Source organism: Mobula birostris, chromosome 7 (genome assembly GCF_030028105.1).
Source record: "Mobula birostris isolate sMobBir1 chromosome 7, sMobBir1.hap1, whole genome shotgun sequence".
Lineage (NCBI taxonomy): Eukaryota > Metazoa > Chordata > Chondrichthyes > Myliobatiformes > Myliobatidae > Mobula > Mobula birostris.
This window is the reverse complement of record NC_092376.1, coordinates 148687661-148759749: the sequence shown is the minus strand read 5'-3', so window position 1 is coordinate 148759749 and position 72089 is coordinate 148687661. Positions and strand designations below refer to the sequence as shown.

Here is a 72089-nt window from a genome sequence, read left to right as displayed (position 1 = left end):
TCTCCTTCAACAGAAAATCCACATGAAGTGCTGGGTATAGTCCAGTTTATCGCAGATTAAGCCCTCTCAACCATTCAGCACATCTACATGAAAAGCAGTCACAGGAAAGCAGCAGTGACCCGCACCACCCAGGTCATGCTCTCTTCTCGCTGCTGCCATTGGGAAGAAGGTACAGGAGCCTCAGGTCCCACCCCATTCATTTCAGGAACAGTTACTACTCCTAAACCATCAGGCTCTTGGACCAAAGGGGATAACTTCACTCCACTTCACTTGCCTATCATTGAGATGTTCCCATGGTCAATGTATTCACTTTCAAGTACTCTTCAGCCCATGTTCTTGATATTTATTGCTTATTTATTTAATATTAATATTACTTATTTCTCTTTGTTTTTGCATAGTTTGTTTTATTCTGCACTCTGGTTGAATGCCCAATTTGGCTGATTTTTTTTATTAATTCTGTTATGGTTATTATTCTATAGATTTATTGAGTATGCCTTCAAGAAAATTAATCTCAGGGTTGTATATGGTGACATTAATGTACTTTGATAGTAAATATATTTTGCTTACACTTATCCAAAGGACATGTTAAGGCTCTTACTAAATTTAAGCCCTTACTTTCCAATGGAAGGAGTTCAGAAGATTATTAGAAGTAAATTACTGGGGCAGTATGAATTGGCAGTTGTCCTTGATGCTTCCTTTCGACATGGGGCCCAGTTGTAAACAGGTTAGTAAAATATAAAATTGTCACAAAACAACTTAGAAAGTTAAAAAGGCAGGATGTAATACAACTGAATCTAAAAAGAATAATTTTTGCCACAGAATAAAAGAATTATTATGGGAAATTGAAAATAATGGACATTAATTTCACTACAGCTGCAAAGATGATGTTTTCATTAGAGACATACTAAGTGCACATACACTAACCCAGCCTGAGAGACTCATTCTCATGACCTTTTCTCAAAATCCATGAATACTGGATGTGGAATATTCCAGAGCAATATATTTAATTTTATTCCAAGAAACAAGGAATGCTACAAGAGAGTGAGCATATCATAAACAACAACCGACCCCTGAGTGAGCTTTAACACTCAGTGTAAAATAGGAATTGGTGTTTGCCTGTAGGAGCTGCAAACTATTAATCATTGGGAGTACTACAGCTGTGACATTTAATACATGCTGAGTGCCAGCAATTACCATTGTTGCAAACCAAATGAGATGCAGGTTCTATTTTTCAGGTGTCCAATACAATCCTATGACACCAAAGTCCTTATATATTTAACTGAACTCATCTTAATTTTTATACTTTAATAAGTAGTTGTGAATATTCTGATACATAAATATCAATGTTAATTACAGCTCAAAAGCCAAAACAGTTGTTTCCCACGGTATGATTTCTTCCGGACAACAAAGTAGACTTCAACGTAGGTGGGCAGATTTGAGTGCGGGAACAAGCTTTGTCTATGTGTGAAAACTTTTTTTTCTTAAGTTCAAAAAGTTAATCTGACGTTTGTTAAAGTGAATCCAAATTTGCTAACTTATTTCTCAATGTAGAATTGTTGCTCAGTAATGAACTTGCGCCAAACTTCAACATTGCTTCAGTCAGTACTATGAGGAATACATTATAATTAATGGCATAAGTAATCAGTTGTGCTTGATGTCAAAATAGCTTCAAATTATAATTATTGTAATTAGAGACATACTACAAAAGAAAATGATTGCATATTTAACTGGTTACATATCTGATATAAAGTTTCATGCTTATATCACGACTGGCTCCTAACACTGAATTACAGAAATACTCAACTCAGTGAAGGACCTTGTGACCCATTGACTCCATACAGTATAGTAAACAACATACTGATTTACAAAGGAACCAGGGTATAAGATAAATTCAGGAATGGGCTGTGAATAATGACCTTGTAATTTTGAGGAAACACTTTGAGGGTTTGTTCCAACTGGCACAAAAGCCGACATGAAATGTTTAAGAACATGGGGGATCCCCCAACTCTGGCCATGTGCACTATTTTATGTGGAGCTTGGAGTTTATTTCACTAATATGAAAATAATAACCAACTCCAAGCCAATTCCGGGAATCAACCATAGTACTGTGTCTAGAGGAAAAGAGATGAGCAGATTATGACTGTTGAGAGGAACCATTCGAGGAGACGGACAGCAGGTTTGTTAAGTACAAATCTACTGGCCTTTTCCAAGATAACAGTATTATTGGTCCCACCACTATCATTCCAGCTGTGTTCTCAATATTGCCGCTCAGCTGGTTGCACACACCATTGTTTCTCACTGTGAAATGGTGCCGTCCACATCTTGGCTCTGAGGTACTCACTGGTACTCTTCACAGCCATCTGCAAACTCCCCTGTTGCCAGGAGGAAGGCTTGTATTGCCATGGCTACTGCCATTGGGAGCACATTGGGTAGAAGCTTCAGGACAGGAAAAGGGAACTAGAAGGCAGACAGGAATGAAATACACAAGATTAAATATTCCTTAGCTATTCCAGAGTACGTTTTTTTTTTCCAATGATGCTGATATCATTGCAAGGCTGGCGTTTAAATTAGAGAAATTATCGGAGAATATCCTTCAGGACTAGGATTTACTTGCATTTGGGAAAGTGTGGACGCAATAGGGATGGTCAGCATGACTTCTGTGGCTGTGTCTCAAATTTCTGTTAAGTTTTTGACAAAGTTGTAAAAATGATTGATGAGGGTTGGGCAGAAGCTGTAGAGTACATGAAATCTAGTAAACATTTGACAAGATCCCTCATAGTTGGCTAGTCCAGAAGATTAAAGGACATGGCACATAATGAGTTAGTGAATCGGATCCAAAACTGGTTTGGTCACATAGGACAGACGGAAGTTGTCGAGTGCGGTTTCTTTGACTGTAGATGTGTGACTAGCAGTGCTGTGCAAGGCTTGGGCTCTTTTGTTTTTAATATATTTAATGATTTGAATGAAAAGGTAGGTGGTGTCATTATCAAGTTTGTGGATGACACTAATATTGATAGAGTTGTGGATTGTAAGGAATGATGTCAAAGGCCAGATGGAAATTTGGGTGGAGAAATAGCAGACGGAATTTAATCTGGACAAATTAAGTTAAATTTGTCCAGATGAGGCAGAAAGTTGAACGGAGATTTGTGGAGGTTTTTTTATATACAAAATGTGGTAGGTCCCTGGCATACACTGTGGTGGTGGTAAAAACAAATACAATTTCAAGGCAATTAGACATATGAACAGGCAAGGAATAGAGGGATTTGTAACATGTGCAGACAGACGTGATTAGTTTAGATTGGCATTATGGTTGGCACTGACATAATGTGCGGAAGAGTCTGTTCTATGTCTTATGTCCTTAATGACTTGAATTAATATGGAAGTTAAAGTCTAGTACATTGCTGGGTCTGACCCACATATAAACTAGACTCAGCAAAGATCACAGATTTCCTTTCCTAAAACACATTAGTGAACCCAGTGGGTTTTCACAGAAGTCCACTGGTTTTATTACTGAATTCATTTTATACTGTTTCAGATCAGATTAACAAAATTTAAGTTTCCCAGCAGCCATAATGGGATTCGAATTCATTTCACTGGATCAATGGCCCAGAACTCCAACAACAGATCCTGATTCCTTGTTCTCCAGCTGCTTACCTTTCCCACCCACCTGACTTTACCTGTCATCTTCCAGCCTCCTTCCCCTCCTCCACTTACCTGTTCTGGCATCTTCCACCTTCCTTCTCCATCCTGAAGAAAGGTCTTGCCTGGAAACTTTGCCTGTTAATTCATTTCCATAGATGCTGCTTGACCTGCTGAGTTCCTTCGGCATTTTGTGGGCATTGCTTTGAATTTCCAGCATCTGTAGATTTCTCTTATTTATGACACCACAATACCTCAGGCAGTTCTTGTTCAGATGTATAGGAATACTTGGCATTTAGTTTGCTCAATTCAATGTTCAAACTGTCTCCAGAATGATCAGTCCAGTGAAATGATGAGATTAGAACAGTGTAGAGTTTTGAGTTTCTCTTTCTATATTGTCATCTATGTTGTTTTGATCATTACTGCGATGTCAGCATTTGTCACTCACCCCAAATGGCTTTTGTAGGGTGTGAGGAGCTGATTTCCTGACTTACAGAAACACGGGTAGCGTGGATTTCTGATACTAGATTATGAGCTGAACTTGTAGGTACAGATAAGGATGGAAATGTAAATCCTAAAGAAAATGCTGGATGACACAAGGTGCTCCAGGTTTTAAACTATTCAAGAAATAACTGCGCATTTTTTTCCTGGCTGTATGGGTAAGCAGATGGTTTAAGATCAGAGCGGCAACAATTTATAATTTCGGGCAAAAAGTACAAAAGGATGCGTAGAAAGATTTTACTCAGAGAATGGAAATTGCTCCCTATAAAAGGTGAGGAAGGTATATAAACAATCAGTTAGGGTCTTCTAAAGGAAATTGTACAAATACGAGTGTCATTAATTCTTATAGCTATGGAGCAAAGCAGGAGAACAATCCTAATTACTGTATATTACTCTATAGGGAACTAGAATGGACTTAATGGGCCAAATGACTTCTTTCCACACTCTAACAGTTCTTTGGGTTGGTTTCTCCTTAAGATACATTCAGTGGCCACTTTATTAGGTACCGCCTGTACAAGTATGCCTAATAAAGTGGCCATTGGGTGTATATGGGAAGCTTTCATGGATGGCTGTTCTCTACATGGAACATAGTGCCCTCTGCTGGCATTGCATCAAAAGTGAATGCACAGCAAGCTGACAGTGCTTAAGAGAGAGATTTTTGATGAATTAACTAGAGCTTAACTGTTTTAATATTCATGAGGCATTCTCTAATGTTCTTGTGAATCAGATAACTTCTATAATAGCCAAGATTTGCAATTTTTCGACAGTAGAATAAGTGAATCTCTCATTGCAGCAAAGTTCAAAGTTCAAAGTAAATTTATTATCAAAGTACATATAAGTCACTATATACAACCCTGAGATTCATTTTCTTGTGTGCATTCACAGTAAGTACAAGAAACACGATAGAATCAATGACAACAAACAACAAACTTTGCAAATACAAAAAATTACCAATAATAATGATGACAATAATAAAAGAAGCAATAAACATTGGGAACATGAGAAGAAGAGTCCTTGAAAGTGAGTCCATAGGTTGTGGAACAGTTCAGCAATGGGGTGAGTGAAAGTTGAGTGAAATTATTGTTTCTAGTTCAAGAGCCTGATGTTTGAGAGGTAATAAATGTTCCTGAACCTGATGGTGTGGGTCCTTAGATTCCTGTACATTCTTCATGGTGGCAGCAGTGAGAAGAGAGCCTGGTCTGGATGGTGGTGGTCCTTGATGATGGATGCTGATTTCCTGTGACAGCACTCCGTGTAGATGTGATCAATACTGGGGAGGGCTTTACCTGTGATGGGCTGGTCTGTATCCACTACTTTTGTAGGTTTTTTTCCATTCAAGGGCATTAGAATTTCCATACCAGGTCATGATGCAACCAGTCAATATACTCTCCACTACACATCTATAGAAATATGTCAAAGTTTTAGATACCATGCCAAATCTTCACAAACTTCTAAGAAAGTAGATACATTGCCATGTTTTCTTCATAATGGCACTAATGTGCTGGACCCAAGACAGATCCTCTGAAATTATAACACCAGGAATTTAAAGTTCTGTCCCTCTTCACCTCTGATCTTCTGATGAGGACTGGCTCATAGACCTCTGGTTTCCTTGTCCTGAAGTCAATAGTCAGCTCTTTGGTCTTGCTGACATTGAGTGAGAGACTGTTGTTAAGGCACCACTCAGAAAGATTTTCAATCTCCCTCCTATATGCTGATTCATTACCACCTTCGATTCAGCCAATGACAGTGTATCATCAGCAACAAACTTAAACTAAGACATTGGAGTTGTGCACTTAGCCTCAAAGTCAGCAGGTAGGGCACTGGGCCAAGTGCATCTGTGCTGCTGGAGATTGTGGAGGAGATGTTGCCAATCCAAACTGACTGAGCTCTGCAAGTGAGGAAATTGGGGATGCAATTGCACAAAGAGGTATTGAGGCCAATGTCTTGGAGCTTATTGATTAATTTTGAGGGAATGATATTATTGAACGCTGAGCCGTAGTCTATGAAGAGCATCCTGATGTATGCATTTTCAATTTGCAGATGTTCCAGGGTTGAGTGAAGAATCAATGAAATGGCGTCTGCTGCTGACTTGTTGTGATGGTAGGCAAATTGGAGCAGATCCAAGTCACTTCTCAGAGAGTTGTTGATACATTTCATCACCAACCTCTCAAAGCACTTCACCACTTTGGATGTATGTGCTACTGGACGATAGTCTTTGAGGCAGGTTGCCGGGTTCTTCTTAGACTCTAATATAATTGAAGCCTGCTTGAAGCAGATAGGTGCCTCAGACTGCTGAAGTAATGGGTTAAAGATATCGATGAACATGCCAGCATCCATACATTGCCTTTGAAGCCATAGTAATTAATGTATGGTTTTATCTCCTTTTTAAACTATGATGGCAATACTAAGTAAGATTCTGTTAGGATGATAGGCGTTATTAATATTAAGGGGCATTGATAAGACTCCCATTTGAAATGGTTCTTACTCTTCCCAAATCTTACACATCATCCAGCACTACATTCAGTACCATTTTCAGCATGATACAATTTAATTTAAAATTCTGCATTCTCATTGTGACAAGGTCTCGCCAAATTTGACACCTACTACCTCTCAGCTTTATGTGTGATCATGTGTGGTTTGGACTTCAAGTGAATTTGGAGCATGTTATAAGAATGGACTCTCTTAGCTTAACTGAAGGTAAATTGCAAGACATCTGACCACGAGATCTTACAAAGGATTGTGAGGACTGCTGAGAGGATCATCAGGGTCTCTCTTCCACCTGTCTGAGATACCTACCAGCAGGGACCCTTAGCCTTGTCAATAATCTCTCCCATCTGTCCAACAGTCCCTTTGACACCCCCCCCCCCCCACAAACAGGCAGGAGGTAGTGTAGCATTAGGACAAGGACTGTAAGGATGGGAGAAAGATTCCTCCCCCATTTACTAACCCTTCCATCTACATTTTCACCAGGTAATTTATATACCTGGCAAACAGCAGAAGTCCCAGTACAGATCCCTGCAGAACACCACTGATCACAGATTGAATAAGTCCCTTTGACAGTTACCCTCTGCCATCTATGGGCAAGCCAGTTCTGAATCGAAAAGGCCAATTCACCATGGATCCCATGCTTCTTAATCTTCTGGGTGGGCCTCCCATAAGGGTCCTTAGTAAAATCCATGTAGACATTGATGTCATCTCTACAGGCAGAGCAGCCGAGGCTTCAGTTAATGAAGAAGGTGACAAACCTCTGCATCATTGACCTAAGAAGCCATACTTCCTGATGGTTTGCTCTTTGGATAGTTGTAGTTTGTAGGAGTATGATTCTCAAAATAGTACTGACAGAAGATCATTGCCCCAAAATATTAGTTCTATTCCACCATACCCCCCGACAACACCCCCCTCTCTCTCTTCGAGCAGTTCCCTAACCTATTGAGTATTTCCAAGGTTTTCTGGTTTTCAGATTTCAAGCTTTTGCCGCCAAGTGGGGGCGGGGGTTGTGAATTGAAGTGGCAAGTTTTCACTATATCTTTTTCAAGCCACAGAATTAAATAAGATGTTATTGTGTCAGAACTATGCAGACCATTTTATCCAGTTTTTTTAAAATTTTAACTTTGCACCCTCGAAATTGTTTGGTTTTGCAATGTAATTTCTTTCAACAAAAACTAATTGATCAGCACCTTACTTGTCACTTATTCTAACTGCTACCAGCTGCCTTGATCAGTCCTACATTTCTTGTATAATTCTCTGCTACTGCGATTCAGATTTACCTTTTGTCGTTACTCCACCTCAACCTTTATACATATTTGGCATCCTCTGTGTACGTCTCTTGAACATGTTTCTTCACTTCTACACATCTCACTCCAGCTTGACACGTTGGCTAAAATGGACTAAAGTCTCAGTGAGAGGAATCTTTTTGGATGAGAGGTGTATAGCTACCACGGCAGCAAAATACACCATGAAGGTGAATTTCCTTAAGGATTCCTCAGTCACTTGCAGCTGCTTTACCATAGAAGCTGCAGAAACTCCCAAATAAAGGTGTTTAATTGGAATCTCCACACTTACCACCTCATTTAGAGGGCTCCACTTGATAATTCACCCTGGCTGATTTTTATTTTAATGTATAATTAAGTTGTTTCTCATTCTTATGTAATTAGCCCTGCTGGTCATAGGATCAGAAAAATCATTCAATTTTCCAAACTCAGAGTTGTTACAGCATAGAGCTGGAGTACTACTTTCATTTTTATTTAATCTTGCATTTCTGAATTATCGTGTTGTTCGTTTTGTAAAATCAACAAAAGGTAAATTATTCCGATGATTCCTTATCAAGTTGTCATTACTAAACTATAACACACTCTCCTCACTCATTGCTCATACAACTAGTCAGCTTTTCCTACTATCCTACTACGTTGTGATGTTTAATGATGAGAGATTTTTGTCACTGGTGATTATTTAGGAATTTTTGTGTTAGCTTCGGAGTGTTCTCCTGACAGATAGAAATTTACTGCCACCTGGTGTAAGGCTGGTGTAAAACAAGACAAGGAAACTGGATGATAACAATGAGGATGTGAATTGCCAGCAGCAAGAAGGATCTGTTTTTGGAAGGAGGTTTTTAAAAGAGAGCATGTTGTCTTTAGGAAATAACACCTTTAAACCAGAGACCAGGTTCCTGGCACTGAGCATAGGTCTGTGGTGCAGAAAGGAAAGAGGGAGAAGAGGGGAGCGGTATCGATAAGGGACTTAGTAGTCAGAGGAGCAGACAGGGGATTCTGTGGACTTGAACGGGACACCCAGGTGGTATGTTGCCTCCCAGGTACCAGGGTCAGGGCCATCTTGGATTGCGTCCAGAGCATTTTGGAGAGGGAGGGAGAGCAGCCAGATGTATTGGTACACATTGGTACCGATGATATTGGAAGGAAAAGCAATGAGGCCTGGAGAGAGAATTTAGAGAGCTAGGTAGAAAGCTGAGAAGCAGGACCTCCAGGATAGTCATTTCTGGATTGCTACCTGTGCCACACGTTGTGAGGATAGAAACAGGACGATTTGGCAGATAAATGCGTGGCTTGAGAAGATGGTGCAGGGGACAGGGCTTGAGGTTCTTGGATCATTGGGATTTCTTCTGGGAGAGATATGACCTGTACAAAAGGGATGAGTTGCACCTGAACCCAAGGGGGACCAATATTTTCGCGGGCAGGTTTATTAGAGCTTTTGGGCAGGATTTATACTAACTTGGGAGGAGGGTCGGAACTGAAATGAAGGGACTCAGGATAGGACGGATGATAAAAATCAAAGATAGCATGCAATCAGACTATCAAGAAGGGCAGGCAGATGAAAGGACAAAATTGCAGCCAGTGGGGTGAGTATCAGAGCATAAGGAATGGAAAATCAAAAAGGGTAGCAAGTACAGCACTCAAAGTGTTATCTTTCAATCCACAGAGTATAAGAAATATGTGGATGGTCTTGGTACACTATTACAGATTGTCAGGTATGATGTTGTGGCTATCACTGAATCGTGGCTGAAGGATGGTTGTAGTTGGGAGCTGAATGGCCAAGGTTACACATTGTATTGGAAGGATAGGAAGGTCGGTAGAGGGGATAGTGTGGCTCTGCTTGTAAAGAATGGCATCAAATCAGTAGACGGATGTGACATAGGATTGGAGGATGTTGAATCCTTGTGGGTTGAGTTAAGAAACTGCAAGGGTAAAGGGACCCTGATGGCAGTTATACAGTCAGGCCTATTAACTGTAGCTGGGATGGGGACCACAGATTACAACATGAAATAGAAAAGGTATGTCAAAAGGGCAATGTTATGATCGTCATGGGAGATTTTAACTTGCAGGTCAATTGGGAAAATCAAGCTGGTAATGGATCTCAAGAGAGTGAGTTTGTAGAATGCCTACGAGATGGCTTTTTAGAGTAGTTTGTCATTGAGCCTACGAGGGGATCAGCTATACTGGATTGGGTGTTACATAATGAACTGGAGGCGATTATGGAGCTTAAGGTAAAAGAGCTTTTAGGAGCCAGTGATCACAACATGAAATTTGACAGGGAGAAAATAAAGTCTGATGTAGCAGTATTTCAGGTGAGTAAGGGAAATTACAGTGGTATGAGAGAGAAGTTGGCCAAAGTAAATTGGAAGGAGCTGCTGGCAGGGATGACAGCAGAGCAGCAATGGTAAGAGTTTCTGGGAAAAATGGGGAATGAGCAGAACAGATGTGTTCCAAAAACAAAGAAATACCCAAGTGGTAAAATAGTACAACCGTGGCTAACAAGGGAAGTCAAAGCTAATGTAAAAACAAAAGAGAGGGTGTACAACATAGCAAAAATTAGTGGGAAGACAAAGGATTGGGAATCTTTTAAAAACTTACAGAGAGCAACTAAAAGAATCATTAGAAGGGAAAAGATGAAATATGAAAGTAAGCTAGAAAACAATTATCAAAGTGGATAGTAAAAGCTTTTTCAAGTATGCAACAAATAAAAGAGAGAAGAGAGTGGATATAGGACCACTAGAAAATGAGGCTGGAAAAATAATAACAGGGGACAAGGAGATGGCAGATGAATGAATACTTTGCATCAGTCTTCACTGTGGAAGACAGTAATAATGTACCAGATGTTGTCGTGTGTGAAGGAAAAAAAGTGAGTGCAGTTACTTTTACAAGGAAGAAGGTGCTCAAGAAGCTGATAGAATAAGTCACCTGGACCAGATGAACTGCACCTGAGGGTTCTGAACGAGGTAGCGCTGGAGATTGTGGAGGCATCTGGGATGATCTTTCAAAAATCATAGGACTCTGGCATGGTGCCAGATGACTAGAAAATTGCAAATGTCACTCCACCCTTTCAGAAAGGAAGAAGGCAGCAGAAAGCAAATTATTGACCAGTTTGCCTGACCTCAGTGGTTGGGAAGATGTTAGAGTCAATTGTTAAGGTTGAGGTTATGGAGTACATGGCGACACAGGACAAGATGGTACAAAGTCAGCATGGTTTTCCTTCAGGGAAAATCCTGCCTGATGAACCTGTTGGAATTCTTTGAGGAGATTGCAAGTAGGATAGATAAAGGGGATGCAGTGGATGTTGTATATTTGGACTTTCAGAAAGCCTTTGACAAGGTGTCACACATGAGGCTGCTTACCAAGTTAAGAGCCCATGGTACTACAGGAAAGTTACTGACATGGTTAGAGCACCAGCTGATTGGTAGGAGACAGTGAGTGGGAATAAAAGGATCCTTTACTGGTTGGCTGCCAGTGGTTTTCCATAGGGATCGGTGTTGGGACCACTTATTTTTATGCTGTATATTAATGATTTAGATGATGGAATATTTGGCTTTGTTGCCAAGTTTGCAAATGATACGAAGATTGGTGGCGGTGGTGGTAGTAATAAGGAAACAGGTAGGATGCAGAAGGACTTAGATTAGGAGAATGGGCAAGAAAGTGGCAAATGAAATACAATGTTGGAAAATGCATGGTCATGCACTTCGAATAGTAGAAATAAATGTGCAGACTATTTTCTAAATGGAGAGAAAATTCAAAAATCTGAGATGCAAAGATACTTGGGAGTCCTTGTGCAGAACATTCTAAAGGTTAACTTGCAGGTTGAGTCCATGGTGAGGAAGGCAAATACAATGTTAGCAAGAGGTCTTGAATACAAGAGTGGGGATATGATGCTGAGGCTTAATAAAGCACTGGTGAGGCCGCACTGTGGGTATTGTGAGCAGTTTTCAGAATCAGAATCAAAATGTATTCCAAATGTTAACAGAGAGAAATGGGCATGCCCTGGGTGCTGGAGGTCCTTAATAATGGACTCTGCCTTTCTGAGACACCACTCCCTGAAGATGTCCTGGGTAATTTGTAGGCTAGTACCCAAGATGAAGCTGACTAGATTTACAACCTTCTGCAGCTTCTTTCAGTCCTGTGCAGTAACTCCTCCATACCAGCCAGTGATGCAGCCTGTCAGAATGCTCTCCGTGGTACAATGATAGAAGTTTTTGAGTGTATTTGTTGACATGCCAAATCTCTTCAAGCTCCTAATAAAGTATAGCCACTGTCTTGCCTTCTTTATAACTGCATTGAAATGTTGGAACTAGGTTAGATCCTCAGAGATCTTGACACCCAGGAACTTGAAACTGCTCACTCTCTCCACTTCTGATCCCTCTGTGAGGATCGGTATGTGTTCATTCATCTTACCCTTCCTGAAGTCCACAATCAGCTCTTTCATCTTACTGATGTTAAGTGCCAGGTTGTTGCTGCGGCACTATTCCACTAGTTGGCATACCTCACTCCTGTATGCCCCCTCGTCACCACCTGAGATTCTACCCACAATGGTTGTATCGTCAGCAAATTTATAGATGGTATTTGAGCTATGCCTAACCACACAGTCATGTGTATACAGAGAGTAGAGCAGTGGGCTAAACACACACCCCTGAGGGCTCCTAATCTAAGAAAAGATGTGCTGGCATTGGAGAGAGTCCAGAGACAGTTCATAAGGATGGTTCTGGGAATGAAAGGGTTATTATATGAAGAACGTTTGATGGCTCTGGGTCTGTACTTGCTGGAATTTAGAAAGATGAGGAGAGATCTCAGTGAAACCTTTTGAATGTTGAAAGTCCTAGACAGAGTAGATATGGAAAGGATGTTTCTCATGGTGGAGGAGTTTAGGACAAGAGGGCACTGTCTCAGGATAGAGCGGTGTCTATTAAAACAGAGATGCAGGGAAATTTCTTTAGCCAGAGTGTGGTGAATTTGTGGAATTTGTTACCACAGGCAACTGTGGAAGCCAGGTCATTGGGTGTACTTAAGGCAGAGATTGATATGGTCTTGATTGGACATGGCATCAAAAGTTACGGGGGGAAGGCTGGGGAATGGGATTGAGGAGGATGAAAAAAGGATCAGCCATGATTGAATGGTGGAACAGAATCGATTGGCCAAATGGCTTAATTCTGCTTCTATATCTTATGGTCTAAAATGCACTTAAAAATACATCTTGTTCAGAATATTTGCCTGAAGGATATTTATGTACTTATTGTGAGTTGGGGACTCACTTTGGTATCATAAGTGCGATCTAATTGTAGATATTTATGATCAGCCATTCAGTTAATTCAAAATAAACACCAGCATATATTTGCTATCTTGATTTTAGACATTCATGGAATATGTCAAGTAGCATGGGAATGGAGATTTGATATTTCTTAGGAAGCATATTCATTAGCATAACCAAACTAATAACATTGTACTATGTATTTTTCTGACAATTTAAGTCCTGTGGCGAGGATGATAATTCACACAATTTCAACGTTTGAGTTTGAACAACATGACAACAGATCCATTTCATGGAAATGCTGCACTGCAAGCTGGGCAGGACTGCCTGTGGATTCGTTGGTAACTCTGCATGTGAAACTGCAAGATGTAAAAGTGTACTGGCTCATCATATTCCTTACTGATGGGCAACATTCTCTAATTTTTTACTGCTGTGCGAACCAAACATCGCTCTGACCAGGAAATTTTTACATGGTCTGAAAAATGGAGACAATTTAAAGGTTTTTTTTTTGTAATATGCACACTATGAATATTTAGAATTAAAATTGAAATATTACATAGTTTTGATTTTATTAATTGAAAGGTACAATGAAATACAGTACAACAAAGAAAATCTTTTGCGTTTCGCAATTTTTTCATTTATCTTTATTTCAAATCCATTGTCTATAAACACTGTCCAGTTTAATTTTTCAACCAGATCAAAGATGTCTTATTCCTCATTAGATCATCCAAATGCTCCACTTCTAGTCTGCTTCTGGAGTTACATTTGATTGAATTCATAAGACTGAATCACCTTCACAGTCAGCACCAGAAGCTTGGAAAGTTGCAAAAATATCAACAAGAATCGACAGTTCTTCAAATTGTTCATTTCTGAGCATGTGGTTCAACATATCAGTGAACCATAACTAAACCAGTCTTAGCTTTCGCAGAAATGACAAATTTGAAATCACTGTATCGCTGTGATATTTCTGAGGCAACACTTTTGTTGTAGTTCATAATAGCAGCTGAGTATTTTCTTGTCGGCGTTCAGCGGGCTGGCTGTTTATTAACACTGAGCTGCCAACTTCCAATTTGTGTTTATTGTTACAATTTGTAACAGTGTTGTAACTTGAAACACCGTCAATGTAAATACATCGAAGCTCTAAAATGTTTGTAAGTAAAGGTTGTGGTACTGTACATTCACTCTTCAGAAAAATTATGGTTTACAATTAATTGTAGGGTATTTCACAATTATATTAACATAGATTTCAAAATTATATTGACATTTCGTGAAAGAAATTGCCAGCTGCGGGACAAAGAAGGCTATGTGTACAGGAGCATTTCAGTTACAGTACTGCGCATCTTCGGAACTTAAAGGGCGCAGTGCTGATGGGCGGCAAATGGTTGCAAACAATGTCAAAACTTTCTGCCTGTAAGTGGCAGCAGAATCGGACGCTAGAATGTGGACAGCAGCTCTCGGATTCATGGGGAAAATAACCACACTGGATCAGGAAAGGAGCTCCGAGCACATGGCTCTTTACCTACATTGGCGGGGGAGCTGGTTGATGGAAAGGGAAGTAACAGGCATTGATGCTGAACAAGGGATCACCCACTTAAGACAAGGATGAGAATATATTTCTTCTCTAAGTGTTGAAAAGTTTTGCAGTTCTTTACCCGAGAAGTGAGTCATTCAATAATTTTAAGGCTGTGATGGAGCCTTGAAAGGATCTGAACTGAAACATTAACTTCCTCCTCATTCTACAGATCTTACCTATCCTGCTGAATACTTCCAGCATTTTATGTTTTTATTTCAGATTTTCAGAACCTGAGGCTTTTGTTTTTGATTTTCTTGAGCTATTTGTTCACTACGTAGCCTTCGTCCCCAAGCAGCCAACCTATATTCAGAGCAGCCAGAGTGTGTGGCGCCACCTGCCGGCTGTCCCCAGCACATTCTCGGGTGTGTAGGTTGATAAGACAAATGATGCATTTCAGGGCAAGCTTTTTCCATGTTAGCTTAGCTTAAACCCATCACCCCTACTGCGTCACGGGCCACCGACAGCAGCTCGCCAGAGTCTTCTGTCCTGGGCCGGGGGTTGATCTGCCATGTGGCTTCAGCTTTAACCACGTGGCTTCATACGTCTTCCAGGCAAAGACCCTTTCTCTCCCAGAGATGAGGTCTTTGGAGCTTCCATAGGTGTTTCTGTAGCTCTGGGTGTTTATGAGTTAGGATTGCTAGCCTCATACCCAACCACCCTCCTTTCGCTGCCGGCCATGGGACTGTCCAAGGCAAGGTTACGTTTCCATGTACGTGCGGTAAGTGAATCTGAATATCAATCATAGGTCAGTCAGGATGAAAAGCCACAGGAATGAGGGATCACTGTATCTTCCTGCGTAATGAACAATAGAAGAAAGATATTCCCACGTCTGCAGTCCTTGAATACCATCAGTGCAATCTATCACCCGTGCACCTATCCAAAAGTAACAGATCCTCTCATTCTGGCTGACATGATGTGTGAGCAAGTTAACATACATGGTAAACCCCTATTACTCTCCTGACATACTAAAATCATGTCTCAGGCAGAACCCAACAGAGTGATTTGAAAGACTACAACTGAGGGCTCTTGACACTGTTACAGATGCAGGCAGGGTAGGTATATCCTCCAGTTCAGTTAGTTGGATAATAAGACATAGTAGAATTAGACTATTTGGCCCATCGAGTCTGCTACCCCATTCATTCATGACAAATATTTTACCCCTCTCAACCCATTGCTCTGTCTTCTCCCACAACCTTGGATGCCATTATTGAGAACGTATCAACCTCTCTTTTACACACCCAATGACTTGGGACTCCACGGCTGTCTGTGCTAACGAATTCCATATTCACCACCCTCTGGCTAAAGAAATTCCTTCCCATCTCTGTTCAAATGAGACTTCCACCCCCCCCCCCCCGCGACTACTGGAAACATCCTCTGCATGTCCACTCAATATACGACTTTCAATATTAGGTTTCCACGAGGTTCCCCCGCCCCCTCCCACCCCATTCTTCGAAACTCCAGCGAGTACAGGCTCAGAGTCATCAAATGCTCATCATATGTTAATACTTCTGTTCCTGGGATCATTCTCGTGAACCTCCTCTGGACCCTCTCCAATGCCAGCACATCCTTTCTCAGCTGTGGGGCCGAAACCTGCTCAGAATAACTCAGCCGTCATGCTAGGGAAAGAAAGCTGCTCGCCTGCGGCTGACTGTCTGCTACAGAAACACCACAAGCTTCCTTTCACCTAAACGTGTTCTTGGATAATGCCAAAGGTTGAAGGGATTCTCATCAGAGGGAAATATTTCTAACTTCCTTTTGCTTACTATGTGTCTAACAAATCGTGATCTTATTGCAAGCTAACCGGGATGGTGGCAGATAGGAACATAATCATATCAGCCCTTAAAGAAGTTCACCTTTGCAATTTACAAGACAGGTAACCAGAATCCCTCAGCCAAAAACTTTATTTAGGTTATCATACCTTCTACAAATACCATTGATGCTCTTGCCACCATTACAAATCACTATTCTGCTTTCAAACTATTTCAGTTACAAATCCCAAAAGCTGATAGCTGCTGTGTATAGATGTTCCTCAGATAGGCAATCTGAGCCAAGTGTTCTTGCTTGAGTTGGACTGACATGGTCCACTCCTGTTCCTTGTAGTTCTGATGATCATTGTCATGTCAGCGCATGACCAGTTCCAGAATGGCGGCTGATGTTTTGATCTCCACGGAGGCTTATTCCTGGCTGGATCATGCTTTTTTTGATGTTACTTTGGCACACTGACCTAAGCCGCTAGCTTCTGATATAAACAGGTTTACCTGACTGCCAAGGTTATCAGTTTAACTGGTAACTTGTTAACCATCCTTTAGGCAGTTTCCAGTCTTTGTGAGCTAGCTGTTTCTTTTACTTTAATAGTTTATATTTTATTTCTGCTTAACCATTTGTTTTCAGGATAATTCCACAGGGCATAATGCAGCCGGCTTATAAAAAGAGCAGCACCGTCGTTTTGGAGTATGTATATTGCCACAAGGGGCTTGGAAAACTAATTTCCAAAGTACAAAGGCATGAAAGACAGCAATCTCTTATACATTCCTAACCTTGGTCACTGGCATTTCCAGTATATGCTCTGCAAAGCCAGTACTGGGTTTGAGGTACTAACTGGCAGTCCTTATGTCTGCTCTGTAAAGACAGTGCTGGGTTTGAGGGCATCACTGGTGTCTGCTCTGTAAAGCGGTGCTGGACATGGAGTCACTGGCAGTGCCAAACTCTGCTCAGTTGGGTCAGTGCTGGGTTTGAGGGAGTTACTTCTGTGCCAGTGTCATCTCTGTCGGAAAGATGTTGGACTTAGGGGAGTCACTGGAATGAATCCCAATGCCTGTTCCTGGTGCTGTAAATCAGAGTCAAGAAAGAGCTTGTGTATTAACATCTTATTGGGAGATCAGACCACAAAAAGATCAGCCCTAATGGCTGTGGCAGTTGGTGTGGGGAAGTCACGGGCAGTCATATTGGAAACTGAAGGAAAGCATGAGGGGCTGAGGATGTGGGAGGGTTCATTTAGTGTCAGCCTCAGAGTTTTTGCATTCAGGATACAAGCTAACTCAGGAAACTAACCAACTCAGTTGGTTAGTGTATAGCTTATCTTTCCACCAAAATGTTGACTCACTTACAATGAATTCCCTGCTAGTAAGTGGTTCTATCATTCCCTACTCCCAGTGGGGCAAGATAGTATGAGTGATTCACTGGCAGTGCTGGGTTTGAGCGAGTTACTGGCAGTGTCTGGTCTGTGCTGTAAAGTCAGTAGTAGGTTTGAGTGAATCACTGATAGTGCCAGGTCTGCTCTGTGAGGTCAGCACTGGATCTGAGTGAGTTACTGGCAGTGTCTGGTCTGCCCTGTAAGGGCAGTAGTAGGTATGAGCTAATCACTGATAGTGCCAGGTCTGCTCTGTAAGGTCAGCACTGGATCTGAGCGAGTTACTGGCAATGTCAGGTCTGCTCTGTGAGGTCAGCAGTAGGTTTGAGCTAGGTCTGCTCTGTAAGGTCAGTGCTGGGTTTGAGCAAGTCACTACTCCTTGGTAAAGTCAGTGGTGGGTTTGAATGAGTCACTGGTAGTACCATTGTCTGCTCTCAGTGGGCAGGATAACTTGCAAGGATTCCTTGCTTGGTGAAAACTCACAAAGGGATTTGATATTTATGCCTCAAGCCTGCATAACAGGATACAGTCCTTTTTTAAAATATATATCAGAGATGTTCATCTTTTTTTTTTGTTTTTATTGTTTTTGTGTGACGATCAATGAAAACTGCTGATATCTACAAGTGCTTGATAGAGCCCAAATGGGTTGATGACGTGGAGCGATTAATTGGAATTTGTCATAGGTTGGAGATAGTTTGGTGAAGAAAAGAAGGTGGGAGTTCACTGAATGTCAGTTAACTGACATACATACTATTGAAAAGGAAAAACTTATCCCTGAAAATTGCACATACATTCTTCTGTTGGTGACTAGTGTAATTATCTGTCACAGGTATCAATTAACTGTTAACCACTATGTAATTGGCATCAAGGATTTTGTGCCCCCAGTAGTTCCGGGAATATTTTCTAATAACATTTATAAAAGGTGTGTACATGGCTATTGACTGCTCCTGTTCCAAATCACAGTATTTCTTGTTTGCATAGTAACCCAAACTGATTTGAAACAGAATGAAAGAACACAACATTTATATAAAAGGATGTGCCACCACAGTCCAACCATTTAATAAACAAATGACAAACTCCATTTTATCATAACTCTTGACAACCGTTTGTGGTGATTAGATGTAATGTAAACAAAATACAGTTTTATAGCACCATATGATTTCAAAGAGTTATCTTGGTGCACATCAATGTACCACAACAGAGTTACAAAACGTATCTCCCATCTCTCCCAGTAAAGAATTAAAAATATTCAGACTGGCAACATCAGACTACAAGCAATCCTTTCTTTTCCTTTTTTCTGATGCAAATTAAAAACTACAAAATATATACTAAATTACAATGAATTCTAGTGACTTTCTGACAGCAGTGCATATCCATTTTCAAGCCAAATGTCAGTGCCATTGTAAAATTAAGAACCAGATGCTAATTAAAGATTCCTTTGAATTGCCTGCCCTGTGTTGCTTTAGTAACTTACAAAAAAAAGTGGTCTGCATCACAATGTTGAGGGACCCTTTCGGTGAGTTTACATCTTTAATTAGCATCCAGTTTAGCCATTTCCTGGACGTATATCCCTATACTTTCACTATCAAAAAGAACGAAGTAGACCGTTTTGATTGAGGATGACATTGTAGATACGAAGTAGCTGGAAATGGCTTTCAGGATCAGCTGGGCAGCACTCTGCTTGGGAAACCCATTTCTGTTGAGGAATGAACAAGTAGTTAGCACTGCACAACTATGAACTGGTACGCAGGGAAACAGAAATAATGCTTTGTCGTTCAAACCACTGATAATTTGTCTGATGATGGTCTCCACATAGGCTACAGGAGCAACGAGCATTCTGCTATCACGTTCATTCATTTGCTGGTAGTAGATATCATAAGCAAATCAGCCATTTGTCATCAACCTTACAGATGAATGATCCATAGGCTCAGCCACGTAAAAATGACTGACTCACTTATAGGACCTTAATGAACCAGATGGATTTTTATTTGTATTTTTTGGCAATTTGTACTTGTATTTTTTGAGAATTTTATGGCCACTACTATTCAATATTTTTTTTTACAAATTCCAGATTTATGGTTGCTTAGTCCAGTAACTTAACCACACACTACCGTACTCTTCTGAACAACATGCTGAGATTCAGTATATTAACTCAAGCTCCTGATTCAAAGCATTGAACTAACAAAATGTGTGTCCAGAAACACATGCATCACTATATTTTGCATTGCTAGAATCAAATTTTCAAGTCTGTCTCCCTGAATATTTACGACCTGGGCCTGTAACAATAATCATTATATTAAATGTACAGAAGTGGAGGATGCACAAATTGCAAGGATGAATAGAGATGCAGGAGGTCAAGGAAAGGTTAGTTTGTTTTAAAAGCAAGAAAATTTTGCATTCCATAGGATAAAGAATGTCCATACCTGCCACTGCCAATTGAAGGGAAGGCAATAGACTTCAGCTTCTTTTCATCTGCTAAAGCCAGACAGTTCTTCACTGTTTTCTCCAGGAGCTCCTCACATTTGTCTGATCCCCAGCCAGGACTATTGCAATGGATAACAAATTTGGCTGGCAGACCATGGCCTGAACTGAGCACAGCTAGCAAAAAGAAACACAATGCAGTTTTAATTCAGATCTTAATATTCTTTTTACTAGTCAGTAGAAATAAGATCAAGGTAACTTTCCCAGACCTAGCAAAATAAAATTTGCAGAGACCAACCGTGGCGATTCAGGTGACCGTCAAACAGTAGTAGGTCCTGACTTAACACTTAGTTTTTGAATTAACTATTTCTAGAAGGCAGCAGTAAAAGTGGTGCAAATGATGTTTTATTACAGAGGCAAGAGCAAAATATTACCAAGTTTAAAACTCCTGACTATGTGAGAAAGTATGGAGGATGAAAATAAAGGGGGAATTGAGACACTGAGTAATTTGTTATCTTGACCTGATGCCCATTTGTCAATTTTGCATTCTCAGAACTCAATAGGCAACAAAGCTCAAAGTGAAAATAATTACATAACACCAGTCCATTGACATGGATTTTCTGGTCGGGGCAAAGGGAATGATAGCCCTGAAATAATCTATCTACAAAGCACCACTGAGTTAGATTTCAACTTTTGCAAAGACAATTTCTTAGAAGCATTTTCTGCAGGTGCTCCATGGTGTCTGAAAGTGACACTACCAAGAAGCCCAATTATCAAGTATTCTGAAAGACAGCAAACTAGGAAATAAACTCTTCTGGCTTTTATGCTATTTTAAGCATTTCAAAAAGAGCAAAATGAGAATTGGAACAAAAATGTGAGTTAATGATGAGCTTTTTACAGAAGCTGATGACTTTGTATACTGTTCCCGTCTCACATATACCTTTTTAAGCAAAGCATTGCATTTCCAATGGTTTTCTCAGTGAGAGTAATGCATAAAAATTTAAGTTTATCCTGATTCAACATAAAATGCTGGAGGAACTCAGCATGTTAGACTATGGAAATGAATAAAAAGTCGACGTTTTGGGCCAAAACGCATCATCAGGACCTAGAAACATGCATTTTAATCATCTGATATTGTAACATTTTGTTCAGTATTTTAACTCAGAAACCTGTTACAGGTGAAAAGATTTACGTCTTAATCATACCAGATCGCAATGATGCAGCCTTTATATACAGTGTGTTACTACACAATATACATTTTACCTTTAATATATAAAATATTCTATTTCTTTGTGTCATTTGTACAGTTAGCATTATACAATCTGATGGACAATGACTCTTACTGGGGTCCTCTACACAGTTCTACAGACAGTGATTCACAGTGGTGAGTGGGTTCACAGGCACCAACTGTCACTCTCACTGAGGTCCATTTCCAAAGATGCAGGCTTCCACTTGGGTAAGAGACCTACATAATGTCACCACGAGGAAATGTCGTGAGGGTGCTGAGGGGTTCCAGCTAGAAGTAAACCAAATTATGAGGGGCAAAGAAAGCGGCAAAGGTTTATGTAAGGGGTTTAGAGGATATACGTACGGTATGTAGAAGAATCTATTCAGCCACAGCAAGAACGGAACCTGGGATGCATTTTAAGGAGCATCTACAATGTGTGTTGACAGCCACAACTATTTTCACATTTTACTGTCTCATTTTCTAAATTTAAGATATATTGAAGTAGGATTTTTTGAGCTAATCTACAAAACATTGTGGATCATGTCATATTAAAAGAAGAGTTTACTAAAATTAGAAACCAAGACTGTGAGGCTGAATAAGTATTCACCCCCTTTGTAATTGCTATGCTAACTTTTCTCAGGTGTAATTACCTTACAAACTCACCCAATTTGTTGATGTAGTAAATTGGAGGATCACTTATTTTCTATGAATTCAAAGAATAAATACCCCCTCTCCCTGTAAGGTCCAACAGTATGGTAGAGTTTCCACAGACCAAATCAAAATGAAGACAAAGGAGCATTCAAGACAAGTCAGGGGAATGATAATACAGAAGCACAAATCTAGGTAAGGATACAATTCTCAAAGGCATTGGACATACCTAGGAGCTCAGTGCAGTCCATTGTGAAAAAGATATGAACCCACAGACATACTGCCTAGGTCATGCAACCCCACTAAGCTTAGTCACCGGAGTACAATGGCACTTGTAGCAGAGTCTACTGTGACGCCAACAGTCACTCTGAGTGAGCTGCAGAAGTCAGTGGTTGCAACTGGAGATGAAGTTCACGGCTCCACAATCTCTAAGGCCTTGTACAAAAAGGGTATTAATGGTAAAGTAGAAAGGAAGAAGCCCTGGCTAAATAAAAAGTATATTGTTGCCCATAAAGATTTTGCAAAGCATCTCTTACAAGATATTGTAAGGATATGGAAGAAGGTCTTATGGTCGGATGAGACTAAAATGGAACTTCTTAGCCTTACAGCAATAGGTATGTGTGGTGTAAATCTAATACTGTGAATCAGCCAAGTAACACCATCTCTACTGTAAAGTATGGAGGTAACCTCATGTTATGATGATTTTTTTTAGCAGCAGGGATAGGAAATATATCCAGAATTGATGGGAAGAGGAATGCTGCTAAATATAGAGAGATCCTGGATAAAAACCTGCTAGCCTCTGCCAGAAAGCTTAAACCAGGAAAAAGTTTGATGTTCAGCAGGACAACAACCCAAAACACACTGCCAGAGCAACCATGGAGTGGTTTCAAATGAAGAAAATTGATTACCCTTAGTGGCCCAGTCAGATTCCTGACCTTAACCTGATTGAACACCTCTGGCAAGACCACAAGATTGCTGTCCACTGCTGCTCTCCAACTAACCTGGCACAGCTTAAGCAATTTTGCAAGGAAGAATGGGCAAATCTTGCTCCATCACATTGTGATCCACAAAGAATACTGGTTGTAATAGCCACGAGACATGATTCAACTAAGTCCTGATCAAAGGAGCATGGATACTTTTGAACTGTTGACATTGCAGTTTATGAACTTTTAGTTTTTCATGCTTTACAATTTTCCCTGTTTTTTTGGGCTCTACTTTGAAAAAGGGAGCATGTGATTCACAAATGAAAGTTCTCATTTAAATTGATCAAAATCCCTGGTTGTTATACTCATTTTTGTGAACAAAAGGTTGGGGGCTGAATACTTTTACAAGGCCCTGTAGATCAGCACTTTAAAAAATTGGGCAAGCCAATTATTACCAAAAGGGATTAGTATAGAAAGGTGCTTCTTAGTCTAACATTTATAGGGTAAATCAAAGACCCTGTTTCTATTCTGCATATCTTAGTGATTCTATAAAATGAAACAAGTGAAATGTACCTCCTGCTGTATCCAAGGGACCATTCTTCTTGCGCACCTCGTTAACAGCTTCTATAAACTCCTTGCCACCTTTCTTCTCCAAAGCATTTCCTAAATATTGAAGTTAAAATTCAAAACAGTGGTAGTGGAGCAAAAAACAGCAGGTGATATATCATATTGCCTTACACTGTGAAGGTTATAATAATTTGAAAAGAAAAGCACTAAAATTTGTAAGTTTGTAAGACCCTTTGAGAAATCTGATGTTAATTTATCTGGCAGGGGGAGGAGATATTTTGTACAAATTAAACAGACACGAATATACTCTACCAGATGTCACGGTATTAAACACCATACACTGAAGGACTTGGGCAACGTGTACAAAAAATTTTAGTATGTATTAGCATATTTTCTAAAGAGCTGTTTTCAGGTCAATTGAGATCCTTTAACTGCTCATCTGTAATTAAATGACAGCTCTGTATATCCTTTAAAAATATCAAACAAAAATTTGTTCTGGGTGACTGACTATTTCTTACAGTTGACATTCAATATTTAAGTAAAAATTGTACACAATAAAGTTCCTCAAGATCTATATTTTACAGATTAATATAATATAGATTTACTTTTCATATGAACTGATAGAATTGTATCCTTTAATATTAATTCTAATTCCTATCAATTTATAATTCATAAGTCACCAAATTTATTTCTAGCCATTTCACCTTAGCTGAATTTGAATTGTTCTGAAAATAAGAACCTCTATAAAATAATCTATCATCCTCAAGGAAATATAGCAAAAGATAGATTTATTGCAAGCTGAAAATTCTGATCAAAGTTTTATGAGACGCCACTTCATACGGAAGACTGTTTCCATCAACATAATCTGCTGAAATTCTCATTTCGGGTGTTACTGATGTGTTGCACCTGCATAAGATCAACCTACAAAAATGCACAGTGGATTACAGTTAACGTAGCAGGCATTCAGGGCCTGCTATCCATTATAAGTGGATGATTTTCCTCTCCACTGAAAGGATAATCAGATGACTGGATGCTAGAAAAGGCATCCAATCAGCAGAGGCAGTTGTATGCTCTGATGAAAACTGAAATTTATCTAATATTCTTTCTTTTTTAAAAAAAGAATCACAAATCAACCTGACAGTTACTCACAAATAAGAAACAGCAATGAGGTACATCTATTCATTACATTTGTAATGCTGGTACCAAGTATTGCCAAACTGAGTACAGCATGGATTAGATATAAAGCTTCCTTTATGGTACCACAGTAATGTACCAGAATTTCAAATTCTGAAGGGCTGATTAGATGGATCATTCAGCACAAACTCAATTTATTTTAAGCAACTGCATGTCAATCAGCTGCGCGATCCACAAGGACTGCAGGATAGATACACTTAGTTAGCTTTATCTTTTTTTTAAAACCGTGTGCAACAACGTTAAATTCTTTGGAGATATCATTTCAGAGGACCTGTCCTGGGTCCAGCACCTAAGTGCCATTACAAAGGAAGCACGGCAGCACCTGCTTCCTTAGAAGGTTGCGAAGATTTGGCATGATGTCCAAAGCTCTGACAAACTTCTAAAGATTAGATTAGATTCAACTTTATTGTCATTGCGCCGAGTACAGATACAAAGCCAATGAAATGCAGTTAGCATCTAAGCAGAAATGCAAAGAATAGTGTTATTTACAAAATAACTGCGAATAAAAAGTAAGTGCTACAGCACACAAATATAAAAGTACTGAGACAGTACAATATGGGTGCAATACTGCTTCGCGCTGTGATGTGAGGTTCAGCAGGGTCACAGCCTCAGGGAAGAAGCTCTTCCTCTGCTGGTGCGGGAGCGGAGGCTCCTATAGCGCCTACCGGATGCGAGGAGAGTAAAAAGTCCATGGTTAGGGTGAGGTGCATCCTTGATCATCCTTTTCACCCTGCCCAGGCAGCGTTTATGGTAGATGTTCTCAATGGTGGGCAATTGGGTGCCGATAATCCGCTGGGCAGTTTTCACCACATGCTGGAGTGCTTTGCGGTCCTACACAGGACAATTGCCATACCACACTGAGATGTAGTTGGTGATTATGCTCTCAATGGTACAGCGGTAAAAGTCCATCAGTATCCTGGGACAGAGGTGAACTTTCTTGATGCTCCGCAAGAAATAAAGGTGCTGTTGCGCCTTTTTGATCAGAATGGAGGAGTTCAGCGACCAGGTGAGATCCTCGGAAATGTAGACACCAAGGAATTTGAAGCTCGATACACACGCCACTCCAGCTCTGTTGACGTAGATGAGGACGTGAGTGTGGCTCCTAGCATGCCTGAAGTCCAGAGTGTGGTGCAGAGCATACTGACCGGCTGCATCACAACCTGGTACGGAAACACCAATACACTTGAATGGGAAATCCTACAAAAAGTAGTGGAAACACCTCAGACCATCACAGGAAAGCAACATCCATCATCAGGGACCCCCACCACCCAGATCACACTCTTTTCTAACTGCTGCCATCAGGAAGGTGGTACAGGAGCCTCAGGACTCACACCACCAGGGTCAGGAAGAGTCATTACCCCTCAGCCATCAGGGTCTTGACCCAGAGCCTGATAACCAAATGGGATAATCACTCAGCTTCACTTGCCGCATCACTAAACTGTTCTCAGAACCAATGGACTCACTTTCAGCCCAGTTCCCAGACCTATTCACTTTCTTCATCTCATGCTCTTGGTATTTATTGCTTATTTGTTTATTATTATTAATTTTTGTTTATGTATTAGCACAATTTGTTGTCTTTTACACACTGGCTGTCCAGTCTTTCACTGATTCTAGGATGGTTATCGGATTTATTGAGAATGCCTGCAAGAAAATGAGTCTCGGTTATATATTGCGGCATATATGTGCTTTGATAATAAATTTACTTTGAAATTTGATAATCTACATTTAAATAGTGAATCTAGTAAACAAAAACTCTGTACTAATTCATGACTATTCTACACTTCCAATGAAAAGGCAGACGTGGCTGGGGCCCATGGACACCCTTGAGCTTGGAGGAAGTGGGAAGAGCTGAAGAAGAAACTGTTGAGAATAAGATCCAGTTCTACCAGATGGAGAAGTGTGATGGTGGAGGGTGGGAACAGCTTTGGACATCAGCCATAAGGGGAACTGGCCAGTGGCCAACCATTTTAATTCCTGTCCCCATTCCCATTCTAACATGTTGGTTCATGGCCTCCTCCTTTGCCATGATCAGACCACTCTCACAGTGGAGGACCAACACCCCATATTCCATCTAGGTAGCCTCCAACCTGATGGCATGAACATTGATTTCTCCTTTGGGTAAATTTTTTCCTTTCCCTTTTCCCTCTTTTACCCTTCCCCACTCTGGCCTCTTACCACTTCTCCTTGCCTGACTACCACTTCCCCCTGGTTCCCCTCCTCCTTCCCTTTCACCCATTGTCCATTCTCCTCTCCACTCCTATCAGATTCCTTCTTCTCCAGCCCTTGGCTTCACTCATCACCTTCTAGCTAGTCCTCCTTCTTCTCTCCCCACCTTTTTATTCTGACGTCTTCCTCCTTCCTTTCCAGTCCCGAAAAAGGGCCTTGACCATTTATTCATTTCAATAGATGCTGCCTGACCTGCTGAGTTCCTCCAGTATTTTGTGTCTGTTGCTCTGGACTTACTGCATCTGCAGAATCTCTAGTGTTTAAAAATAAGATGCATGCTATCCAACTACAACAATGGCCTGAAAATTGTTTGAACTACCCCAGTGAACAAGACCTTTATTGGTAGATGATTACGAATCAGAAGGTCATGTAGCTACAAAGTGTCAACCTTGCACGTTAGTTATTTCTTTAAACTAGTGCTATTGTGGAAACAAGGGGGGAAAATTATGTTTTTTTCTAGATATGCAGCAGCTCATAGACAAACTATATGTTGAATGGTGATTCAAATACTGAGTGGAATAATCAGATAAATTCAATATCCCAGAGCCAGGATACAAAAGGAATTGTGTAAATTTTCCTTACTGGAAGACAACTTAACAAAATATACAACTACAAAAATAAAACATTATGAATAAGGAACCTAAGAACAGGTCAAAGCTCTTCAAAACCCAGCATGACAACTTAGTTGTTCATAATATTTGGGGCGGCACAATAGCGTAGAGGTTAGCATAACACTTTACAGTACCAGCCACCCGGGGACAATTCCCGCCTACAACCTATACGGCGTTTGCATGTTCTCCCCGTGACCACATGGGTTTCCTGCAGATGCTCCAGTTTCTTCCCATAGTCCAAAGACATACCAGTAGATTAGTTAGTCATTGTAAATTGTCCCGTGATTAGGCTAGGATTAAACTGGGGGTTGCTGGGTGGTGTGGTTTGAAGGGCCGGAGGGCATATTCTGTGCTGTATCTCAATAAAATAAATATATTTGCCAACTTTTAAGTTCCATACTCTTTCATCATGATACTTCTTTCTCCAAATTCAAAGAGGTGTCTCTCAAATTTAGACTCAAGAGATGGCAGATGCTGGAACCTGGAGCCAAAATACAAACTGCTGATGGAACTCAGTGTGTCAGGCAGATGTGTAGAGGGAAAGGACTGGGTCCAACATATCGATGCAGTTATGAAGAGGACACGTCAGCGGCTATAATTCATTAAGAGTCTGAGATTTGGTTTGTAACCAAGGACTCTAGCAAATTTCTACATTAGTACTGTGGAGAGCTTTCTGACTGGCTTTATCACCATCTAGTATGGGGACACCAATGCTCATGATGGTTAAAAGATGATGACGGTTGTCAACACGAGGAATTCTGCAGATGCTGGAAATTCAAGCAACACACATCAAAGTTGCTGGTGAACGCAACAGGCCAGGCAGCATCTCTAGGAAGAGGTACAGTTGATGTTTTGGGCCGAGACCCCTTGTCAGTCCTGACGAAGGGTCTCGGCCCAAAACGTCGACTGTACCTCTTCCTAGAGATGCTGCCTGGCCTGCTGCGTTCACCAGCAACTTTGATGACAGTTGTCAACTCAGCCAGTTCCATCAATGGCACAATCCTCCACAGCATCGAGGACATCTTCAAAAGGCAATGCCTCAAAAGGGCGTCATTCACCAGGACATGCCCATTTCTTACTGCAATCATCAGGAAGGAGATACAGGAGTTAGAAGACACACTCTCAGCTCTTTAGGAACAGCTTCTTCCCCTCCACCATCAGATTTCTAAATGGACAATGAACAAACCCACGAATGCTACCACACTTTTTTTTGCTCACTTTTTATGTACAATATATATGTATATATATTTCTTATTGTAATTTATAGTTTTTTAATATATTGCGCTGTACTGCTGTTGTAAAACAATAAATTCCATGACATATGTCAGTGATATTAAACCTGGTTCTGATTCTGAAAGTGAACAATCATATGGATAACCCAATAGTTAAATATATTCTTCGAATGTGGTTTCAATTTTGAAAATTTTTCGATTGAATCAATTTATTTTAGCAAGCCCTATTCTACTTAATTTTCTTTTTCAACCCTCTTTTTTGGATCAAGCCTATCTAGTCTGGAAAACTAAAGGTATAATATGTTTTTCTGATTTATTTTTGGATAATTGTTTCATGTCTTTTGAACAATTATCTAATAAATATAATTTACCTAGATCCCATTTCTTTAGATACTTGCAGATTAGAAACTTTTAAAATACTGCTCTACTACCTTTCCGATTTCATACTCATTGGATATAATGGAAAGAATTTTAGATTTAAATCCTTTTCAGAAAGGTTCAACAGCAATTATTTATACTATGATTATGAAAATAAATCCAGATGTATTAAATTCAATCAAGAACGACTGGGAAAGGGAACTTAAGCTTATTTTACCTATAGAGAAAAGGCAAAAAATTCTTCAATTAGTTAATCCTTCTTCTATATGTGCCAAACATGCGTTGATACAGTTTAAAGTAGTACACAGAGCTCATATGTCCAAGGATAAATTAGCTCGCTATTACTCTCACATAAATCCTGTATGTGACAGATGTCATTCTGAGACAGCTTTGTTAACTCATATGTTTTGGTCATGCCCTTTGCTGAAGAAATACTGGGACGATATCTTTGATATTATTCCAACTGTTTTGAATATTGACTTACAACCCCATCCTATTACTGCTATCTTTGGTTTACCAATGATAGAACAACATCATCTGACTCCCTCAGCTTGTCAGATGATTGCTTTTGTTACACTAATGGCTAGAAGATCCAAACTGGAAAGGGATTAATCCTCCTACTACATTTCAATGGTTTTCGCAAACTATGCCTTGTTTAAATTTAGAAAATATTAGAAGCGTCATTTACGATCCTTCTATTAAAATTGAAGAGATTTGGAGACCATTTATTCAATACTTTCATATGATGTAATTTGACCCTTTCCAATTCTACTTTGTTATTCTATATACGGGGAGAGGAGTGGAGTTAATGACACTAATGGTCTTATCTGAGATATCATAATAGACCATTCTTTTCCTTTTTGTTAGTTCAGTTTTCTTTTAGTTGGTTTAGATTTTTTTTCTTTTTTGGGGGAATTTTTTTTCATTTTTTTCTCTTTTTTATGATATTTTTTCTATTTTTACCTTATATTTTCCTATATTAGAGTTGCACTTTTTGAGATTTTGGGAGGGTCATGAAGTATGTGTCATCTGAGGTTATATTTGTATAAACTATTTTTTCAATAATGTAATCCCAATTTCTCTGTATCTATCTTTCTGTAATGTATATGATGCTGAAACTAACAAAAAGATGGAAAAAGATTGAAGATGATTCTGAAATGTTGACTGCCCATTTCCCACTAGAGAGGTCTTGACTGCTGAGTTTTTGCAGTGGTTTGTTTTTTGGCTCTCTTCAATCGACTTGTCAAAATCCTCAAAATTTTAGACTAGTATAAAATATCTCAATAAATTTGAAAATACAGAATACATTTTTAAAATTTAAAATCTTTAGCTACAAGGTTAGGCTCAGCTTTTGAACTGCACTTAAATTTTGGTTTTTCAGCTTGCAACATGATCCAATGAGATTGCTGAGGTGAAGGTGACAAACCATCAGTAAGTGATCCTTTATTGATGGTACATTATCTTCATCTCAGCAAGTTTTAATACGGAATACATTTGCTACTGTAATTCAAACTTTTTCCATTCAATGCGATGTTCATTGTCTATAGAGTCATCACAAGTAACAAAGCACAGCTACACACCCATTTTCACCAGATGCAACCCTCTGAGCACCCAATATTATACAGTCCAGAAGCAAAAAGGCAAGCCTGCTATCTGAATTTTTAAAAAATTATTCAGAGTAACTGCATTTTTAAGATTAATAAAGCCAAATACTGAAAAACCAGGAAATTTAATTTTTAAATTAAGTGTTTGTTTGCGGTTCATTATATTTAGGAGTACGTCAGGGGTGCTCAGAAGTTGGATGTTAATTGCTTGTCTGCAAGAAATTGCAAAAGCAAAATTATAAACAGAGTTTTGCAATATGATTACATTTATTGAACATATTTGTCAAATGGATCAGGAATTTCATTTCTGCTTTATGTACCACAAATTATATAAACATCTGTGATTCTGCCATATCAACTGTGGGGTTTTGGAAGCCAGGCTCATTATCCATTTGCTTCTATTGAACTCTCTGGAGGTTGACTGACTGCTGACCAAACAGTTCCCTCTCTTTGTAATTGTGGATTTAGAAATTACGACATTGTGATCTACCACCGAGTACAAACTTTATATTCCAAGTACTTAAAAATGATGGATACTGAAGTTCCAAGCATTTCAAGATCATGCCTATAAATGTCTTACATGTTAACTTTCTGTGATTTTCTTTGGAACTGTGAGGAGAATGCCAAATAGACATTGATCACGGAGGAGAGCAGACAATATATCTGAGAGAAAGAAGTGATCTGAAGTTATTCTTATGAATCTCCTATCACCTATACCTGAACAGGACTAGAAATGGGTTCAAGCATCTTTATCTGCTACATCATTGACCTTCCATGTATCATATGGTCAGGAGAAGAACTACTTATGATGATATCAGTATTCTGTTTCCCCAATAATTCTTTCATTTTAGAAGGAACTCAACCTAATCCACAGCTGGCAGGGAATCAGTTACTTGGGAAGCAAAAGTCATCCTCAATACAAAAATCATTGACCATCTTCATTATCAACATTTTAGATGTCATCACTAATTATCTTCACACATCAGCAGCTACAACACAGTATAGCACAGTATAGGATGAATCAACCACAACATAAAGACTCATCGTGTGAATTCTGCTCTGTTATCTGCAAATTAGGTCATGAGCATTATTGAATATTTACCACTTACTGCAGCAAATGCAGTCACAAGGAATTTCCAAAGTTCAACTCCATCCAATAAATAACATTATTTATTGTATTCAGTTTCTACCTCCCTCAGTACTAATGCAATGTAGTTGAAGTACATCACACGTTTATTTTGATCAATCCAACACCTCTGCTCCCTGTACGACTGTGAAGGGCAAAAAAAAAGGTACTCTGATGGTTATACCGGGACTTCCAAGCCTTAACTTTTCAGGTACATTGCTGAGTATCATTTCTTCTGGCTCAGTGTCCTGTAAAATCCCTACCAAGATTTTTATGGGAATACCACAATCACAAGGTCAGCCACAGTTCTAATAATACTCAATGTAAGCAGTTCCAAGGAATGCACACAACATAAAACTGTCATTATACAAGTTGGCAGCAAACCAGCAAACTCAGAATAAAAATCAACTGACTTGGAAAGTACAATTGTCAAACTGACTTAAAAAGGATTCCCTTCTAAAGTGGGGGTGGAAATGCTTTGTCATGGTTTGTATTTGATCCATTATAAATATGAACAGAAATGAAGAGGTTCAAGTAGTTTTATTTTCCAATTTGAATATTTAATTTTAATGAACAAAAATTGATCCGCTGCAGCAGTAAATTTTGAACCTAATTTACACTTTGTCTTGGCACGGTTGCTGTGCATCATCACTATTAGCTATTATGCCTGCTACAAATCACACTGGCTGTGTGTTTGGAGTAAAGATGTTATCTGGGCTTCTTCTGGGGGCCTGGAACCTCAGTGGAAATAATAATAATTAGTCTTTTTACGGTGCATGAATTGAAAATTAATATCTACATCAGTTTTTAAAATTCGATCTGTGGGTCTATTCATCCTTCCAGTGATACAATCATGGAAAAAGAAATGTAGCTACAATGATCAACAAGGTTAATTTAATTGAGGCATTTCAAATTTGACACAATGGCTAACAACCATTAGGATAACGTTGCCCCAAATCACTTCTTGTTGATCTTTTAATATGCCAACTTTCACTGAAATCTAAGCTCCCTGCAGATAGAGATTTATTTCCGTTCACTGACAACTTTGATGCACACAAAAGGAGAAAGGAAATTCATTTTGACAGATTCTCCAAATTTGTTATTGCTGGAAGCGGCAAGTGTCAATCTGGAGAGCCAAGCAGAACAGCATTTGCCACTGACATGCACTCACTGCACAGAAGTTTTCATTACCTACATCCCCACCAGTGTAGAAGTCAGAGTTCGTAGGGTGAACGATAACATCACTGTCAATTGTTGCAATGTCAGCCTGCACAACTTGTAACTACAACAAGCAAATAAACATACAGAACATCAACCATTCTGGAAAGAGAACTGACAGACTGGATTACCAGCAGTCTTTCAGAGACGGCTCCTGCAAACAGCAACACCTGTTTAAATTTGCATAGAGTAAGCAAATCAGACATTTCAGATTGAAAACTTAGCGTTTCTGAGTTTAAAAAGAGTAAAGTCTTCAAGCTGTTTCAGCCCCAACACTGGTCCCTAGGTCTGAATCTGCTTCCTCTGCTCCAATTAACCATCAACACATTACACAAAGTTTCATTTTTGAAATCTTATAAACCATCCTTCAAAAATCCTAGTTCCCATGATAAGCAAAGTCTCTTTTTAGCCAATTTTTATTCTAGTCAAAGAAGAGGCAAGCAGAGCTCTGGATACATAGGGCAGTAACCAAAACTAGTTTGTTTGGAATTAGGGCCTCGGCCTGAAATGTCGACTGCACCTCTTCCTAGAGATGCTGCTTGGCCTGCTGCGTTCACCAGCAACTTTGATGTGTGTTGTTTGGAATTATTGTATTTTTGTTTGTTACTTTGTCATTATGCCTAATATATTTAGAAAAAAAATTTTAGTATTGGATTTGCTCATTTAAAAGTGGTTTGCAAAACATTTTACTCACTTTTTTTTCCAAAACATAAATAAATTGTTAACAAAATTTATATTTGAGCTCTTTCTTAGATTATCATTACATAAAAGCCATTACCCCATGGGGGAGCCAAGGCCTTCATGATTCATAATAGCACTTTCTATTAAATGTGCACTTTGAAACTACGCATGTAAATGTTTTGAGGTACTTTGCTTTGGACAATGGGAAGGATTTTTCAAAGCATGGTGTGCCCCACCCATTAGAATAGGTAACGGTGAACTGGAGTGAATTATGGAAATGTCACTGTCAACACTGAAAAAATATTAGTGAAAGTCAATAAAATCATCATAATTAATTCCCAGAATCTGATGCACAATTTAAATTCCATAATACCTTCAGCCATCGTTACCTGCAAAATCACATTTTATTTACCTAGGTCATCTTTTAGCTCAATGTCAGCACTGGTAGGATTGATAATGGCCTCCACCTCGAAGCTCGCTATGTTACTGAGTTCACTGTGAATAAGGTGTAACTGCAAGGAAAAGCATTGATACAAAAGTAACAGGGCAGAAGGAAAACAAGGGGTGGGGACGGTTGGGGTGAAACAAAATAGACCACTGAAGCAGAGGGTAAAGGACAGCAAACACAGCACGTGTTATGAAACAAAATCAGCACTTTTATTTGAATCTCTATTTTTCTCCCCTATCCACCATTCCTGTAGGTAATGCCATCAGCAATGTTGAGTAGTTCCTTAAAGTAGGGCTGCCTTCCCAGCCTTATTTTTTTAACTTGCATCTTCTGTTTCATACAAAACATAATTTCTCATATGTTCGGTGTCATATGATGTGTGTATATTAATATGCAGAAGGCTGCTACAGAAGGTTAAGTAAAATTCAAGAAAGCATTTAAATAAAAATGGATTAAAACATAGGAGGTGGAGTATATAGAGATTAGGAGTTAAGCATGCATCTTCAATGTGGCTGGTAACCATCTTGCCCACATGCTATTCTATGATAATTTCTATTTTGTTATATCAGGGACTTAGATATAATCTTAAGGGTTCGATGTTGATCTCTGCAGGCAGCAACAAATGTCAGAGATATTAAATAATGTTCAGCAGTACATAAATTTGCAAAGGGAACATTAACAAAATAGTGAAATTTTCAAAAAGTTTCAAAAAGATGGAAAAATATGTCAGATTGAGAACATGTATGGGAATAAAGGGTTTGTGTGATGTTGGTAAGCCATAAAATGTGGTGCATCAGCTACTCTAGACTTTTAAAGTAACAAAAACACCAAAAACTATCAAACAAAAGGTTTGTGGAAAGAAGTATCATTTATGAAAACCAAGGTATGACTGTGAATCTATATTAAACCCTTGGTAAAATCACATAGGTAATATTGAGCTGTGTTAATAGCGATGGCGTAAAGTACACTAATTCATTAAAATGTTGCTTCATAGAGCTAGAAATACAAAAAAAGATGTGACATAGTTTGGTTTTATCTTTTACAATAGAGGAGAGTATGAGAGAATGGGAGAATGGGAATGTATAAAATTATAAAAGCTATAGGGAAATAGATGACTCTCTATAACAATAGAAATTTTAATCTGAGGCACGTTGAAGGAAGTAAAAGATGTTAAAAGTTCTGTGGATATATATGTACTACCCTAGTTAGTGATAGAAACAGAGATCATGCCAACATTTAAGAACAGTGATAGAACAGTGATAGAAGGAGATTTTGTGAACGTGAGAAGGACACCCACATGGTTTGTTGCCTCTCGGGTGCCAGGGTCTGGGATGTCTCTGACCGGGTGCATGACATCCTGGTCCGAGAGGGAAAGCAACCAGAAGTCGTGATACATGCTGGGACCAACGACATAGGCAGGAAGAGGGATGAGGTCCTGAAGTGTGAGTTTCGGGAATTAGGCAGAAGGCTGAAGAACAGGACCTCAAGGGTGACATTCTCAGGATTGCTGCCAGTGCTACGTGACAGTGATGGTAAGAATTGGAGGAGATGGCAGTTGACTGCGTGGCTGAGGAGTTGGTGCAGGGAGCAGGGTTTTAGATTTTTAGATCATTGGGATCTCTTCTGGGGAAGGTGGGACCTGTACCGATTGGATGGGTTGCACCTGAACTCGAGGGGGAGCAATATCCTTGCAGGTAGGTTTGCTAGCATGGTTCGGGAGGGTTTAAACAAATTTGCGAGGGGGATGGGACCCAGAGCGATAGAGCAGTGAAGAAAGTGCATGGAGTAAAGCCAGATCTAACATACAGAGAGGCTTTGAGGAAAGAGAAGCAGAATAAAGGGTGTAAAGACAGTAAGGCAGAAGGGCTGAAATGTGTGTACCTCAATGCAAGAAGCATCAGGAACAAAGGTGATGAACTGAGAGCTTGGATACATACATGGAATTATGATGTAATGGCCATTACAGAGACTTGGCTGGCAGGAGGGCAGGAATGGATTCTCAATATTCCTGGATTTCAGTGCTTTAAAAGGGATAGAGAGGGTGGAAAAAGGGGAGGAGGGGTGGCATTACTAGTCAGGGATACTATTACAGCTACAGAAAGGGTGGGTAATGTAGCAGGATCCTCTTTTGAGTCAAATGGGTGAAAGTCAGGAACAGGAAGGGAGCAGTTACTCTACTGGGGGTATTCTACTGGCCCCCTGGTAGCAGCAGAGATACAGAGGAGCAGATTGGTAGGCAGATTTTGGAAAGGTGCAAAAATAACAGGGTTGTTATCATGGGTGACTTTAACTTCCCTAATATTGATTGGCACCTGATTAGTTCCAAGGGTTTAGATGGGGCAGAGTTTGTTAAGTGTGTCCAGGATGGATTCCCGTCACAGTATGTGGACAGGCCGACCAGGGGGAATGCCATACTAGATCTAGTACTAGGTAATGAACCGGGTCAGGTCACAGATCTCTCAGTGGGTGAGCATCTGGGGGACAGTGACCACCGCTCCCTGGCCTTTATAATTATCATGGAAAAGGATAGAATCAAAGAGGACAGGAAAATTTTTAATTGGGGAAAGGCAAATTATGAGGCTATAAGGCTAGAACTTGCGGGTGTGAGTTGGGATGATGTTTTTGCAGGGAAATGTACTATGGACATGTGGTCGATGTTTAGAGATCTCTGCGGGATTTAAGGGATAAATTTGTCCCGGTGAGGAAGATAAAGAATGGTAGGGTGAAGGAACCATGGGTGACAAGTGAGGTGGAAAATCTAGTCAGGAGGAAGAAGGCAGCATACATGAGGATTAGGAAGCAAGGATCAGATGGGTCTATTGAGGAATATAGGGAAGCAAGAAAGGAGCTTAAGAAGGGGCTGAGAAGAGCAAGAAGGGGGCATGAGAAGGCCTTGGCGAGTAGGGTAAAGGAAAACCCCAAGGCATTCTTCAATTATGTGAAGAAAAAAAGGATGACAGGAGTGAAGGTAGGACCGATTAGAGATAAAGGTGGGAAGATGTGCCTGGAGGCTGTGGAAGTGAGCGAGGTCCTCAATGAATACTTCTCTTCGGTATTCACCAATGACAGGGAACTTGATGATGGTGAGGACAATATGAGTGAGGTTGATGTTCTGGAGCATGCTGATATTAAGGGAGAGGAAGTGTTGGAGTTGTCAAAATACATTATGACAGATAAGTCCCCGGCGCCTGACGGAATATTCCCCAGGCTGCTCCACGAGGCGAGAAGAGATTGCTGAGCCTCTGGCTAGGATCTTTATGTCCTCGTTGTCCACAGGAATGGTACTGGAGAATTGGAGGGAGGCAATTGTTGTTCCCTTGTTCAAAAAAGGTAGTGGGGCTAGTCCGGGTAATTATAGACCAGTGAGCCTTACGTCTGTGTTGGGAAAGCTGTTGGAAAAGATTCTTAGAGATAGGATCTATAGGCATTTAGAGAATCATGGTCTGATCAGGGACAGTCAGCATGGCTTTGTGAAGGGCAGATCGTGTCTAACAAGCCTGATAGAGTTCTTTGAGGAGGTGACCAGGCATATAGATGAGGGTAGTGCAGTGGATGTGATCTATATGGATTTTAGTAAGGCATTTGACAAGGTTCCACACAGTAGGCTTATTCAGAAAGTTAGAATGCATGGGATCCAGGGAAGTTTGTCCAGGTGGATTCAGAATTGGCTTGCCTGCAGAAGGCAGAGGGTGGTGGTGCAGGGAGTACATTCAGATTGGAGGATTGTGACTAGTGGTGTCCCACAAGGATCTGTTCTGGGACCTCTACTTTTCGTGATTTTTATTAACGACCTGGATGTGGGGGTAGAAGGGTGGGTTGTCAAGTTTGCAGACGACACAAAGGTTGGTGGTGTTGTAGATAGTGTAGAGGATTGTCAAAGATTGCAGAGAGACATTGATAGGATGCAGAAGTGGGCTGAGAAGTGACAGATGGAGTTCAACCCGGAGAAGTGTGAGGTGGTACACTTTGGAAGGACAAACTCCAAGGCAGAGTACAAAGTAAATGGCAGGATACTTGGTAGTGTGGAGGAGCAGAGGGATCTCGGGGTACATGTCCACAGATCCCTGAAAGTTGCCTCACAGGTGGATAGGGTAGTTAAGAAAGCTTATGGGGTGTTAGCTTTCATAAGTCGAGGGATAGAGTTTAAGAGTCGCGATGTAATGATGCAGCTCTATAAAACTCTGGTTAGGCCACACTTGGAGTACTGTGTCCAGTTCTGGTCACCTCACTATAGGAAGGATGTGGAAGCATTGGAAAGGGTACAGAGGAGATTTACCAGGATGCTGCCTGGTTTAGAAAGTATGCATTATGATCAGAGATTAAGGGAGCTAGGGCTTTACTCTTTGGAGAGAAGGAGGATGAGAGGAGACATGATAGAGGTGTACAAGATAATAAGAGGAATAGACAGAGTGGATAGCCAGCGCCTCTTCCCCAGGGCACCACTGCTCAATACAAGAGGACATGGCTTTAAGGTAAGGGGTGGGAAGTTCAAGGGGGATATTAGAGGAAGGTTTTTCACTCAGAGAGTTGTTGGTGCGTGGAATGCACTGCCTGAGTCAGTGGTGGAGGCAGATACACTAGTGAAGTTTAAGAGACTACTAGACAGGTATATGGAGGAATCTAAGGTGGGGGCTTATATGGGAGGCAGGGTTTGAGGGTCGGCACAACATTGTGGGCCGAAGGGCCTGTACTGTGCTGTACTATTCTATGTTCTATATTCTATGAAAGAAAATGAGGGGAGGAAAAAAAGAAAACTAGAACAGTCCTAAGGGGCTTAAATTTCAAAAATTCTTGATCAAAGTATACACAGTATATGTTACTACCTTGAGCTTTAATTTCTTTCAGGCATTTACAGGAAAAATAAAGAAATACGCTAGAATTTTACAAAAATTATACATGAACAGACCACGTTTGACAAACACCAATGTACAAAAGAAGACAAATTGTGCAAATAATTATAACACTAAGAAGTGTTAAGTTATAAAGAGTGCTTGAAAATGAATCTATAGATCATAAATCAGTTCAGAGTTGAGGTGAGTGAAGTTATCCATGCCAGTTCGGGAGCCTGATGGTTAAAGGGTAACTGTTCTTGAACCTGGTAATGTGGGATCTACGGCTCTGTACCTCCTGCCCAATGATAGTAGTGAGAAAAGAGCATGGCTCAGATGGTGAGGATCCCTACTGATGGAGGCTACTTCCTTGTGGCAGCACTCCCAGGTGTCCTTGTACAAGAATTCGTGGACGTTAATACTGTATGCAAGTACAGAAAAGAATAGGAAGGCAAAAGTTATGTTGGCTGATATTACAACATGATTTGAGTACAAGAGTAAAGGTGGCAAACTGCACTGATATAACTGCATCAGTATCCCTCAGGAAGTAGCAGTGAAAGAAAGATTCAGATGATGCCAAGGCTAGGAGGTTGAATGGATAGTCTCAGTGGTTTGTCTTATGAGGAGAGATTAAACAGACAGGGCCTATACTCAAGTTTAAATGAATGAGAGGTAATTTCATTGAAATATATACAATTATTATTGGGCTTGACAGGATTAATTGCAGGGATGATGTTTCTTCCAGCTTGAGTATCTAAAAGCAGTGACTGCAGTCTGAAAGTAAGGGATCGAATTATTCAGGACTCAGAAGAGGAGAATTTTCTTCATCCAGTGGGTAGCAAACCTCTGTAATTCCCAACTAAAGAAAACCGTGAAAGCTTCATCACTGTGTACTACAGCTAGATATTTAACATTAAGAGAAGCAAGATAAATGGAGTTGATAATAGAAATGGATATTGGGCTTAAGGATCACCCATGATCTTAAAGAATGGCAGAGCAAGGCTGAGAGGTCAAATGGCTTCCTTTATTCAGATCTTAAATACTGGCAGATATGAGATAGGCCGAATATTTGATCACTTATATTAACTTTTAGATAATTCAGCTGAACTGTCAACAACCACCACTTTGCTAATTTAAGAGAACTTGTATACATCAAAATACATTTTTAAAAATACATCACCCCACATTGACAGCCTTATGCAGAGGTATGGTCATGAATCCATTAACTTAATGAAATGGAATTGGTTCATTATTGTCACCTGTACTGAGATTCAGTGAAAAGCATGTTATGCATACCGTTCATACAGATCAAATCAGAACACATTGGTTTGAAGTAGAACATGGTAAAACATAACAATGCAGAATGAAGTGTAACAGCCACAGAGAAAGCACAGTGTAGGTAAACAATAAAGGTCAGGATCAAAATGCAGTAGACTGTAAAGTCAAGAGTCATAATGTGTTAAACTGTAAGGTCACAAGTCCATTTTATAATACTAGGGAACCGTTTAATAGACTTATAACAGTATGGTAGAAGTTGTCCTTGAGCTAGGTGGTATGTGCTCGCAGGCTTTTGTGTCCTCTTCCCAATGGAAGAGGGGAGAAGAGAGGGTTATTGGGTCTTTCATTATGCTGGCTGCTTTACTGGGGCAGCAAGAAGTATTGACACAAGTCCATAGAGGAGAGGCTGATTTTCGTGACGTGTTCAGCTACATCTTATGAACTTTCATATCTCCATTAGGGATAGCACCTGTTTAGTGCTTCACTTGAGTGTTAATGACAAAAATCTGAGGATCAGCTTAAGAAAGATGGCAGTGACTGAATAGGTCTATCATCTTTAAGTGGTTGAATACTCCGCTATCAGATGTTTATAGAGCACAGATGGGAAACTATTTCTCTGAGTGGGATATAGCATTACAAAAAGTACATGTTCTGAAATTGTAAAGCACCAAGAAATGTAGTAGATGTTCAAAATTTTTTTTTAAAATCAAGGCAATGTTCACCAACTAAGTATTTGTGGTCAACGGAAGACAAGTAAGTAATTCTGGTCGAGTTGACTATGCTGTGGGAGGAGGGATGGGAAGAGGTCCATGAGAGAAAGGCCTTGAAGTACCAGCCCTTACTGCAGGAGTGTAAAGACAAGGGATGGCAGGCATGGTTGTTCCCTGTGGAGATCGGCTGCAGAGGTTTCCCAGCCAAATCAGTATGGCGGTTGTTGTCAGATCTGGGCCTGGACGAAAGGAGCAAAAAACAAGCAGCTCATAGGATGGGGGAAGAGGCAGAACGAGCTTCTTGTTGGATTTGCAGTAGGCGAGAGGAGGGGAGCTGGAAGCCAGGAGCAGACGGGCAGTGATTTGGCCACCACTGCCGGCCCACCAACTGGAGAGTGTCGTGATTAAGGGTCGAAACACTCGGTGAAGGTTAGGAACCACCTGATGACATCTGCTCCTGGCTGAAGGCTACGGTTAGCTTATAAGGTAACTGGAGAATGCACCCTAAGAGGTGTATGTAACAGGTAACACTAACTCTTTCACAGTCAATGAATTTTCAACCTGTTACTGCTATAATGTGAAAAAAAACTGGCAGCCAATTTACAGGAGGCAAGACTAGCCAAACGGCGGTGAGTTAAATAACTAAATTATCCGTGTGCAACTTAGGTGTATAGTGGATACAATGCATATCTTATGGCCATTTAAAAAAGAAAGCAGTGGTATTCTCTGTGCTTCTGGAACTCGTATTTGTACAGCGCTACGTCTTCTGTAAGGTGTACGTGTGGACAGGGCCTGAGTTTGACCAACATTTTAGTGCTGCCTCAATTTACATGCTCAACCTGCAGAGGGATTTAAATCTATGGCCTTCTCATGCAGAGACAAGTGCAAACACTGGAAGAAATTTATATTACAGCAGGCTGATAGAGCAAAGAGTATCTTGCCAAAAAAAAAAATAAATGCTAAGCAGAGGTAAATGAAGATCAACAGGAAGGAAGCTGAGCAGTGGAACTACATTTATATTGTTGTAGAAAAAATTGACATATAGATCCGAAGGGCCAAATTGGATTTTGTTTTCCGGATTTAATGATTATGTGAGACTCAACATTAATCTGTGCCTATACCATGCCAGGAAAGGTGGAATAGGGTGCAAGCCTGGAATGACAAAACAGTGGCAGCCATCATCAATGGGAACAATGCTTTAATGTTCAAGAACAATGATTCTGGTTGCTGAATTCAGTGATGTATAAAATAATTCAAGAAGATCAATCTTACAATGTTGCTACACGTAGCAACCTGTGCAACTTATTCCCACTGGTTTAGTAGAATAAAACTTCTTTTGGAAAATATTTTAACTCCACAGAACTAACAGACACTGAGAAATGCCCATGCCTCTGTAATTTTTTTTTTACAATCTATTATGGGGTTTCAAATTTTTACTATGTGTGGTGGTTTCTCAACACAACTCCTGTTCCAGTTCAGACAATGGGGATAAACAGCAACAACTGGGAGCAGATGACATATGAACATTAAAAGTCTGGTTTAAGGTTAGATTTCTTTATTAATAAAATGGAACTTATTCACTACTATTGTTGGCAATATAACAGGAATTAATCAATTGTGTCACCACAATGGTAAATTATAAATTTTTATGATTAAATATATTTCGAATGTTTAAGCATTGCAGAAAGAATTGTGGAAGCAGATTCAACAGTAACATTCAATGGGAAATTAGTTCAATATTTGAATGAAAAGTAATTTATAGTTTTCTTGGGGAAAGAGTTCAGGAATGGAACTATTTGGATAGTGCAACTTATAAGCCAACATGGCAAAATGGAGTGAATATTCCCCTTTGCTCAACAATATTTATATCTGTATTGTCATTAGACATCTTCTCTTGATCAAGTTTTAGAGACATTTTTTCACAAATTCATGAAAGGTCCTTGAATTATAACTTTTAAAAATTTCAAGGGTAATTGAAGTGCTTTATAGATTTGTTTTCACATTTGTTTTCTCTCAAATGGTTAACAACTTTGAAGTCTTTCAAAAATGTGTACAATCAGTGAAATGAAGGGAAAATACACCAATCAGCACAAATGTTATTTGGGAATTTTGTTAGTAATTTCAGCTAAAAAAAAAAATTATTTTCTTCGGCTACAATTTTCCCAAAGTCAAATTCTTGAGCTAGAACTGCTGATTTATTATATATTACTGACAGTACCATGTGTGAATAAGATGGGATTGTATAAAATCACTAAAACTGCTACTCCTGAATCGCAATACTTGTACCTTTTGTCCAAGAAAGAGGCTTTTGGTGGAGAGAATAGTAAATGTGTCTCCAGGATTCCCCTCGGTCGTGCTATCTGCTGATGCTGCTTTGCTGACTTCTGTTTGCTTCTTCTGTGGTGAAAAAAAAAACATTCTTTTACTTTATTAAAAAGAGCTCAGATAATGATTTCTTCCTTAAAATCCCTGTCTGACTGCTAAAATTCAAAGAACTGATCATTTAATTTTCTGTTAATTCTGCATTCTGAATTTTAGGCTATTCCTCCTTAAAAAAAATTGCTTCATCTCTGGATGTTGGTGGACTTCATTGCATGAACTGCTTGCTTCAGGTCCTTCCACAACACTTGTATGGGATTAAAATCAGGACTTTGACTCAGCCATTCCAAAACATTAATTTCCTTCTTTTTAAACCATTCTGTTGTTGATTTACTCTTGTCTATCGGATCATTGTCTTGTCGCATTATCCAACTTCTATTAAGCTTCAGGTGATGGACTGCTACCCTGACATTCTCCTTTAAAATGTCTTGATACAATTTTGAATTCATTGTTCCCTCAACAATGCAGGCTGTCCGGGGCCCTGAGGCAGCAAAGCAACTCCAAACCATGCTGCTCCTTCCACCATGCTTTCCAGTTGGTTGAAGTTTTGGTATTTGTGTGCAGTGCCCTTTTTCCTCCAAACATAGCAATGTGCATTTCTGCCAAAAAAGTTCAACTTTTGTCTCATCTGTCCACAGAACATTGTCCCAGAAGTGCTGCAAAACATCCATGTGCTATTTTGCAATTTGAAATGTGCAGCAATGTTTTTTTAGGAGCAGTGGCTTCTTCCATGGTATCCATCCATGAACACCATTCCTGTTCAGTGGTTTTCTTATCGTGGACACATGAACAGAGACTTTAGCAAGTCCTAGAGATTCCTGCAGGTCTTTTGCTGTTACCCTTGGGTTCTTTTTCACTTCCTTCAGCATTGCACATTGGCTCTTGGTGTGATCTTTGCAGGATGCCCACTCTTAAGAAGAGTAGCGACAGTATTGTTTCCTCCATTTGTACACAATTTCTCTTACTGAAGACTGATAAACACTCAGGTCTTTAGAAATGCTTTTGTCAGCTTCATGCATCTCTACAATTCCTCTCCTGAGATCCTCTGAAAGTTGTTTTGATTGAGGCACGGAGCACATAAACGGATCTTTCTTGAGAAGAGCAGGCTCTATCAGTAACCTGACTTCTTGTGTCTTTTTTATAGAGCAGGGCTCCCCTACAATCCACACCTCCAATCTCATCTCATTGATTGGAACACCTGACTCCAAATAGATTTACAGGGTTCAGAACCTTTCTAGCACCATTGTAATTGAAATTTCTCACTTTCAATTAACCTAAGAAAGAGGACCCCAGAATCATAAGCAAGCAGAATTTATCACCTTCAATAGTGGATGGTTACTCTAGGTGGAAATGTAAATCTATCTGTCTCTCTGGATGAATGTTAGTTAAGTATCTCCACTTACAAAAGTAAATCTTTCAAGACAGATAAACAATTTGAGCTATCAATCAACTTATACAAAATCCTACACAATAATAATGTTAAAATGTCAGCACAATATAAACATCATTGCACATCTAAACAAATTAGATAAAATGGTTTTATCTATTTTTAATCAGAATCTTCTCAAAAAAAGCTCTTCTACATTGCACAACGTTTTATAAAATCAAAAATAACAATTTTACCTTAGCGCCTTTTCCTGCACCCTTTTTGCCTTTCTTCCCGCCAGATTTCTTTGTAGATTGCGAGGATTTTGCTTTTTTTACTGGGGGTGGGGTGATGATGGCTTCAAGTTTTCCTTTGGACCCTCGCTTCTTAGACAACAGTTCTGGATGAATGTTTGGTAGAACACCTCCACTGGCTATGGTTACTCCTTTGAGCAGCTAGAGAAAGGGGGCTAAAAGTTAAAAGTTTGATTCTATTTTGAACAACTTTGATACATCATAATTTCACTAACTATTAAAATGAGATCAAGTCAAAAACTCCAATGAGAAACTCTTGCGTCCAAAACAACTTCTGCATTTGCAATTCAAGATTGTGGTGTTCCCAGAATGCACCTGTTCAAGGATTGAATGAAATAGCATCTACACACCACAGACATGATAGAAAGTACTAAAACTAAACAGACCAACACACTAAGAAAGCTAAGTCTTGAGGCAACAGTGGAAGAATCAATAGGGATACCCATCAGTATTACAGAGAAAACTAAGGACTGACAGGACAAGCTTATTATGACTAAAGCTACATTCTTCCATTTTACCTTCTTGATTCTAGCATATAATCATTGAAATTTCCACAAAATTAGCATTCACAGCACAAATATGGCTGTCATGGCTATCAGACATACTATAAGAAATCATGTCATGATATTTTCTTATGATAAAGGAGGCAATGTGGCTCACTGGGTCTATGCTGCCTCTCAGAACAACCTTGTAAACCCCATTTCCTTTACTTATTTCCCCTTTAACCTACAATTAGCTTTTTCCCTCACCTTCCTATCAACTCACCAATTATTCTCTTTCCGGCATTAACCTACATTAAAGAGAAATTGACCGAACCTATCTACATCTCTTAAGAATATGCTGGAGTAAACTGGAATTGTAAGAGTAAACTCATAACATCACAGAGAGAATGTGTAAACAGACAGCACCTTAGTTTAGAATCAAACTTAGGTCTTAAGAGCTGTGAAACAACAGCACTAAGCTTTGCATCACCATGCTGAAGGAATAGATGCTATCAAAGCTGAAGAGTTACAGTGTTTGTTATAAGAATTTAAGAGACAAAGAACAAATTGAACAAATTCTAATCTAGGAAATTGTTGCAAGATGCCATTGCATAAAACAGAAAGTATTCCTAAGGTTACAAATAACTGGCAATTTAATTTTTCTTGGCTAAATTTGAATAAATTTCTGTTTGTCCCTAATGTAGGCCATCAGAACATCCTGTCAATTGAACCACTGAAAATGTCAACAAATCTAAAGACCACAACAAACCTGGTTCAGTTCTTCATCGTTTGCGATGGCCAACAGGATGTGCCTTGGAGTGACCCTTCCTTTTTTGTTGTCTCTTGCAGCGTTTCCAGCCAACTCCAAAATTTCAGCTGAAAAATTGTTATTTTATTTCAATAAAATCATTATCAATTAACTTGTCCTGAAATGCAGAACATAAAACAACAGAAAGCTGGAATACATGTGCAACAGTAAACAGAATACTTACTACAATTCAAACAGTAAACTCTCATTTATCTGATTCTCAATCCTTCAGCAAAAATTTCTAAGAATACTAAATAATTTCAAAAAATATTTTCAAAATTAACATTTGAATTTGGAGCACTGCATTCTGATGTGATCTTGTTCACAAGCACCTCCCATCAGTATAAAGTACATAGCCTCCCTCAATCCCTCAAGTGACAAATAGTTCTATTTGTGCTTAAAAATGTACTGTATTTCTCCCGAACATGAGGAAATCTGCAGATGCTGGAACTTCAAGCAACACACATCAAAGTTGCTGGTGAACGCAGCAGGCCAGGCAGCATCTCTAGGAAGAGGTACAGTTGACGTTTTGGGCCGAGACCCTTCGTCAGGACTAACTGAAAGAAAAGCTAGTAAGAGATTTGAAAGTGGGAGTGGGAGGGGGAGGGGGAGATCTAAAATGATAGGAGAAGACAGGAGGGGGAGGGATGGATCCAAGAGCTGGACAGTTGATTGGCAAAAGGGATTTGAGAGTATCATGGGACAGGATGCCTAGGGAGAAAGAAAGGGGGAGGGGTGAAGCCCAGAGGATGGGCAAGGGGTATAGTGAGAGGGACAGAGGGAGAAAAAGGAGAGCGAGATAAAGAATATGTGTATATAAATAAATAATGGATGGGGTATGGGGAGGAGGAGGGGCATTAACAGAAGTTAGAGAAGTCAATGTTCATGCCATCAGGCTGGAGGCTACCCAGATGGAATATAAGGTGTTGTTCCTCCAACCTGAGTGTAGCTTCATCTTGACAGTAGAGGAGGCCGTGGATAGACATATCAGAATGGGAATGGGACGTGGAATTAAAATGTGTAGCCACTGGAAGATCCTGCTTTCTCAGGCGGACAGACCGTAGATGTTCAGCGAAACGGTCTCCCAGTCTGCGCCTGGTCTTGCCAATATACAGAAGGCCACATTGGGAGCACCGGACGCAGTATATCACCCTAGCCGACTGAGGTGACACTCCCCCTCGTACCACATCTGTTATTTATTTATTATATATATTTTCTTTTTCTCTCTCTCCTTTTTCTCCCTCTGTCCCTCTCACTATACTCCTTGCCCATCCTCTGGGCTTCACCCCTCCCCTTTTTCTTTCTCCCTAGGTGTCCCCTCCCATGATCCTGTCAAATCCCTTTTGCAATCAACTGTCCAGCTCTTGGCTCCATCCCTTCCACCTTCTGTCTTCTCCTATCATTTTGGATCTCCCCCTCCCCCTCCCACTTTCAAATCTCTTACTAGCTCCTCTTTCAGTTAGTCCTGACGAAGGGTCTCGGCCCGAAACGTCGACTGTACCTCTTCCTAGAGATGCTCCCTGGCCTGCTGCATTCACCAGCAACTTTGATGTGTGTTGCCTGTATTTCTCCCACCTGCTATGTCAGACAGAAATAGCTGTGGCAAAAATAAAAAGGAGAAATGTGGTCTAATACTGAAACTGAAAACAGAACTATATTAAAGTCTGAGAAAAAGGTAAAAATCATAATGTTCTCATGAAAAATTTAACATCGATTTATAACATTAAAATCATAAAAAGCAAATATTAGAGTTCTTCCTGAACTCAGAGAGTAATAAAAGTGTTAAAAAGCTCTATGCAATGCATGCAGCATAGCTTGACAATATTGTTTGTGCTTTACATAACCTACCGGAAAAGGTCAAAAGAAGCATGTATTTCAGGGTTTACACTAGTGAAGTAAGCAAAGGAATTTTACGAGAAAATGCAAATCACAGAATTGTGCGCATTTCTTAAAAAAAGGTTCATTCACTTTAAATTTCTGCATGGGATTCAAACACTAGATATTTCAGGTCAACAGAAATCTGCCGATAGGAACAGCAAATGAATTTTGTAAAACTTCCAAGAATTTAGTTACTGTCGAGCAAATCGGCAAAACTGGTATGTGACACTGCTTTCTATCGTGCATGGTTTTAAACAAATGATCACTTATCTCTGCAACGAATTGTGTGGAGCACGTTTCATTCATCTGTACTTGACTATGCAGTTCACTATTTCAATCTGGCATACACATGCAGTACCCAGAAATAATTCACTGTGCTCATTTCAGAAAAGTAAGTAATTATTGTGGTATGTAGCAGAATGCTTGAGCCAATGACTTTTCTAGACACTTCCTTTTTCACAGAAACATGTTTCATAATAATTTCCCCACAGGAATACATCTGTTTTTTGTACAGTACAACACAAGGGAGAGAGCCAGACTTCATTTGGATTTAGAATCCACTTACACCACCTACCTGAAATAAGTCCATGTTACTTCAACCTATTAACCACATTCATATTAGGTATTAACCTAATTCTAATGATAACTTTCAAGGGCAAGTTGATGGGAGTTCTGGTTTTACATTGCTTATTACCTTAAAGTTTACTAATTAATTTTCAAACTGAGGATAATCAATACTCAATTTTAGATTTAAGGCAAGGTCCAGAATAATTAGCTTTAAACTTTTAAATATCAGGAATGAATCCAAGGTATATAATTGCATTATATTTTAGCAATTCTAAGTTTGGATGAATTCATTCCCACAAGTCCTCCTTCAACAACATGGTGACATCGTTCTAATCACTTTAAAAATGCACTTTAATTAAGCTATTATTTTTATGCAAGGAAGAAATGAATGAAGCCAGTTTTCTAATGCAAAGCAACACACGTATATTGGCTATTTGACATTTAACTCTCAGAGTGCTCCAGCAAAATCTAATAATCCTCCTATAAACAGATGTAGTAAAAGGTACTGCAGTATACATAATTCCAAGCAATCATTCTGCACATTAACCTTGTAAAAAAATTACACTTGGCTATACTGAAATTTAGACACATGTATTCTACATTGGGGTCAGTCTCTATGAAATACCTTTCAGAACCCTGTTTGGCCTTAGATCTCTTGAAATCTTGAAAACCATTTTGACTCACCGGTTAAGTATTCCAGAACCGCAGCCATGTACACAGGAGCACCAACACCAATCCTGTATTTAGGGTGACCCTTCTTTATGTAACGCAACATTCGCCCAACCGGGAAAATTACACCGGCTTTTGCAGACCGTGAAATCTTGGTCGTTTTCTTCTTTCCACTTCTGCTGGACATGATGATCACGAAGACCTAAACCTAAACAAAATTAAACCAGAGGCAATGGTGATGTCTGTCACTGAAGTAAAACAAAGGCCTTATAGCTTAAACTTTGCACTCTTAAAAGTTGGATAATGAACAAAAATATTCTGTTTAACATTACAAGGGGCCAAGGGACGTGTCATCCATGCTAACCAGTAGACCACTCATCCTTCCTCTGTAACTGAATCTCAAATAAGGTGAAAAAAAGCACAGGCATTTCCTGTTTCAAACTGATAAAGAAACACTGCAGTGCATAATGGGCCACATGCTACATTACAAAGTTCAGAAATCCTGCAACAAGCTTACTGTTATTACACTTCCACCATTTTAAACAGTTATACTAGAAAAAAATGACTTGAAATGGGGGAAATAACTCAAAATAGGCCTTCATCTCTTTCCTCCTTTAAATAGTGCAACAGTTGGGAATCCTGATTCTAAGTTTGAAATCAGCTGGCTGAAATATTGTAAAATAATAAATGATTTTCAAAAACAGCACCATCAGCAAGGATGAATGCAAAGTCTGGATCTTGTAAAAAGGTTTCATGAGATACAGAAACCTGGAGAGATGAGGCACAAGCACAATGACAAGAATTTAAGATTTAATCTGTTGGAGGCCAGAGTTCAAAACAAGAAGATACTGAGGGCTATCCAATTTGATATAGGTCATCAAATGGTGTTCAAAATTTGGATAAATCTCTGCCTATGAATAATGAGAGATGGAAAGTTAACAATGAGTAATCAAATCAGGAAGGTAAAGTCCATTAACAGAATGTCAGTTCATCTATTTCACTTGACAGTGAATATATGGTTGTCAAACAATATTGTATTTCATAATCCTACTGTATAGTTTACATAAAGTTGAGAAAATCCAGCCAACCAGCAGGATAATTGAACTCAGTCCCGATTCCCCAACATTGGATTCATTTTTGAATCAACACATGAAGTGACTTGTATCTATTGCCAGCAGATGCTTGCCTATTCATTTAGTAACTCATTTGCACACTTCACACATTTCTAACATCAACTGAAAATATACTATATTTGTTAAAGAATTCATCAGAAGCGATTTTGCCTGCAATATAACAGCACTCTTTTTCTTTTACTGCCACTGCAGTGATGCGTGGATCTCGTACAGCTGATGGAACTTGATAAACATAATGGGCAACTAAAACCAACTTCTTGGAAGAAACAGAAACAAGTCTTTCCATCTGCCTAAGGTTTCCCCTAAGTAGTCGATCAGAATTAAAGTTGACTACACTACAAATGGATTTAGAAGTGGGTGACAAAGCCCTAGAGGGATCAGACTCTGGGGCGCAAAGTGCCTGATCAGATGGACGGATTGCTCTAATGAAGGAACTCAAGGTTCTTGGTGTCAAACTAGCTGTCCTTTCTATATTTTGACTGGTCATAGGCAAGGTTTCGTGAGCAATGATAGTGATGGTACATTTTCTCAAGGATGCTTTGAGAACATCCTTGCAGTATTTCCTCCATCCTGGATATAGTTTCTTGTCATAAGAGCTTGAAGTTGAGGTCAGGAAATTAGCGTTCGGCACTTGCTCGTGATGTGAGTTGCCCGTCAGAGCTGACTGAGTGTAATTACAGATTCAGAGCTGGAGATGTTGGCTTAGGAGAAGGTACTGAAGGTTCCTTGCTTGTATTACCATACTGGGTGCAAATGTAAACTACAGTCAGAGTATATTGTATAGATCATGTATATGGAAGACAGCGGCCAGCAGAGTAACTTGGGCTCCTCAGGGCTGTAGATAAAATATTTCTGGAGGAGGTTCAGCAGTAAACATCCAGGAGAGGGTAAGAGGCAAGCAATATTACCAAGGTCTGTAGGCAGTCATTTTATGGAGATCAAGATGAAAGATATGGATAAGAATCACCTAATATAAAAACTGATCATATTTCATGTAAAATAAATGTTATTTCCTAAATGTTCTATCCTGCAGTTAATGTTCTCATTGAATAAAAAAAAGCCTACTGACGAACACTCAAGATTTTCAAATGTAATAGAATTTTTATTAAGTAGTAGTCACCCAGGTAAGTCAGAATATATCTTAAATTGCTGAGGTGACCAGAGGTGGAAACAGCACAGGCTTTGGCCAAAACCATTCAGGGAAATGAGAATATGGGTATGGTGTCAAAGGTCTGGAGAACGTATGAGGTTATAATGCAATTCATCAGAACTAAAAATGAATAATTAAATCTAGAAACCACTAATCTCAAGTTACAAAGCTCAGAAAAGATTGCTAATTGAGATAATCATACTAGTGCAGTAGGAATGCTTTCAATTCACTGTTGAAAAATATTGTTTGCCCAGTAGAGTTTTTGCATCCTATCTGATCTAGAGCTGAGAATACTTTTGCCAAAATTAGCTAACCAAAGTGAAAATCTGCACTCACAATACCAAATAAAAAATGTATTAGAACTATCTTTAAATGTTTACTGACTGAAAGCAGAATACCTCTCGAGTCTCTGTGTGTGTACTTCAGGACCCTCAATTTGACATTTCATTCATTGCTTTTGTAATAGTTCATCCATCATCAGTGAATAGCAAATTTAACTGAAGTAATTTACCACATCACCTCACTAATATAAAAAATGTAGTTCTAACTCAATTTTTCTAAAAGATACTGGCCTCACAAAATTACATACATACCCTTTCACTAAGATTAGTATTATTCTCTTTCCTACTTCAAATCATTTGCATTGTAAAAATACCTGTCCTATCAATCAAGATAATTTTGTTTCCTTCAAGACATAATCATCTTATTTATTTCCCTACTTCCTCCAAACCTTTTGTTTGCTCAAAATATCACACACAAAAGAAATGACTATTTGATCAGAGGCCAGGAGGTAGGGTGATTACATCTGCCACTGGGTTGGGTTGGCAATTTGAAATGGTTGCAATTAGCAGCCAATCAGGATGCTCCAAGTAAGGGTGTTGTGGTTGCAGGTAGGGACGATTCCAATTGCCAACAGGGGTTAACGTCAGTAGTTAGTGTGTATGTGTGGGAGGTGGGGAGGAGGGTAAGAGGTGCAGGAGAAGGGTCAGATAAAGCACACAAGCATACTTGGGTAGATATGGGTAAGTGGGTTATTTAAAGTGAGCCTACCAGAGTCAGGATCTCAGCAAAAACCCAGGATCACTTTGGTTCTGTAGAAAAGACAGGCATGTTGAAAGCAGAGACAACCTGCAGCACAAATGGGTCATTCAGTCTATCATCTAAAATCTCAGAAGTTGCCTCAATGCACCAAATACTGCATAGGGGTCCCAGAATGACAATTGCAGACCTTATGATCTACTTGATAAATCTCCAATTTTTGCTAAATTTTTTACAGTATTTTCATAGAAAATGGATCCCAAAGCAAATGAAAATACAGTCCAGTCCTACATGATTCAATCTGCCCTGTACCATCATAGCATGAAAACAGCATTATGGATCACAGTAATGGTTTATGAAAGTTGTATTAAGAGTAATAATTTCAATTGTTAAGTTCAGAAAACAGGTGGTATGAATGGATGTCTAGCTCCCTCGATCTTTCCACTGATGATCAATGGTAATAATTATTTGAAAAAAATAGTTAACACTAAAGCATTATAATCCAATTGAGGAAAACTTTAAAACATTGTACTTATTAAATTCAGGTTATTTGCTCACTGCTACTAGAATCATTGTTGATTAAAATGTCCTGACCAGTTATAAGCTATACAAATTTTTATTGCAATTTTAGTAAATAAAAAATCACACCGTGTAGAACTCTAGTCACCATGTAACTGGGACAATGAGATACTCAGAGGCCACTTTAGTAGTGGAATTCAGTGAGGTCTTCCACTGCTATACCCCATCCGCTTCACACTTTGATGATCATCTCATTCAGAGATGATTTTCTGCACATCTCTTTGTAAAATGTAGTTATTTAAGTTACTGTCACCTTCCTGTCAGTTTAAACTAACTGGCCATTCTCCTGTTCTCCCATTTTCAAGCTGTTTCCTTTCACCCACAAAACTGCCACTAACTGGATGTTTTTTTTTAGAATTTTGCACCATTCTCTGTAAACTCTGGAGACTGTGGTATATGAAAACCCTAAGAGATCAGCAGTTTCTCAGATCTCAAACCATCCCATCTAGTTTTACTTCTGGTCAAGATGGTGCCTGCGTACAATGCTCCCTTGGTCGACATCTTCTGGATAGATCATGAAACCATCTTTTATACTACTTATATGTCTTTTACATTTGTTTCTCGCCTTGAATGTGATTTTGGAATTGTTGGAGCCAGTGTTTTGTTGTATGGAGATCATTTGGGAGCATCAGCACTCCGCAGTCTCTGAGAGGATTCCGGGAGGCAGAGGCAGCATGCGCGACCCTGGTGGCGGACAGGCTGCAGGATGGGGCGCAAGCAAATATTTGACTCCATTTTGCTGATTAAAGCTCTAATTGTCTGTCAATTGAAGCGATCAGGGAGATTGAAGCATCCAAGTGAGTGCAGAGCATGAATGCCGGCTGCCTGCCTTTTGATCGACTGCTCTGTACTGGAGAGAGGAGAGCCTGCACCTGCACCCGGACAGTGTTGTCCAGATTTTTTCTGCGTTTTGGATTTGGACTTTGGCTTATAGACTCTTTTTTTCAATCTTACAGTTTTTATATTTTGCTTTTTGCCCGACCTTCTTGGTTTTTTGTGGGGGGAGGGGTATTTGGGGGTCAATGTACCTGATCCATTTTGTTCATTTTTTTTCTGCGGGAGGAGGGATTTGAGGGTTGACGTGTCTGCTCTGTTTTTGTATTTTTATTTTGCGGGGAGGTGGGATTTGAGGGCTGATGATCATGCTGCCTTTCTCTTCTTTCTTGGTTTCATGGCTACCCGGAGAACTGAAGAATTTCAGAGTAGTATATTTTGATAATAAATGAACCTTTGATCCTTTGGTACCAACAATCATCCCATGGTCGAGGTCACTTAAATCACATTTCTTTCCCATTCTGAGGTTTGGTCTGAACAACAACTGAACCTCTTCATCATATCTGCATTCTTATATTCATTGAGTTTATGTCACATGATTGGCTGATCAGATATTTGTATTAACAAGCAGGTGTACCTAATAAAAATGGCCACCGGGTGTAAATGTGAACAATTTACAAGGATGATATCAGATCTGTAATGATCACAGACTATATTCTGCCAGATTTCCAGGTCATGACCCTTCATCGGAACCGTCCATCTCTCTCCATGGATGCTGCCTGGTTTGCTGAGTTCCTCCAGCAGTTTGTTCTTTGCTTTGTGAGGCCTAATTATACCCGTGCTGGAGGAATTTTTCCAGTCATACTGACATTGTTTACCTGTCCAAGATGAGGCTGACCTCGTTAAGGTGTAGTTCTTGTAGGCCATGGCAGTCGTTTCTGACACCATGTCCCCATAGCTACATCCCTCTCCACCCTGGCTGCTGCTGCCCTCAATACCAATGTTTCCCTCATGATGAAGTGGTCAGAACATTTAAATACAGGTCACCTTTCATACTGAAGCTTTCTTTCTCAATATAATATTGAATGCCAAACCACTGGAGGACTTGAGTCACCTGTTAATGAATATTTTAAATGGAGTGTATGAGAATGATGGGAGAATTTTTGGAGGGGTACGCAATTATGAGGGGTATAGATAGGGTAAATGCAAGCATGTATTTTCCACTGAGTTTGGGTGAGACTAGAACTAGAGGTCATAGATTAAGGATGAAAGATGACATATTTAGGGGGAACCTGAGGGGGAGCTTCTTCACTCAGAGCGTGGAGCAGGCTGTAAGCAGAGGTAGTGGATGCAGGTTTGGGAGAAGATGGGAGAGTAAGTATATGAGGGGCTACGGTTCAGGTGCAAGTCGATAGGATTAGGCAGAATGGCCGCTTGGCATGGACTACACTGGCCAAATGGCATGTTTCTGTGGTGCAATGTTCTATGAGATGACCTAAATATACATATTTAAAGTGTTATGAAAAAGTTTCTACTTGTAGGACAGAACAAAGCCTAAGAATCCTACCGATAATTCAGAAGCAAAATCTTTCACAAGAAAGTAGTGAGAAAGTTCAAGTTCAAAGTAAATTTATTATCAAAGTACATGCATGTACTTTAATAAGTAATATGAAACATAAATAAGCAATGAGATGAAGTGAGTCAATAGGTTCTGGGAACAGTTCAATGATGAAATGAGTAAAGTTATCCCCTCTGGTTCAGGGGTAATCACTATTCCTGAACCTGGAGTTGTGAGTCCTGAGATTCCTGTATCTTCTTTCCAAAGCCAGCACTGAGCAGAAATCTTGGCCTGGGCGGTGGGGGTCCATGATGACGGATGCTGATTTCCTGCAACAGTGCTCTGTGTAGATGTGATCAATAATGGGGAGGGCTTTACCTGTGATGGACTGGGCTGTATCCATTATTTCATAGGACTTTCCATTCAAGGGCAATGGTGTTTCAATACTAGGCCATGATGCAATCAGGCCATATATTCTCCACTGCACATCTATAGAAGTTTTATATGTTGTGCTGAATCTTCGCAACCTTCTAAAGAAGAGGAGGTGCTGCTGCGCTTCCTTCATAATGGCACTTGCGTGCTGGACCCAGGACAGATCCTCTGAAATGATAACACCGAGGAATTTAAAAGTTGCTGACCCTCTCCACCTCTGATCCCCCATTGAGGACTGGCTCATGGACCACTGGTTTTCTTCTCCAGAAGTCAATAATCAGCTCCTTGGTCTTGCTGACATTGAGTGACAGGTTGTTGTTGTGGCACCACTCAGCCAGATTTTCAGTCTCCCTCTTACACGCTGATTCATCACCACTTTTGATCTGGCCAACAACAGTGCATCGTCAGCAGCCTTAAATAGGCATTGGAGCTGTGCTTAGCCTCACAGACCTAAGTATAAAATGAGTAGTGCAGGAAGCTAAGCACACAGCCCTGTGCTCGTGAAGATTGTGGAGGAGATGTTTTGCCAATCCAAGCCGACTGGGGTCTACAAGTGAGGAAATCAAGGAGAGGATCCAGTTTCATAAAGAGGTATTGAGGCCAAGGTTTTGAAGCTTATTCATTAGTTTTAAAGAGTTGATAGTACTGAATGCCAAGGTGCAGACGACAAAGAGCATCCCGATGAATGCATCTTCGCTGTCTGGATGTCCCAAGGTTGAGTGAGGAGCCAATGAAATGGCATTTGGTATTGACCTGTTGTAAGGGTAGGCAAATTAAAACAGATGCTACGTTTCCAAGGCAAGAGTTGATATGTTTAATCACCACCCTCTCAAAGTACTTCACCACAGTGGATGTGATTGCTATTGGATGACAGTTATTGAGGCAGGATACCATGTTCTTCTTAAGCACTAGTGTAACTGAAGCCTGCTTGAAGCAGGTAGGTACCTCAGACTGGCAAAGCCAGAGGTTAAAGATCCCAGTGAACACTCCAGCCAGTTGATCAGCACAGGTCTATAGTACTCGGCCAGGTACCCCCATCTGGGCTGGATGTTTCCCTGTGTTCATCCCTTCTGCTTTCGTGTCAGCCTCAGAGACTGAATTCACAGGTTCATCAGGGGCTCTGGGAGTTTGTGAAGGTTCCTCCAAGGTTTGATATTCAAACCAAACATGGAAAGCTTTGAGCTCATCTGGGAGTGAAGCCTTGTTGTCACCCAAGTCCCTTGGTTTCACTTTAACTCACACGAGACGCAAGGATGAATTTCAACAGAAGACAGATCAGCAGTTGGGAGAGAAAGAAACAGAAGGATGTGTATGTGAAAATGACATATACAGTGGCATGCAAAAGTTTGGGCACCCCTGGTCGAAATTTGTTACTGTGAATAGTTAAGTGAGTAGAAGATGAACTGACCTCCAAAAGTCATAAAGTTAAAAATGAAACATTCTTTTCAACATTTTAAGCAAGATTAGTGTATTATTTTTGTTTTGTACAATTTTAGAGTGGGAAAAAAAGGAAAGAGGCACCATGCAAAGGTTTGGGCACCCCAAGAGATTTGAGCTCTCAAAGGCCAGGTGATGCAAATTCCAAAGCTTTATAAATACCCTGACTCCTCAAACCTTGTCCCAACAATTAGCAGCCATGGGTTCCTCTAAGCAGCTGCCGAGCACTCTGAAAATTAAAATAAATGATGCCCACAAAGCAGAATAAGGCTATAAGAAGATAGCAAAGTGTTTTCAGGTAGACGTTTCCTCAGTTCATAATGTAATTAAGAAATGGCAGGAACGGTGGAGGTCAAGTTGAGGTCTGGAAGACCAAGAGAACTGCTCGTAGGATTGCTAGAAAGGCAAATCAAAACCCCTGTTTGACTGCAAAAAACCTTCAAAACTTAGCAGACTCTGGAGTGGTGGTGCACTGTTCTACTGTGCAGCGACACCTGCACAAATATGACCTTCATGGAAGAGTCATCAGAAGAAAACCTTTCTTGCATCCTCACCACAAAATTCAGCGCCAGAAGTTTGCAAAGAAACATCTAAACAAGCCTGATGCATTTTGGAAACAAGTCCTGTGGACTGATGAAGTTAAAATAGAACATTTTGGCTGCAATGAGCAAAGGTATGTTTGGAGAAAAAAGGGTGCAGAATTTCATGAAAAGAACCCCTCTCCAACTGTTAAGCACGGGGGTGGATCGATCATGCTTTGGGCTTGTGTTACAGCCAGTGGCACAGGGAACATTTCACTGGTAGAGGGAAGAATGAATTCAATTAAATACCAGCAAATTCTGGAAGCAAACTTCACGCCGTCTGTAAAAAAGCTGAAGATGAAAAGAGGATTGCTTCTACAACAGGATAATGATCCTAAACACACCTCGAAATCCACAATGGACTACCTCAAGAGGTGCAAGCTGAAGGTTTTGCCATGGCCCTCACAGTCCCCCGACCTAAACATCATCGAAAATCTGTGGATAGACCTCAAAAGAGCAGTGCATGCAAGACGACCCAAGAATCTCACAGAACTAGAAGCCTTTTGCAAGGAAGGATGGGCGAAAATCCCCCAAACAAGAATTGAAAGACTCTGAGCTGACTACAGAAAGTGTTTACAAGCTGTGATACTTGCCAAAGGGGGTGTTACAAAGTACTGCCATGCAGGGTGCCCAAACTTTTGCTTTGGGCCCTTTTCCTTTTTTGTTATTTTGAAACTGTAAAAAATGGAAATAAAAAAGTAATCTTGCTTAAAATATTAAAGAAATGTGTCATCTTTAACTTTATGCCTTTTGGAAATCAGGTCATCTTTTACTTACTTAGCTATTCACAGTAACAGAGATTTTGACTGGGGTGCCCAAACTTTTGCATGCCGCTGTAAGTGCTGGCTGCACAGTTAAATCTGTTTTAGTGTTGCACAACCTGTGTAATTCTGCCTAACCTATTTAATTACCAAATTATTGCAGGTTAAGTTATTGCACTTGCATTCTAGAGACACCTGCAACCAGGTTCCAAGGCAGGTGATACAATATTAGTGTTAACCTGTCTCAATCAAGTTGTCTGCCTCAAAAAAGTGTTAGATTTGAAAATGTGTTATTACACCTTAAAAAAAAATGCACCTCAATTTTGGTCTGAAGTTCATTTTGTTGAGGGTTTCAATACCTCTACTTCTCAGGAAGTTATGGAAATTTGGCACGTCCCCCATTGACCCTCACCATTTCTTATAGATGTGTCAAAGAAAGCATTCTATCCAGATGCATCGTGGCTTGGTTTGGCATCTACTCTGCCCAAGATTGCAAGAAACTGCAGAGAGCTGAAGACACAACTCAGTGCATCACGAAAACCAACCTCCCTTCCTTGGACTCTGTTGACACTTCTCACTGCCTCAGAAAAGCAGAACCATAGTCAAAGACTCCAACCATCTTGGATATTCTCCCTTCTTCCCCTCCCATCACATAGTAGGTACAAAGGACTGAAAGCACGTACCACCGGGCTCAAGAACAGCTTCTATAACACAAGTGACTGAACCTCTTGTACAATCAAATGGACTCTTGTCCTCATAGTTTCCCTCCTTGTGGCCTTGCAGCTTATTATCTGCCTGCACTGCACTCTCTCTGTAACAGTGACAACTTCTGCACAAAGTTATTGCTTTTCCCTTGTACTCCTGTTCTGTAATAATCTATATGGATGGCATGCAAAACAGTTTTTCCACTGTACTTAGTACATGTGACAGTAATAAACCAATTACCACACTTCAAGTTTGAAAATGAAACTTGGACAGACTGCAGTAACTGCAAACAGGTGCAATTATTTTGAAATGCTTTTCCTTGTGAAAATGACGAACTTCAATTTTGTCCATTTTATTTAAACTTCAATGACCAAAGCATTTGACTAACACCATTTATGGAGCTGGAGGCCTCATCCGAGGCAAGACTTCCAACTCAGTATAATGGGGGCTTCTGAGGACACAATTGACTGCAGGTGTTGGAATCGGGAGCAAAAAGCAAGCTGTTGAAGGAACCTAGTGGGTCAGGCGTCATTTGTAGAGGAAAACAGACAACAGATGTTTGGGGTAGAGATCTTTCATCTCCACATCCATCATCCAGATAAAGCTTCTCGACCTAAAACATTGACTGTTCCTTTCCCTCTACAGATGCTGCCTGACACATTAAGTTCCTCCAGCAGCTATTTTTTCCCCCTTAGGGATTTCAGCGATGTCTTTGAAAATGCAAAATGATATTACAATTCAATGGAGACCAACAATTCCTGCGCGCAACTTAATGTTAAAGAGTTCTGCCATTTTTCGCTTGCAACACCACCAATAAATTATTTATCTTGCAGACAGCTTGAGGCCTGATTTTATCGAATAATAAATAAAATAGCAACTAAAGAACTTCAGAAGTAATACACTAAGTGTGAAGCACTTTGTTACCATGTGAACATGAAGTTCTGTGGTATGCTTAAATCCTGTGATATACGAGCTTTCATTCAATGTCCTATGAATTCATATAGACTTTTCATTTTCCACAATTCAATTATCTCTCCTCAAATTAGATATGACTTACATATTTCAGCACTTCAAAAAAATTTACTTTTAAATAGTTACTTTTAGCACAGCTGAACATGCTTACAGTATGCACAACCTTTGGCGCGATGGATAGACTAAATTGGGCACTGTTTTAAACATCGGTAGCCATATTGTTTCAGCTTTTTTTTGTGCTGTAATTTCCTAAAAATAAATGAATAGTACAGAAAGCACACAGTGCATCATGCTTATTCTCATAGTAATTAGCCAAACTTTAAAACTTTCATAAGTATTGAAAGTGAATCTTAAGTCAGTTGTATTCTAAATGAAGGAAAACACATTTTCATAAGATTCTCTCCAAGTGCATCACGAGAGGACATTACACAACAGCTCAGTTTAAAATACTGCAAGAACAAGCTATTACACCTAACTTATTGTATATTAACATGGAATCGTTCAAAATAATGAAACAGATATGTCAACTAGCTAGTTGGCTATTTGGACTCTCCTAATACAACGGACTTTGACAGTCAGGCTGCCTGAATTCTGCTTTGTTACTTAACATCGGCCAAAGGGGCAATAGTGCACTAGTACATATAGAAGGCTTACTACTCATAAGCCAAGAATGGTGAATAGTGAACGGTGGGAGGGTTGCGATTACAGTCTGATACACCTCTTAATGTTCTTATAATAGCAACTGAGTTTAGCAACAAAGCTCAGAAAAATCTTCAAAAATAAGCTCTTTATCATAAAAAACGTCTAGAACTGAAACTTATAGTGATCTTATAATTCCACAGATTGAATCAATGAGAATTGATGTCAATTCACAAACATGCTACTTGCTTTCTCTATCCTCACATCAGTTTGGAGTTGCCATTTTGTCACAAACATAGAAGATTTAATCATGCAATCCCAAGGTAGCCTGCAAGTTTACAGTTACCAGATAGTTAAAAGTTTCTTTTTCAAATCAATTAAAACAACATTATGTTTTCCTGATCGCAACTGAATTCAGCAATCTTATCATAAACTTGAGAAAATCTGCAGACGCTGGAAGTACAAAGCAACACACACAAAATGCTGGAGGAACCCAGCAGGCCAGGCAGCATCTATGGAAGAGAGTAAAACAGTCAACATGTCTGATCGAGACCCTTCATCAGGACTCACAGTAACGATATTATTGTAAACTACTTTACTCATTCTCCATACAGCAAGACTTACAAAGGAAACTAATAATTATAACCATATTTATTGCAAATAATAGGGTTCAGAATGTATTTGATTTGTAGAAAGTTAGTTCTGCTACACCCTCTAGCTAATTTCATATTATTGCAAACTTCTGCTTTTCCTCAAATATTTCGTTATATGCTTTGGAACAATCAATAAATCATGATTTTGTAAAAGAGAACAACATGGAGAAAATGAACTGGTTACATCTAATCTTATTGTATAATGAACCAGAAACTGAAGCAGCCTAAAACAACATTATGAAAATGGCCCAGGACATAAAGCACTGTGACAAACTGGGAGCAATAAGAGAGACAACCTTATGCGATAAGTAACAATAAGTATATGTTTTAATAAAACACGAACTAACGCTACTATACATCTTGCAGTTGATTGACTTAATATCCAATTATTCGAATTCTTTGATCTGCAAAGGAATTCGATACTCGCTGATTCTGATCACCGTGAAGACTACGCCCAGACAGATTGTGACAAGTCCAAGATTTAAAACTCTTATACACACCCAGCAAAAGAATCTAAAGGCCTCACATATGGAGGTGTCAGCAGATGATCAGACTGTAAGCGCACCGTGTCTGCGAGGAACTGTAGGATCAGATTTTTACAATTTTCCACCCTTTGACTCAAAACGCTTCTCAGGCATAGAACAACTTTTACGTCTGTTGCTAAGTAACAACTACACCACAGCCTCCCGGAATGTGACTTCATAACAGGCCGAGAATCATTTTGTTCTCAAAGTCGATACAGCATGCAATGTTGAAAATAGCAACAAGGAAAACAATTACATCCACAACAACAAACTATCAATTAATAAAGTTAACGATCACGTTAAATCGATTTAGACGTTGACACGAGCAATGTGACAATGCAGGTTAAATCACACCAAGGTGGGTAAACCGCATCAAATCAGCAATATGCTGCAGTGTCCGTACGCGTGTCAGCGTCCAGCTTTGTAGGAGGAAAAATCACCCTTGTCTATTAAATGCGGCAACCAGCTTATGCCTCTGTATAAAACATTTACAGCCGAATTCCGTCAGCATTTGTAATGTGATGCTGCATGTTGCTGCAGTAATATCCACTCTGCATTTTGTTCGTGGGGTTCGCTCGCTGCACAATGCATGAGCTGCGGGTTATAATATTAAAGCATCGAGAGGACATCGACTGGCAATTTCCGGGTTTGCATTGGTGGGTTATTGAAAACATCCGTTTTTTTTAAAAGCAGTCCGTAAATCAGGCTGAATTTCCTTGCAACAGGAGCAGCAATAACTTCGCTGCTCCCGATCCCTGCGAAAATCAGGTGAAGCAAAGTTGCATTTTTTTTTCTAAGTATGTGTTTAACAACGGCCAGTTACAGAGCTCCTCCAACTGCTTAAAAAAACCGTCCAGCCTTCAACATACATCGGCCAGGCCTCCAATTCCAGCCACCTACAAATCTCTCGGGTTTCTTTTAAACCATTGTAAACTAAAGCCCAAGGCGCCGGGAGATGGTATAAAGATGACACGTTGGCCATGATTACAAATAAATGAAGTGCAGAAACAATGTCAATCACTTACAATGACACAGTAACAATATGTCTCCTTTGCAGAAACAGCAGCTCCACTACGAGTGGGCAGCGTCTGACTGTCCCACAATGCTGCGCGGCTACGGTAGACCTGTCAATCAACGCCTCTGGGTCATCCTCCCGGCAGATGTGGTGCACGCCGACGCAGTTTCAGCAGGGACACCACCGAAATGGAAAGCAAAACCTTGCTGTTTATCTGTATAGTATGAAGTTTATTGTCGACATTGCATCTTGTTTTTGCATTTGTGATTCCAATGCTTCCCTATTCGCCATAATACAAGTCAACTTCTCAAGAAAGATGAGCTACTGCTCAAGTAGAACAAATGTATAGAAATCCAGTGTGCTTCTCTGTGTTGTTAAAATTACATGAAAGTGCTTCAGTTTATTATCTCCAAACCCACCTCCCGCATTAAACATTCGGCATATACTCTATATAAAGGGTTCACAGACCCCTTGGTTAATGGTAGGTAAGGCTCCATAGCATAAAAAGGCTGGGAACCCCTGCCCTATATGAATCAAAGGCCTAGATTCAAATTGAATATACACCACTGTATTATTTATCACACAGTAAAATATTTACTGCAGTTATTAAAAATTAAAGATAAATTGCAAAATGCCAATCATAAATGCTCTATAAACCTTTAATCTGAAACAATATTTTATTTTCCGTGGATTGATCAAAGTTGCAGTATAAATCAGCTCAGTGTGCGTGCATTGTTTGAGTTTATGCTCCTCTGTGTGGTACTCTCCATTGAACTTCCAGCCCACCTCTTTGCCTCCACATCCATCTTACCCGTAGGAGCCATGCATCTGTTCTCTATAGCTAGTTGTGTGGGTGGGGGCGTGGTAAAAGCAAAGAGTAAGTTGTGTATTCTTGCTTTATTGAGTCCTGCCGAAGGGTTTCGGCCCAAAACGTCGACTGTACTTTTCTCCATAGATGCTTCCTGGCCTGCTGAGTTCCTCCAGCATTAGTGTGTGTGTTGCTTTGGATTTCCAGCATCTGCAGATTTTCTCTTGTTTATGCTTTATTCTGGTTAGTTTTAGAGCTGGGGACTGTCAGATGTGGTATCTTTTGTTGACCACTTAATTACATTTGAAATCACTTTTATCTGCTTAACTTCACTTAAATCCGCATAAGTACATTTAATTTCGCTGATTGTAGTTTCATCGCCCCAAGATTGTACGTTTTGCAAGTTACTAATAGGTTTCTTCGACCTTTTGAACATTATTACTGGATTGAATGAGAGGGTACATCATACAGGATAACTCCCTGTGCTTGGTCTCGAACAGTGCCATTGGTTTGGTCAAGTAGCTGCTCTATTACTTTTTAAGGTTGAAAAATTAACAAAAACAAAAGGACAACATTCCCATCCCCTTCCACTTCTTCCCCATCCTTCGCCTACGTTATCCTTTTATCCTATACTTGTCTTGCCCACTGTCCATTTGCAGTTCTATAAACTTATCCAACTTGCCCCCATGTCCTTCTTTTCCTCTACCAAATCACTATCTCTTTACCATCACTTCCTCCACTAATTCATCTCCATACTGACAAACATTATTAAATTATATCCTTCGCCCATGCAGCATTTGCTTTTGCTTACTCTATGTATCTTCACTGTACTATACTGTACTATACAGTGTCACTATACTGACACTGCAGGCTTCAAGGCAGCCACCATCATTCTGGTGCGCAAGAAAGCGACAGTAAATGGTCTAGACGATTAGTGCCCAGTAGCACTGACCTCAACGACCATGAAATGCTTTGAGAGACTGGTAATGGATCGTATAAAATCCCACCTTCCAGCTACATTGGAGGAGGGGTCCCAGAACAAATCCTTGTGGAATGCCACCGGTCACCGTCCACCATGCAGAAAACGAACCATCTGCAACCACCCTTTGCCATCTGTGGGCAAGCCAATCTTGGATCCACAAAGCAAGGTCTCCTTGGATCCCCATGCCTTGTTACTTCCTGAGTAAGCCTCACATGGGGAACTTTATCAAATGCCTTACTGAAATCCACATACGCTACATTCACAGCTCTACCTTCATCAATATGTTTTGTTACATCCTCAAAGAATTCAATCAGGTTCGTAAGGTATGACCTGCCCTTGACAAAGCTATGCTGACTATCCCTAACCAGGTTACGTCTCCCCAAATTTCATTCTTCAGCTCCTTCCTGGCACCCTTGTAAATTTCTAGAGTTCTAACAGTACCTAGTTTCTTGAACCTTTCATAAGCTTTTCATTTCTTCTTAACCAGGTTTTCTACATCCTTTGTACACCATGGTTCTTTTACCCTACTATCCTTTCCCTCCCTCAATGGAACATACCTATGCAGAATGCCATGCAAATGTTCCCTGAACATTTGCCACATTTCTCCATGCATTTCCCTGTGAACAGCTGCTCCCAATTTATGTTCCCAAGTTCCTGCCTAATAACATCATATTTCCAACTACCCCAATTAAATGTCTTCCCAAATTATCTGCTCCTATCCCTCTCCAGTGCCCTGGTAAAGGAGATAGAATTGTGATCACTACCTCCAAAATGACCTCCCACTGCGAGATCTGACACCTGAGCAGGTTCATTTTCCAATACCAGATCAAGTACAGCCTCTACTCCATTTGGTTTATTATTTAGGAACATAGAAAACCTACAGCGCAATACAGACCCTTCGGCCCACAGTGCTGTGCCGAGCATGTACTTACTTTAGAAGTTATCTGGGATTACCCATAGCTCTCTAATTTTCTAAGCTTCATGTACCTATCCAGGAATCTCTTAAAAGACTCATTCGTATCACACTACCTCACTACTTTTTTATTTCTATTTTTGCACTACTTTTTTAAATATAACTATTTAATATACATATATATATACTTACTGTAATTCATAGTTTATTTTCTATTATGTATTGCATTGTGCAGCTGCCACGAAGTCAACAGATTTCACAACATATGTCAGTGATATTAAACCTGATTCTCATTCTGATTCAATCTGAGGGCAAGAACAGGTTTGATAAATTGCATTCTGCAATTGTTATATTGTTAGGTACTTTGCAAGTAGAAATGAATTTTTATAATTTCAACTTGATTCAAAGTTTATTTTCCATTTGTACTAAAATGAGATGTCAGGATCATAATAGAGAAGCAGGCGATTTACCCCACCATCAAGTACCCATCTACATTAATCACGTTTACCAGCACTTATTCTGAAGCCTTCCAAGCTTTGGCAGTTCACGTGCTTGTTCAGAAACTTTTTAAATGTTGTGCGAGTACCTGCCTCTATAGTCTGTTTTTAACATTATGTAATCTATATTCATGCAAATACCATTCTCCACTGCTCTATGTCAATGTAGCAGTATTTGCTATGTGATACAAAATGAGGTCAGTAGGGCTTTGCCTATGCAGACTTGCAAAATAGTTCCAAGTGGCTGTTAGAATGGGCTACCTACTGGTAGCCCAAAACACACCATTCTTCATACGTATATCAATACCTCCAGATTTAGTCTCTTTTTTCTGTCTGAAATATTGGGATGAGGTGCTCAATGTTCAGTGGGGATTATCCTGGTGTTTCTGCCTGATCATTGGTAGGCTCTGTCTTTGATTTGTTAAGCTTGTGGTTGGCAGTCATGTGCTGGCTTAGCTGGCTTGCAAGAAGTAAATAAAACTGCCAAAAGGATAAAAATTCAACCTCTTCATTCTTGTTCCATGTATAACACAGGGAAGCAGGAACCAGCATTTTGGGTACCAACAGATTAATCAACAGCAACTGCTGGCTGTAAAATGTTGGCCAGGCTTCCTAGCATGTGGAGGAAGTGGCTGGCATTGCAAAACAGGCACGTGGCATAAGAGGATCCTGATAAGAGGATCTATCAGTCCTGAGAAAGGGTCTCAGTCTGAAACGTTAACTGTTTGCTCTTTTCCATAGATGCCGCCTGGCCTGCTGAGTTCCTCCAGCATTTTGTGTACATTAGTTTGATTTCCAGCATTTGCAGATTTTCTCTTGTTTGCAATAAGAGGATCATAGCTGGATAAACTCTTCCAGCACCACCCTGTGTAGGCAAATATGCTGAAACCCTCACAGTTCAGCAATGTTCGACCTTGTCACAGTAGTACTTTTATTTTTGATGTTATGCAACTACTGCAGGGCTTCCCAACTTGGGTCCACAGACCCCTTGGTTAATGGTAGGGATCCGTGACATAAAGGTTGGGAGCCCCTACACTAGAGGGAATTGAAGCCAGGGTTTGAGTGTCCCAAATCCAGTCTCCTGTGTATCCATAATTAATATGTTTATATTGTACATTCAATGAAATGTAACCTTACCATCATATAGGGGCATCATTAGGAACTGTTTATGTATTTCAACAAAGATGCAATCTCACCCAGCTCTAGTGGGTCACATTGAGACCTACCAACTGGGTATAAACTGAGTGCGTCCATCCATCCCTGTACTCTGGCTGGGGTTACCTCACATCTTCCCTTGGATTCATTAGAATACGTTGTGGGGTTTGTAATCAGTGATTACAATAATAAAATATGGACCATACAAATTAGTACAAAACACCAGACTATAAATAATAGCTGAACCTTTTGGTTTTCTAGTTGTTAACATCTGTGCTTTGCAAAGGGACTTCAAAATACAATTAATCAGCTGCATATCTTCCTTCTGTATACAGTGTTTCAAGATATCCCCAATGCAGTAAAGTGTTTGATAAGGCCTTACCTGGAGTATTGTGAGCAGATTTGGGCTCACAAATGGATGTTGTGTACATGGATTTTCAGAAGGCCTCTGAGAAGGGGCCACACATGAGGCTGCTTAACAAGTTAAGAGCCCATGGTATTACAAGAAAATACTAGCATTGATAGAGCATTGGCTGATTGGCAGGAGGCAAACAGTGGGAATAAAGGGAGTCTTTTAAGCCGGCTGCAGGTGACTACTGGTGTTCCACAGAAGTCTGTGTCAGGACTACTTCTTTTTACATTATATGTCAGTGATTTGGATGATGGAATTGATGGCTTTGTGGTCAGGTTTGCAGATGATACGAGATAGGTGAAGGGGCAGGAAGTGTTGAGGAAGCAGAGAGGCTACAAAAGGACAGATTAGAGAATGGGCAAAGAAGTAGCAGATGGAATACAGTGCCAGTAAGTGTATGGTCAGGCACTTTGATTGCAGAAAAAAAAAACATGGACTATTTTTACTAAATGGAGAGAAAATTCAAAGATCTGAGGTGCAAAGGGCCTCGGGAGTCCTTGTGCAGGATTCCTTAAAAGTTAATTTGCAGATTGAGGCAGTACATAGTGAGGAAGGCAAATGCAATGTTAGTTTTCATTTCAAGAGGACTAGGATATAAAAACAAAGATGTAATTTTGAGGTTCCTTAAGGCACTAGTGAGGCCTCACTTGGAGGATTGTGAGCAGTTTTGGGCCCCTTATCTAAGAAAGTATGTACTGACATTGGAGGGGCTTCAAAGATGGTTCATGTAAGTAATTCCAGGATTGAAAGGTTTATCATATGAAGAGCATTTGAGGGCTCCGGTCCTCTAACTCACTGGAATTCGGAAGAATGAGGGAAGGGGAAATCTCATTGAAACCTATCTATAGAATGGACATGGAGAGGACGTTTACTATGGTGGGGGATGCCTCAGAGTAGAGTGATGTCCATTTGGAACAGAGATGAGGAGGAATTTCTTTCGCCAGAGTGTGGCGAATCTGTGGAGTTCATTGCCACTGGCGGCTGTGGAGGCCATGTCATGCGGTATATTTAAGGCAGAAGTTGATAGATTCTTGATTAGAGAGGGCATGAAGGATATGGAGTGAAAGCAGGAGATTAGGGCTGAGAGAGAAATAGATCAGCCATGATGAAATGGCAGAGCAGACTCGATGGTCCAGATGGCCTAACTCTGCCCCAATATCTTACGGTCTAATGACTAATGGCATTTTCTAGATGGGAATGTGTCATTTTTCTCCCCAGCACCCTTCTCTCCCAAGCCACAATAATCAGGCTTTTGGTTGAATCAAGCAGTGCTGGGAACATTGTGCAGATTCAACTGCTCGTTCACTTAAACAGAGAGGCTGGGTGCCAACCATTCCTCTTGTACCTCCTTACTGCCCTGATCCAGTTGTTTCTATTCATTTCCAATTTATAAAGAGTTTGGATTTGCAATAGTACATAATCTGGGGACTTCCTGTAGCATTAAGGAGGGCAGTAAGTGCAAGGTTCTGCTATGGTTATCAATCTCAAGGAGCTCAAAAAGTACTTTCAAAGGCCAATAAACAGGACAGCTCAGTGGATTTTGGGCATCTTACAGATTAATTTTTTTTCCTTCTCATAAAAATTGATTATTCAGATATTTATATAGAGTATTTAATGCTTCGGTAAAATTACAAAATATTGCTTGATTAATAGACAATATAGGTGCAGGTGTAGGCCATTCAGCCCTTCGAGCCAGCACCACTATTCACTGTGATCATGGCTGATCATCCACAGTCAGTACCCTTTTCCTGCCTTCTCCCCATATTCCTTGACTCCGCTATCTTTAAGAGCTCTATCTAACTCTTTCTTGAAAGAATCCAGAGAATTGGCCTCCACTGCCTTCTGTGGCAGAGCATTCCACAGATTCACAACTCCCTGGGTGAAAAAGTTTTTCCTCAACTCCTTTCTAAATGGTCTACCCCTTAATTCTTAAACTGTGGCCTCTGGTTCTGGACTCACCCAACATCGGGAACATGTTTCCTGCCTCTAGCATGTCCAATCCCTTAATAATCTTATATGTTTCAATCAGATCCCCTCTCATCCTTCTAAATTCCAGTGTATACAAGCCCAGTCACTCCAATCTTTCAACATATGACAGTCCCGTCATCCCGGAAATTAACCTCGTGAACCTACGCTGCACTCCCTTCATGGCTAGAATGTCCTTCTGTCACAACAGGGGTCCTGGGAACGGACCCAAATGCAAGACACAGACACTGAAGAACAAGGAACAGGATTTGACTAGAGTAGGGACATGACAGGATTCAGACCAGGAGCAGGGAGAAGAACGCAGACTTGGGCTAGGGAAAGCGGGACCAGGACTAGGAACCATGGACTAGGAGACAATGCTTGGACACCGAGCCCGAGACTGGACAAGGACCCAGAACCTGGGTCTTGCCTCAGGCTCGGATCCCAGAACCAGGCAATTACATGACTTGGCTGCTGGCTGGGGTCTTGGGTCTTGAGCTTGGCTTGGGGTCCTCGAGGCTTGGAGTCTTGGGCCTTGAGCTTGGCTCGGGATCCTCGAGGCTTGGGTTCTTGAAGCTTGACTCGGGACCCTGGAGGCTCGGGTTCTTGGAGCTTGAGCTCGGCTCGGGACCCTCGAGGCTCGGGTTCTTGGAGCTTGAGCTCGGCTCGGGACCCTCGAGGCTCGGGTTCTTGGAGCTTGAGCTCGGCTCGGGACCCTCGAGGCTCGGGTTCTTGGAGCTTGAGCTCGGCTCGGGACCCTCGAGGCTCGGGTTCTTGGAGCTTGAGCTCGGCTCGGGACCCTCGAGGCTCGGGTTCTTGGAGCTTGAGCTCGGCTCGGGACCCTCGAGGCTCGGGTTCTTGGAGCTTGAGCTCGGCTCGGGACCCTCGAGGCTCGGGTTCTTGGAGCTTGAGCTCGGCTCGGGACCCTCGAGGCTCGGGTTCTTGGAGCTTGAGCTCGGCTCGGGACCCTTGAGGCTCGGGTTCTTGGAGCTTGAGCTCGGCTCGGGACCCTCGAAGCTTGGGTTCTTGGAGCTCAGCTTGGGACCCTCAAGGCTTGGGGTCTTCGTCTTCAAATGCGGAGGCTGATAACTCGGAGACTGGAGCTGAGAGACAGACTGGGAACTGAACATCAACATAGAGCCGGGACTTATCCTAAGACAAGCCGGGACTCAACTTCTCCACACCAAGGTGGGACAGGTCCACCTGTTGGGTAATGGCAGGACGGCCAGACTTACCCAACAGAGGCAAAGACAAGACATGTCCCACCGCAGGGCAACAGCAAGACGGCCTGACTTTCCCCATGGAGGCGAGGACAAGACAAGACATGACCCCCTACAGGGCAACGGCAAGATGGCCTGACTTACCCCATAGAGGCAAGGACAAGAGGAGGCAAACACCAACGAACAACAGACAGTTCCATCTCTGCTCCGGGGTAGCTCCAAACCTCAGTTCAGCCAGCAACCTCAGCTGGCTAAAGAAAGAGCCGGATCTCTACCTAGCTCAGAGTGGCTGGCAGCCACTCAGCTGGCCTGGGAAACAGCCGAATCCAGACTGCAAAGACTACTGCAACAAGTGGCAACAAGGATCCATGAAGCAGTGGTCCTCCAACCAGGCCTAGAGATCACAAACTGTTTCATCAGCAGATTGCTCCAAGGAGGACTGACAAGACAAACCAGCAGCACCCACTCAATCCCACGGCTACTTATATTGCAAGCCCAAAGATGGGAATCAGGTGCCATGGTGAACTCAAA

At 40.3% G+C, this 72089-nt stretch overlaps 1 protein-coding gene across 4 annotated transcripts; it reads right to left on the bottom strand.

The window, feature by feature from the left end:
- Nucleotides 1–16621: 16621 nt before the first annotated feature.
- macroh2a1 (macroH2A.1 histone) lies at nucleotides 16622–63700 on the bottom strand. 4 transcript variants are annotated; one of them, XM_072263905.1, is made up of 10 exons: nucleotides 63617–63684; nucleotides 52989–53029; nucleotides 49671–49863; nucleotides 46503–46609; nucleotides 45195–45392; nucleotides 43479–43589; nucleotides 33220–33310; nucleotides 23664–23753; nucleotides 20294–20468; nucleotides 16622–19566 (listed from the first exon to the last, which is right to left on the bottom strand). In XM_072263905.1, exons 3-10 carry the CDS (start codon nucleotides 49840–49842, stop codon nucleotides 19401–19403), a joined length of 1110 nt encoding a protein of 369 aa, XP_072120006.1. In that variant the 5' UTR covers nucleotides 49843–49863; nucleotides 52989–53029; nucleotides 63617–63684; the 3' UTR covers nucleotides 16622–19400. The 4 variants fall into 4 exon arrangements, with proteins under 4 accessions (XP_072120006.1, XP_072120005.1, XP_072120003.1 ...); XM_072263904.1 differs by lacking the exon at nucleotides 33220–33310 and adding an exon at nucleotides 34340–34439 and having other exon boundaries at nucleotides 16623–19566; nucleotides 52989–53066; XM_072263902.1 differs by lacking the exon at nucleotides 33220–33310 and adding an exon at nucleotides 34340–34439 and having other exon boundaries at nucleotides 16623–19566.
- Nucleotides 63701–72089: the final 8389 nt, after the last annotated feature.

What these genes read in the sequence shown, in the direction of transcription:
- macroh2a1 (XM_072263903.1), bottom strand. Translation starts at nt 49,842, where the DNA reads ATGTCCAGCAGAAGTGGAAAGAAGAAAACGACCAAGATTTCACGGTCT. An exon ending in GGTTCTGGAATACTTAACCG is followed by an intron (nt 46,610 to 49,670) that starts GTGAGTCAAAAT and finishes ACAATTTTTCAG; the next exon opens with CTGAAATTTTGGAGTTGGCT. An exon ending in GCCTCTTTCTTGGACAAAAG is followed by an intron (nt 34,440 to 43,478) that starts GTACAAGTATTG and finishes TTTTCCTTGCAG; the next exon opens with TTACACCTTATTCACAGTGA.